This window comes from Quercus suber, unplaced genomic scaffold, assembly GCF_002906115.3.
Source record: "Quercus suber isolate HL8 unplaced genomic scaffold, Cork oak 2.0 scaffold_430, whole genome shotgun sequence".
NCBI lineage: Eukaryota > Viridiplantae > Streptophyta > Magnoliopsida > Fagales > Fagaceae > Quercus > Quercus suber.
This window is the reverse complement of record NW_027069881.1, coordinates 486343-558431: the sequence shown is the minus strand read 5'-3', so window position 1 is coordinate 558431 and position 72089 is coordinate 486343. Positions and strand designations below refer to the sequence as shown.

Genomic DNA, 72089 nt, shown 5'->3' with positions numbered 1-72089 from the left:
AAATTAGCCTCTGTACACCACTATTAACCCGTACAAGCACTAGGCTCACCCCATAGGAAGCCACAGTAATGTAAGTAAACAAGACCTCATCCACCTCGACTCTAGACATAATGGGTGGCCGAGATAGGTATTCCTTCAACTGTTGGAAGGCTAAGACACACTCCTCGGTCCATTCAAGTCTCTTCTACTTGTTTAACAACTGAAGGAAAGGTCTACATTTGTCTGCTAACTGAGAAATGAATTGGTTTAGAGTAGCAGTCATCCCTGTCAACTTCTGGACCTCTTTGGGATTCCGAGGTGGCCATAAATTGTTAATTGCTTTAATTTGGTTAGGGTTAACTTTAATTCTGCAGTGTGTAACCATGTACCCCAAGAACTTACCTAATTTGACACTAAAAGAGCACTTAGAAGCATTAAGTCGTAGCTTGTGTCTCCTCAAGATCTCAAAAATATTCCCGAGATCGTTAACATGCTCAGATTCCAACTTACTCTTGACCACCATATCATCTATATAAATCTCAATGTTTTTTTTTTCTAGCTGTGGTTTAAGCATTCATGTTATCATCCTCTGATAAGTAGACCCTGCATTCTTTAGATCAAAGGGCATCACCTTATAGTGGTAATTCCTAGTAGGGGTGACAAAAAATGTCTTCTCCTAATCATTCAAAGCTAAAGGTATCTGATAGTACCCTTGAAAGGTGTCTAGGAAGCTCATCCGAGGGTGGCCTACAATGGCATCCACCAATTGGTCTATTCGAGGCATAAGAAAATGGTCTTTGGGGCAAACTTTATTCAAATCTGTGAAGTCCAAACATACCTGCCACTTCCCATTCTTCTTCTTCACTACTATTGTATTGGCCAACCACTCAGGGTAAAAAACTTCCTTAATAGCCCCAGCCTGTTAAAGCTTGTTCACCTCCTCCTTGACAGCATCAGAATGCTCTTTAGATGAGCGCCAAGGTGATTGCTTCCTAGGGAGGATAGCTGGGTTGACATTTAGATGATGGAAAATGAAGTCTAGATCCACCCTAGGAGTTTCATAAGCATTCCATGCGAATACATCAATATTCCTCCTTAGAAATGCTAATAATTCTTCCTTCTCCTGATAAGACAACTGAGCTCCCACCTAAAAAAACTCTTCTGAGTCACCATTTATAGCAATCTCCTCCATCCTCTTACACTTTGCCTTTTCCGACACCGCATCTGTAGATAGGACCAGAATCCTTGATTGCTATGAGTCCCCCTCAACAGAGGTTGAGGACTCAACTTCGGGCTGATGCATAATTGCAGCCATCAGGCACTACCTAAACCGGAATCCTTGATTGCTATGAGTCCCCCTCAGTAGAGGCTGAGGATTTAACTTCAGGCTGATACATAATTGCAACCACCAGGCACTACCTAGCCATGGATTGACTCCTAACAAGCTCTTCAATCTAGTTCCCCAGCGGATATTTCACCTTCAAGTGTAGAGTTAAAGAAACGGCCCCTAAGGCATGGAGCAAAGACCTTGCCACAATGGTAGTGTAGGGGGAATAAGTATCCACCACAATGAAATTTACCTCCACTACCTTGTTGGAAAATCTGGTTTTGCATCTCATACAAAACACACAGTGGAAGCAACAAACACGGATCTACTTCATTCATGAGAGATAACATGTAACCTTAAATTCTAAAACAAAGAATAGAAAATGTACCTTGATGCAGTGAAACTCAAAACCAAGACTTGAGAATACCTCTAATCTTCATCTTAATTCCACATGATGCCCAAGAAGTGTGGTCTCTCAATCAGTCTTTATGTACATTGATTTTCAAAGAAAGTTCTTCTTCTTCTACTTGTAGAGAAAAACTTTTTTTTTTCCTTTTCTTTTCATCATACGTACATTCTAACTACCTTAGTAGTTATTTTATTTAATAACTCTTATTAAATAAAAACTAATTATCTAATTGGGTTAGTCTTTTGGGCCTACTCAATTGAACTTTAGTTTGTAGCTTGAGATGGGACCAAAGAGAACAAATAAAACTCTAACTCCAATGGGCCTTGAGTTTTTCTGTCAACTCTTGACAAGTCTAAAGTTACCATTAATTATATTTAATACCACTATAAGAATATAATTGCATTCTAGGTCTTATTAATAAATTATATCCCAAAACTTTATTATACATACAACCCATTCATTAAAATATTCGTAGTAATACAAAGTTATGAACTGCCACTTTGAAGATTACTACATCTTAATCCTTAAGTACCAAGCTTAATCCTTTATGTTATTCATCATATATTTATGAAATCCAATTTCATAAATATATACTTTAGTAACTCCTTACTAAAGTGGTTGGGCCCAACACTTTAAATAACCAAACCCATTAAACTTATCTCAAGGAAATATTTTATATCTCCGTTTAGAGATTATGAATTCCATCTTGAGAATATATGTTCCATCAATACTAAATGCGACTGCCTAACATACTGAGGCTTTGATCATGTCTTATAGATCTCACTCTTGATATATCAAAGCAACTTACACCTCATGATCAGATCCATTATTTTCTCAAGATTTAGAGTTGATGTAAATAGAAGTCGTGAGATTTATTATTCATTTGACAGTTATTAGGAGAATAATAAATCTCACAGCGGTCCAGTTCAACATGTCTTAACTCTTAAAACATATCTACATATTAACTAGAAGTTTCCACTTCCATGATCAAGACAAATTATCTTAGTTGATATATTATAGTCTTCACAGATGAAATGCCCAATTTCATCACCAGCTACGAACTAAAATTTTGAGTTTACAAAGAACTTGTGATTTACATCTTCTATAACTTTTCACATAAATCACATACTATGTATCTCATGGACTAAGATAATATCCCATTAGTTCATTTATAAATAGTCTCATATAATTATACAATTTAATTATTTATGACATGCCAATAAATTGAATTTTAGGGCATAAATCCCAACAATCTCCCACTTGCCCTCAAAGACAATTTACCATATATCTGACACTTATTTCCTTTTAGAGTAATTCATAGTCACTTTAAGGCAAGGTTTGGAAACAAGTTTTAGCTAGATGTATTGCATAAATTATCTTTTCTACTACTACTTTTCACGTACTCATATCTCTCTAAAGAGATGATACTTACACTTAATGTGTATCTTCACCACCTAGGATGAACACATATCTAGAAGTCAAACTTCATGAATCACAATCAAACTACAAATCAGAATTTGTACATCCAGTATTTATCAAAACCTCACTTTTGTGAACAAGCATATAATCCCTCGATATTTGAGTATATGCTTTACTCCCACTAAATTAAGTGATTTTTGATTCAATTGATATTTTCTTACCATGCCCACTGCAAAATAGATATTTAGGCTAGTATTTAGCATAGCATAAAGACTTCCTATCATTTTGGTATAAGGAACCCTCTTAATATGCTCTTCCTTTTATATGTCTTAGGACTATAGTCTTTTATAAAGGAATTTCAAACTTAAAAGGAAAGAATCATTTCTTGAAGTATTACATGCTATACTTGGCTAGAATCTAATTTATTTAAGCAGTTTGAGATAGACCCAAAATCCTAATTTCTGAATTTTAACCAAGGTTTAATTCTTAGGATGTGACCAGTCTTTCCCAAGTACTTTATATCAAACTGGACTAGACAACCAAAAACTCCATTGATGACAACAACTCTACATCATTCTAAATGATTAAAATGTCATCAACATACATTAAGAAAATTATTTTTCTATATAGATTTTACACACAAAAGGCATTTTAATACTTGATCAAAATCAAACAATTTGATTTTTTGATCAAAAATGATATTTTATGATTTAAATGCTTGCTTTAGTCCTTAAATGGAATTTAAACAACTTACATATTAAACACCACTGGTTCTTTGCTATGTAAAAGTCTAGTTACATCATATAGATGTCTTCCTCAAGATTGCTACTAAAAGAGGCTTTCTTGATATCCATTGCCATATTTCATCCAAATGAAATATAATGGATAAGAGAATCTAGATAGAGTCAAACTTGACTATTGGTGAAAAAATCTTTTTATAGTCGAAACAATTCTTTCTAAATAAATCTTTTCGCCACTAGTCTTGACTTTGAAGATTTACACTTTCAAATCTATCAATCTCATTTTCTTGTAGACCTATTTGAGAACAATAGGCTTAATGCCATTAGGTCCTCTACAAATTTTAGACGTCAAATAGAATCTAATTCTATTCACATAACCTTGATCCAATAATTCATATTCATATCATCTATTGCCTGTACGTAGGACCGAGGATCAAATTCATATCCTTGTGGAATAACTACAGAAGTTTATTCCAAAAGTATGAATTTATTTGGTAATCCTCCCACTACGATATTGTACCGGTGTAATAGTTATCTACAGAATAATATCTTGTGGTGTATCTAATACAACCATCTCAGTTCTAAATGTATTTTATAGTTGTCCTACAACAAATTCTAACATTTTTCTTCTAGAACAATCTACCTTTAAAAGAGTCCTATTCCTTCTTTATGTATGCATTGACTTAAAGAAGTCATTGGAACTTTATTCCTTTATGAAAAGGAGCCCTAGATCATATTATCCTCTAAATAGAATTCATAGACTGGTAATATAACAAAATAATGGTTCTAAAAGCCCATCTTTCACCAATCTTGAATATCATTTAGATTAATAAGATCTAGACTTAAGTGACAAAACATACAATACCAAAGGACGGAAACTTTTTCTTTAAAAAGTAAAACATATAAATTTCCATCTAGAAAACAATCATGGACAATGCTTAACTTTACCAAAATGGAAACACTTTCCTTTTGGTCATACTTTTGAGTCTAATTTCCTTCTGGCAACTATTAGGGCAACTAGCTTGTCCAACTGTTTGGTATTATAATTCATCTTCTTACCACCCTTACCTTTCGGTTTAGACTAAGAATTTGAATTAAATCATATTGATCCTAGCCTTAGCTTTTAGGATGTCTTCCATTGCATAGATCTCACTCATCAATTCAGGTAACATAAAAGGAATTTAGTTTCGAAACAATCTGAATTGATCAAATGATTCTAACAAGGACTTGTGGATCATATCCAAGTGAGATTAGCATTTAATCTCTACATCTAAGAATTTCAATTCATTTTAAAGTTAAAACACTTTCATAAAATGATATAGAATTGGAACTCCTTAAGCTTTTCATAGCACTCAATATGATTCATACCAAACATCTCATTTAAACTTAATACAAAGTCTAAGTCTAGTACTAACTCTTGCATCTCATGCTGTAGTATAATTGAAATAGAAGCCAATGTAACATTTTAGCATTTCAATGGATACTATGATCACATCATAAGCTATCTTCCATAAATGCATCATGTATAGGAAATTATGACAATGTTGAATTGAAACATATTTATGTAATTCAGCTCCTTTAAGCACCATGTCCAAAATTATTCCTTAGTTAATGTGATTCAATAAAATAGTAGCAAGAGAACAAAGTTTATGACAACTTAATTTTGAGACCATGAACATAAATACCAGGGCTTTATCATTTTGCATCCATAACCATATAATATGAAACCCGAAAAACATACTATACTAGGAGCAACAACAACCTAATCCTGCAATTAATATTCCTCAGCATAGAGTGAATACCAACCACTTTGATCAGGCGAGAATTTCTTTCATTATTAATGCTATTATGGTAACTCTTACCAAACAAAAATAATTTGCCGCTTTTCCTTTAGCCTCTAAGTAATAATAGCAAAAACTTAGCATATAGGATACTATCAAACTTAGTCTAGTGTACACCATTTCCTAGAACTATGTGTAGCCACATAACTCTACCCTTGTAAGGTTTAATCTTGTAGTACCATGATGCAAAACACCCTTCGCATGGAATGCAAGGCTCGAGGCCAAGATGAGGTGCTTGCCCACACCACTATAAATCGGGAAGTTCAATCTTGTAGAACCATGAAATAAACATCCTCTGCATGGAACGCAAGGCTCGAGGCCAAGATGAGATGTTTACCCCACACCATTATGAACTGACAATGGAGGTCGTGAGATCCAACCCTTGTATCTCTCTCCCACTAGAAATTTTAAAACAAGTGGATTGTCTTGAAATCATTGTGATCTAATCACAATTTTAACCCTACACATTAAATGTGTTTAATTATTTAAATTCAATGTGATGTAACTAAGTCACGTCACAATAGCATAACGAACATTCGCACAATCACAAAAAAGTTTAATCTTGTAATCCATGAACTAAATACCCTCCGCATGGAATGCAAGACTGGAAGTCAAGACAAGGTATCTATTCACATTACAATAAACTAAACAAAAGGGTTATTTTAGCACTCCCACTCATTACTTGGGTTTTTCTTTAAATAATTGTGATCCCATCGCAACTAATAACCTTGCACTTGATAAAAACTCTAATCTTATTAGAATCACTAACTAAAATGGAACTCCTAAACTATTTAGGATTCCTTAAACACTAATGAATCAAAAATTAGTTATATAAAACTCTATCCTTAATTTACTAGATAAAGTATTCTAATCTCATTAGAAACTATATAACTTTAATTAGAATTTTAATCTGATTAAAAACCTCTAATTAAAATAAATTAAGGACTTTTAATTATAAAAGAATTCAACACTAAGAGTTCTATTTGACTAACATCTTTGATCTCATTAGGTCTTTTAGTTAGATAATGATTAATAAATGTCCTTAACTTTTAAGGACTATAAAATTAATCACATAGCTTTGCTTTTCATCAAAGTTTTAACACTTAGTTAAAAAATAAAAAATAAATCAAAATTTAGTGCCTTTGATCATTCGAACCTTTAGCCTCAAAAGCATTTTCGCGAGAATGTTGCAACTTTGATAAAAACACAAAATTTAGATAAAAACTTCCGCGATTGTCTCGCGATTGTTTCGCGAGTAAAGCTTACCCGCGAAAAGTTTTGTGCTTCAAAGGCATTTTTTGGGAGTAGCATTGCTGGAAGTTAACCCGCGAAAAACGCCTATTTTCAGTTTTTAAAAGGGCAAAACTGAATTTTTATTTTTTAGAATTTTCAGGTAACCGTTTTTGACATCTTCTTTATTCTTCCATCAAAAACACTTTTTGATTTTTTTTTTTTAACGAAAATTTTATAGATCAAACATTAGGGTTTTCAAGATCAAAATCAAGAACCATAATAGTGCTAGAATCTTTGAAAACATAATCCTAAACTCATTGGGAATAAATTTCACTAAAGGGTTTTTAACAGGTAACCAAAATAGTTTAATTCTAGCATGTTTATATGGTTTGATCATAAAATTATATATAAAGCAAGATTTCCAACAGTACACGTTTACCATTGAAGAATGAAAAACATACAATCAAACATGTACATTCAGAACAAAAACAATGCTACTTGCAATAAAATAATCAAGCTTTAATTAAAACATATGAACAAAAGCCTGTTGATGGGAAAGTTGAATATGCCTATGGGTCCACGATATACATATATGAGTTCCAAGAATTCAAATATTCAATTGTAAAGTTGCTCATATGATATCAAAGGGAAGAACAACCACGTCGCACGTACTTGTTATCCTTATATCAGATATCAACAAAACTAGCAAGCCAGACCCATTGCAAATCAACAACCATTGCCTTTACGTCATGTCAGACCCATAATTAAAAACAAATATCAAGCCAATGGTTTCCAATCAACAACCAATATATCACATATATTAATCACAGCAGTTCCAAAACAAAATTATGCAGAAATTTTACCAGAAAATAAAAACACCGAGAAAACGGTTTTTCTTTAGTTCTAAAACTCAATCACATGTTATACAAGCATGATATTGAAGATGGATCTGATACCATTTGTTGGAAAATCTGGTTTTGCATCTCATACAAAACACAGCCGAAGCAACAAACACAGATCTACTTCATTCATGAGAGATAACATGTAACCTTGAATTCTAGAACAAAGAATAGAAAGCGTACCTTGATGTAGTGAAACTCAAAACCAAGACTTGAGAATACCTTTAATATTCATCTTAATTCCACATGATGCCCTAGAAGTGTGGTCTCTCAATCAATCTTTATGTAAATTGATTCTCAAAGAAAGTTCTTCTTCTACTTGTAAAGAAAAACTGTTTTTTTTTTTTTCTTTTCATCATACGTATATTCTAACTACCTTAGTAGTTACTTTATTTAATAACTCCTATTAAATAAAAACTGATTATCTAATTGGGTTAGCCTTTTGAGCCTACCTAATTGGGCTTTAGTTTGTGGGTTGAGATGGGACCAAAGGGAACAAATAATACTCTAGCTCCAATCGGCCTCGGGCTTTTCTGTCAACTCTTGACAAATCCAAAATTACCATTAATTATATTCAATACCACTATAAGAATATAATTACACTCTAGACCTTATTAATAAATTATATCCCAAAACTTTGTTATACATACAGCCCCTTCATTAAAATATTCGTAGTAATACAAAGTCATAAATGTTAACTGCCACTTTGAAGAGTACTACATCTTAATCCTTAAGTACCTGGTTTAATCCTTTATGTTATTCATCATATATTTATGAAATCCAATTTCATAAATATATACTTTAGTAAACCAAACCCATTAAACTTATCTCAAGGGAATATTTTATATCTCCGTTTAGAGATTATGAATTTCATCTTAAGAATATATGTTCCATCAACACTAAATGTAACTGCCCAACATACTGAGATTTTGATCGTGTCTTATAGATTTCACTCCTGATATATCAAAGCAACCTACACCTCATGATCAGGTCTATTATTCTCTTAGGATTTAGAGTTGATGTAAATAGAAGTCGTGAGATTTATTATTCATTTGACAGTCGTTAAGAGAATAATAAATCTCACGGCGGTCCAGTTCAATATATCTTAACTCTTAAAACATATCAACATATCAACTAAAAGTTTCCACTTCTATGATCAAGACAAATCATCTTAGTTGATATATTATAGTCTTCGCAGATGAAATGCCCAATTTTATTATCGACTACAAACTAAAATTTTGAGTTTACAAGGAACTTGTGATTTACATCTTCTGTGACTTTTCACATAAATCACATACTATACATCTCATGGACTAAGATAATGTCCCATTAGTTCATTTATGGATAGTCTCATATAATTAAACAATTTAATTATTTATAACATGCCAATAAATTGGATTATAGGGTATAAACCCTAACATACCTCAGAACCTGCTTGCACAGACAATCTAATCTGACTCCTTGAGATGACAACTTTCCCATCAAAACTTACCAAAAGTGAGTCATAAGCTATCAAATCCTCAGGTTTCAAGTTCAACCCTCTGTATAAGTCAAGGTACATAATCTCTTCACCATTACCCTGGTCTACCAACACCATTTTCACATCATAACCCTCATATCTTGAGGATGACCACTAAAGCATCATCGTGTGGCTGTATGGTTTTGAACTTGTCCTCGTCCGAAAAACTCAATGCCGGTCAGATCTCCACTCTAGCCTTCTTTGGCTCAGAATTAGAGTCCTCGGTGGGTAGCTGAGCTACAAACATCACCCTGGAAGGATGAGAATCAGTTCTCATAAGAGCAGCAAAGATGACATTAATTGTGTCCAAAGAGGGCCTTAAAGAAGCATTCACCTGAGCCCTTGACCTTGCTTGGTCTCCTTGCCCATTGGGTTGATACAAAAACTATTGTAACCTTTCATCTCTGACCAGTTGCTCCAGATGGTTCCACAGAGTTCTAAAGTCCTTGATGGTATGCCCTCGCTCCTGATGATATTGGCAATGAAGACTTTGGTTGCCCCTCATTGGGTCTCCTCCCATCTTGTTTGGTCATTTGAAGTATGACTCATTCTTGATCTTCTCCAAGACTTGATGTACTAGCTTTCAGAACACTGTGTTAACCACTTGAGAAGCTGTAGACCTGGATTGCCTAGCAAAATCCCTTCATGGTTTGTTATTATTGTATCTGTCCAACTTGAAATCCCTCCTGTCCTGAGGGATAACCTTAGTCTTTCCCTTCCCTTGCTGCTAGTCTTCCTCAACCCGCTTGTTTTCATCAATACGATCCATAATCTGATGCACGCTCCTTACCGGCTTCTTGGTCAAGGACTTTCTCAAATCGTGCTCAGCAAGCAGGTTGACCTTAAAAGTCCTTATAGCCACATCGTCAAATTCCTCATTAATCTCATTGAACATCTCCCAGTATCTGTTCGAGTACATTTTCAGGGTCTCCCCTTCTTGCATGGACATGGATAATAGGGAATCTAAGGGCTAAGGAACCATATTGCATGTGATAAAATGATATCCAAATGCCTGGGTGAGCTCCTTAAATGAATCAATGGAACCTGCACCTAGGCCATCAAACTACCTCATCGCCACAAGCCCCAAGTTGGATGGGAATACCTTACACATCAAGGCCTCATTCTTGGAGTGCACAACCATTTTCTGATTGAAGTGGCTTACATGCTCTACAAGGTCTGTTCGACCAAACGTGAGCTGAGTGAACCGACGAGGTAGTCTCCCTCCCTTAATTTTGCACGTGAAAGGTGATCTGGAAATTTGGTTAAGCGCTGTGCTCATTGCATCATTTCCCAAGCCTTTGGAGGATAAGTTCCTATTTCTACGCTCATGGTGGTAGTCCTCATCATATGTGAAAGACTTACTAGGAGGAGTCCTTGATCTAGGTCTTTAACTACCATCCTCTTCATTGTCAGAAGAGAAGTCAGAATTGGAGGGAGTTCGCCTTCGCCATTCGTGGCGTAGCTTCCTCTTCAAATGATCAATCTCCAACTACATGTTCCTAGCATTTTCCTCATGAGAGGCGTGACTCCTCGTTCGAGATTGACTATGCACACTTCCTTCCCGGTCCCTTCTTTGTTCAAGATGAAGGAAATGATCTTAACGTCGAGACTCCATAGATTCCTTTTGGTGTGGACCTGAACCCACCATATTTGAACGTTAAACTCACCACAACACTAGAATTTTTCATAAACGGCACCAATTGTAAGGACACAATTTAGCTCCCAAGCCCAAAGGATGGATGAACTTAGGCCTAAAGAGCTCAATACAATGAATTTGTAGAGAGTGGGTTGAAAAACTGGCCTTTAATGAGTCAGACAACAAGTAAAATAGATCCAGATGACAAGAAAATGAAGATAGACTATTTTGATCTAAGGGAAATCACCCTCAGCACAATCCGAGGAGATCAGCTCTTATATATTTCTTCTCAAGTTTGATTACAAGTTCAATTCTTGATTGCTACAGTGTTTTTCTCTTAATTTCTAGATCCTTTCTCTCAAGGTCTTCTTTCTATTTTATACTTTCTTCTTTCTTTCCTTTTTACCCTCCACGTGTAGGGCAGATTGCTGGTATTAATCCTTGTCCCATCAGCACCTTCCTGAAGTCTTTGGTAGTAGCTGTAAGGCTGAAAATTACTGTTTCCGTGTCACCTCCACATTAATGTGGCCAGTTGGTTAGGTGCAAAGCATTTAATGCGATGGTAGCAGCTTTCTCTTTAGATATTTTAGGACTTCCCTCTCTCTTGTGCTTTTGTGATGCTTAACGCTTTACTATTAGTATTGGCTGCTGCAAGAGCTGCCTTATCCCAAGTGGACTTATACTATTAGCATTGGCTACTGCGAGAGCTGCCTTATCCCAAGTGGACTTAGGATCCATCGGCTTAGTCCAACTTATCTCAATCGCATCCCAAACGGTATCATCTATAGAGTATAAAAATGCTCTTATTCTGACTTTCCAAAAAGCATAATTGTTCCCATAAAAAATTGTGGAACGTTGAGTGATTAAGACCGGTCCATCTCAAATAGGGTCAAGGATCACACTTAGGTATTTAAACCACAGCGAGTGTACCCGCTTTGATACCAATTGAAAGCTCGAAAATGTGTTGAAAACACAAGAGCAATTTAGACCTCCCAACTAAAATTACGGCTCGATGGATTTTACACTAACTTAATACTAAGTGCGGAATAGTGTAAATGTGAGCGGAAGAACACATAAGCTACACTAATCCATAAACTAAGCAACACAGCAGTATAATGGAATATAAAAGAGTAGGGAAGAAAGATGCAAACACAAAAAACACCGAGACATGTTTTCAAAGAGGAAACCGAAGAACTCGGCAAAAAACCTCTCTGCCGCCCTCCAAGCGAAAATTGATCCACTAGACAATCAATTGGGATACATGGGTTAGTAAGAGACCCGCCAAGTTTAATCTACCCGATGTACCTAAGCCCTCCAAGCTCCTACTCCAATAAGGCTTCTCGGAACCGTGTCTTGTCTTAGTTCTCCGGATCCCGCAACAAGCTCTATGTTGCATCTGCCATCATCGGCTTCTTCCAATGCTTCCCAACAGCTCTAAAACACTCTCTATACTCTGAATATGTGTGGGTTGTGTTTGGGTACAAATCTCCTCTCAAGGTATGATAATGGAAGAGGAATGGAGAAGAGGCTACAGTAATTTCTCACTAAGGATGAGTAGCTCTCTCTCAAAAGATGGGTGTGTGTGTTTTAAAAAACCTCTCTAGGGTTTTCTCTCTGAATGGCCTCACCTACGTATGTGGGTAATGAGGGTATATATAGAGTGGGCAATGATAGAGTGTATCAAAAATGACAGTTCAGCTAAACAGAGCGTTTCGCGAGTATAGAGTGTATCAAAAATAACAGTTTAGCTAAACAGAGCGTTTCGTGAGTATCTCGTGGGAAAGCCTTACCAGCGAGCTACTTGCGAAACACAGTTGTCTACATCTGTCCTGACTCTTCTCATTCTAGTATGTGCAGGGCACATGTGTCATTTTGCCGGAAGCTAAGTCGCGACATACCCGCGAGAAATCTTCAGTCTTCAAATGCTTGAGTCTTCACACTCTCTCTCTCTTTAACACACAACCCTTACAATGAAATCCCACAATAAATACAAGGTATAAACGATTGAATAAAATTACAATCAAATTTGGCATGGAATAAAAGCCAACAAAATACATGGTTGTAAATAACAATTTTACAATCTCCCCCTTTGGTTATTCTGTGACAAAACCCTAAAACAAACTCTAGACTTAAACGTGAGTTTGGGAACAAATGCAAAACTCACTCACACCTAATCCAGAAGCCGAAAGGCTCTTGAACATATGAACAAGTAACTCCTGAAACACAACAACACAATAATATCATTATATGCAGAAAACTTTAAATGCATATGGAGCAAATATAATGTGATCAAGCAAAATGGAATAAAACAATAGACCATGGCAAGATCAAACAAGCAATCACTATACAAAAGTGATCATTATGCTTATTCACACAAGGAATGAACATCTGGACATGCAAGATGATAAGCTCATTTGAAGAGTATCATTTGCAAATCCAACACTCAACCAATGCAAAATACACGAAGTATTTGCATCTAGGAAAAATCCTACTAGGGCACAAGACTGTTCTTCGCTCAACCAATGCATAGAACATATATGCATCTAGGAACAATCCTACAATGGCACAAGAGTGACGTACTAACATAAAATGTATGACATTAAACATCAAGTACACAAGCATAAAGGCTGCATAAACAAGGTACTGCATATGCATGGCACAAACCATAAAAGCCTAGAAACATGCAATGAAACAAACCCTTAAAGCTTACAAAAGCAACATGGGTACATGCAAGATATGCTACAAAGTATAGAGAATATCACAAAAGAACTACTGAAACTATACTAAAATAAAAACAGAGTATCAAAGCTTTAAAGCATAAGCAGTAAGCATAAAACATCAAACATAGGAACTGGTGGCTTCTTCTCCGCCTATCACCATACTCCCCTTATCATAGGTCACCATACTCCCCCTATCAATGACATCATCTCCCTCTTTTTGTCATGGAATAGCTAGTCATTCTCTTCTAGCTTCTGTTGAATTTTGTCCAACTGAGTTTGGAGTGATGTGAACTGTGAATCAAGACGCCTGTGGTGAGCGTACATGATAGTCACTAGCCCGAACATCTTTGTACTCATCTCTTGAAGAGCAGCGGAGATATTGTTGAACTGTTCATCATAGGTACGAGTTACAGAGCTCGAGGTTCCCGACGATGCATGACTTTCTTGCTTAGTGTTCTTCTTGGTGTGGCTCATACTCGCATGGAGAGATCGAATGTTAATTGGACTTGGCCTTGTATATGGACGCTCATCTTCCAATGGACGGACACCTTTGAGCTTCAAAATCCTTAAAATAAGGCGACAGAAAGGAAGACAATTCCTTGAAGCAGTCCGGTCAACTGTTTTTGCCAAAATGTGAAAAATATGAGAGCACACATCAATCTCTGCGTCAGTGATCAGATCATTCAAAAACAATGCTTAACCAAGATTCATATAAATGGTGCTGGACAAGGGATAGAGATTGCTACACATGATCATTGAGAGAAGTCTTAATTCGGGAGAAAGGGATGCCACATTGATTGACTTCTTATTGGAGGAGAATTCCAAATTGGCTCCTAAAGACTGTTTGAGATACTATTTATCTGGGTTCAGCTCATCATATACCGGCAGTATGGGGAGTATTGGTTGGTTAATGTGTAGAATTTCTGCCAAGTACATTGGTGTGACAAAAAAACTTTTTCCTTGAACCCAACATTTTATCTCTTCTCCGACAACAAAGGCATTGGCATAGAATTCCTTAACCATGTTCTTGTATGTATCCTCGAAAGTTGAAAGCAGATAGTTCCAATCTTTCGTGGCAAACCAAATGGGTATATTTGTGTCTTTGAGTGATGGCTGATCAACACCCCTTTCAACCAGCAAAGAAGCATCCCAAAAGAGGTTCTTATAGGATTCAAAAGCAGCATAAGACCTAAACAAGTTAGGATAAAAAATTCCCATTGAAAAACAAGCTCTCTTTGGTCTAGGTGAATCGGCATCAACATCAATGATCAGCTCTTTCCCTTTGTTGCTACCACCTTTCACAGCTGAAGTCTTGAATGGAGACATCTATGCAACAGATCACTTTTTTTTTTTTTTTTTTTTTTTTTGGAAACATGTGCACAACACACAACACACAACACAAAACTTGATTAGATTCAAGTTAGTTCAAAACAAAAGTAAAACTGCATAGAACAGGACATAATCAACTCCAAACAATTTGCTGAATGCATAAACACAATGCAAGAAACTAAGTAACTGTGCATGTGTGTGCATATGTGTGCATGTGCTAATGTGTGTGGATGTGTGTGTTTATGCATGAGAGTGCAGCATCAGATGCATGAGGGGTGCCTAGGTGTGTGCCTAGTGTGTTCAACATGGGCAAAGAGTATGAAACATATGACCAATGTCCATACTGAGTGAAACGTGGTCAAACAAGTGAAAACCCATAAATTGAAATTACTTGATTCCAATTGGCACAAAAATGTTACTCGGACATTTTGTCAAACACCTAGCATGCACAATGTATTCTAAGTGTGAACAATGCATGACCATGGTGAAATCATGCCCAAAATACATGTCAAAATGCCACAAGGGGCCAACACAGGGACACAAACATCAAATGAGACACAGCCCAATCAAAGAATTTGAAAAATTTTCACCCAATTTAGAAAAACATTCAAATTTTCAAAAATCCCCAAATTTTTAAAACCCTAACGAAAATTTTGCATAAACTAAGAGAAACTTGAAGGAAAATTCTTTAGAAGACATACCTTGAAGTTGACAATGCAGAAAAGATGCTTGAAAAAGATTGGTTTTGATAGAAATTGAATTTGGGTTGAAAAGGTTTCGAGGGAGGTTGAGTGACGGAAATGAGAAATTTTTTGAGAAACTGTCACATCTGTTACATATAAAGTGAAAATACGCGTTTTTCGCGGGTTAGAGAGTAGTGAGACAGTCGCGAGACAGTCGCGAAGATGGCCACTGAAGCACAAAACTTTCGCGAGAAGCACCAGGTCACAAGATAGTCGCGATACAGTCGCAAGAGTTTCTGTGTGACATGAAGAGAAAAAATATTTCCCTCAATCCCTTTTCGCAGGAAGCTCTAAGTCGTGAGCTTCTCGCGAAACAACCCCTGAACCAGTTTTTGAAGAAAAGCACAAAAATGCATTTTAAACAAAAGCAAAAGACAAGAAAGTATAAAATCACTTTCAAAAACAAATAAAACACTCAAAAATATTTTTGAGTTTGATCAACAAGTTTTTGAGCATACACATCACATTTGAACATATACAATCGCACAAATGAGATAGGCATTGATTGAATCAAAGACTTGTGTGTTGTGTGTGAGTATCAAATGTGGAATAGTCTATAAACCAGAATGAAGCTTAAATGATCAATTCAATCGAGTCATACACAACTAATACGAAATCAAGTGGACAATCTCCATTATAGAAATGAGTATATATGACCTCCCACACATTGAGTACATAACTTAGAAGCTTTTCATTTGGCTTCTACAAAAGACATAACAATTGGTCCATTTTATTTTGTTTGGACAAAAACATCTCATTTTGAGATTGGTGCTTGAAATTTATGATATTTCAACATTGATGATTTGTCTTTGGCTTTTTGAGCACCATACAAAACACATTAAAAAGAGTCACTTTCCCTTTTTCCTAGTCGAATACTAGTGTGTGCGACAGGCTTTTGCAGCTCAATATCTCTTTTCATTTGGAGATTTACATTTGGTGAGCTCTTTTTGCAAAAACATAAAAATAAATTGGGAAGAGATATAGACACAAGTCTATGCAAGTATCAAGACCAACAAAACCATTGACCAATCATTCATGACAAGCTTGAAGATCTATTTACAATAGTCACACATAGTGTTCAAGATTTCTTCCATATAGAAATGAGTGTATACATAACAAGCAAAGTCGTAAATGCACTACGCCATTAGTACGAAAGTACTAGGCCAAACTCACACATGACATATACAAAACAAGTGATCAAACTTTTGAGATTTTTCAATTTTTATGGGTTTTTGAATTTTTTGAACATACCCAAAAACATAACAAGAAAAGTAAGATCAACAAAAATAGTTGGAACAAACCAAAACAAATAAGAGAACAACAGAAAAATGAAAGCAATGCATGAAATGATGCAACAGCAAATGTCCCTAAACATTAGAAGTATTTATGTATGGACATGTTATAATGCTTATACATGAGTACCCCTCTTCACCCACACGTCACGTGCGTTAGGGGTGATATCCTTGACGGATTGGGTATGAGAGTTTGGACTTTCAAACCTTCTGGTGAAACTCTCCAAGCAATTGGTGAAGGCACCGATCATCTTCATCACGTCCATCATTCCTGGATCACGATTTTGACTTCTTGGTTGCTCACCACCCTAAAACCTTATGTCATTTCTCTTTTCTCGTGACCGAGATGCGCTTGCATTGTTGTCTGCTCTCAGCTTTTGACAGTTGGTTCTGGTGTATCCTTGCAATCCACAATAGTGACACACATAATTCGTCCTAGGACCCCGTTGTGATCTTGGGAAAGATCTTCCTCTGGTTCCATGTTTAACCACAGATTTATTTTGGGGCTTAGTCACCATTTGTTGCTTAGCCACATTCTTCCTTTTTACATCCTCAACTTTCTCAAGACTAGGCTCTTCTACAACCGTCTCGTTTGCCTTCACAAACTTTACTTCTTTGGTGACTTTGGCTGACGAGCAACTTCCTCCGGTGTATCCCAACCCGGACTTGTCTGAGGAAGGTTTTTGAGATGATATGACATCTTCTAACTTCTGAGAGGAGACTTTCTCTATCTTGGCATGAGCTTGCACTACCTTTTGCTCAAGAAACCTTACCTTCGTATAGGCTTCAGACAGCTCGTCATTTAGTATCTCAATCTCACACTTAGTCTCTTTATATCTGACCAAAAGATTTCTGTAATCTTCCTCAGCTTTCTTCATTTTCCTCACAGCTGCCTTGGCTACCCTTGCATACTCTTCAAACTTCTCAAGTAGTAAGGAGTAATTTTCTTGAAGATTAGCTGTATTTTCTTCCTCTTCAGTATCTGATTCTTCCACAATCCCAATAGACTCTGAATCAGAATGCTCACCAAGCTCCTTCACAAGTGCACCCAAATTATCCGATGACTCCACATGAGTAATGGTCATGAAGGCGGAGTAGTTTCTCTCTCCATCACAGCTCTCTTTCGAGTCAGAATCACTAAGCGTAGTGGCATATGCCTTGCCTTTTCCCCTCAGAAAATTTGGACACTCCTTCTTTAGATGTCCATGGCCATTGCACTCATAGCACACAATGTCTGAAGGAGGTTGAGAATCCTTCCCTTCTTTCCTCGTAAACTCTTTCCTATCACCTCTTGAAGATGAAAATTTCCCTCTGTTGAATGGTTTTCTACTATTCTTCATCTTCAGAAATTTTTGAAAGTTTTTTGCAAGATATACTACTTCCTTCTCCACTCCATCTTCTTCGAAAGGAACATCTATTCTTTCGGTGATGGTTTTAAGAGCAAGCGATTTACTTGTCTTATGGGAAGGCAGTCCAAGCTCATACGTTTGAAGTGATCCAATGAGCTATTGGATCTTAATTTCATCCAAATCGTTACTTTCCTCTATGGCTGTGACTTTTGCTCAAAAGCTCTCCGGTAAGGACCTCAAAATTTTTCTCACCACCTTAGTATCTTCAATCTTCTCCTCAAGATTGAGTTTAGCAATTACAATTTCATTGAGCTTCCCATAGAATGAATCAAATGGTTCATCATCCCCTATCTTGAGCTCTTCAAATTTGGTGGTAAGCATCTAAAGTTTTTTGTCCTTAACTTTCTTCGTACCCTCATATGTCGTCTCCAAAATCTCCCAGGCTTCCTTGGCTACCGTCATATGAGAGATCCTATGGAATTTATCAGGAGACACACCACAAAAAATAGCATTTAACACTTTACTACTAGCATTGGCTGCTGCGAGAGCTGCCTTATCCCAAGTGGACTTAGGATCCGTCGGCTTAGTCCAACTTATCTCAACTGCATCCCAAACAGTATCATCTATAGAGCATAAAAATGCTCTCATTCTGACTTTCTAGAAAGCATAATTGTTTGCATCAAAAAATGGTAGAACATTGAGTGATTGAGATCGGTCCATCTCAAATAGGGTCAAGGATCACACTCAGGTATTTAAACCACAGCGAGTGTACCCGCTTTGATACTAATTGAAAACTCGAAAATGTGTTAAAAACACAACAGCAATTTAGACCCCCCAATTAAAATTACGGGTCGATGGATTTTACACTAACTTAATACTAAGTGCAGAATAATGTAAATGTGAGCGGATGAACACATAAGCTACTCTAATCCATAAACTAAGCAACACAGCAGTATAATGGAATATAAAAGAGTAGGGAAGAAAGATGCAAACACAAAAAATACCGAGATGTGTTTTCGAAGAGGAAACCAAAGAACTCGGCGAAAAACCTCTCCGCCGCCCTCCAAGCGGAAATCAATCCATTAGACAATCAATTGGAATACATGGGTTAGCAAGAGACCCTCCAAGTCTAATCTACCCAGTGTACCTAAGCCCTCCAAGCTCCTACTCCAACAAGGCTTCTCGGAACCGTGTCTTGTCTTAGTTCTCCGGATTCTGCAACAAGCTCCATGTTGCATCTGCCATCATCGACTTCTTCCAATGCTTCCCAATAGCTCTAAAACACTCTCTATACTCTAAATATGTGTGGGTTGTGTTTGGGTACAAATCTCCTCTCAAGGTATGATAATGGAAGAGGGATGGAGAAGAGGCTACAGTAATTTCTCACTAAGGATGAGTAGCTCTCTCTCAAAAGATGGGTGTGTGTGTTTTAAAAAACCTCTCTAGGGTTTTCTCTCTGAATGGCCTCACCTACGTATGTGGGTAATGAGGGTATATATAGAGTGGGCAAGGTAGAGTGTATCAAAAATGACAGTTCAGCTAAACAGAGTGTTTCACAAGTATAGAGTGTATAAAAAATGACAGTTCAGCTAAACAAAGCGTTTCGTGGGTATCTCGCGGGAAGGCCTTACCAGCGAGCTACTCGCGAAACACAGTTATCTACATCTGTCCTGACTCTTCACATTCCAGCATGTGCAAGGCACATGTGTCACTTCGCAGGAAGCTAAGTAGCGACATACCCACGAGAAATCTTCAGTCTTCAAATGCTTGAGTCTTCACACTCTCTTTCTCTAACACACAACCCTTACAATGAAATCCCACAATAAATACAGGGTATAAATGATTGAATAAAATTACAATCAAATTTGACACGGAATAAAAGCCAACAAAATACATAGTTGTAAATAACAACTTTACAGTAATGTTGCTAGATTAAAGGTTTTACCATTTCATTTCGCACTGAGCACACCATAGTATGGTAAACAAGTGCACACACACACACATACACATTCGTATAGTTGAGCCAAAGACTATAGGCTATAGCTCAATATAATGTATAGTTGAGCCAATGCTTGACTAACATGCCGGTTGGGCCTGGAGTTGGAACAACTTTAGCGATATAGAACAACCAATTTTTGTGGAAATAATTATGGGAATGGTGACAACATTTTTTTCTTGGTATTGAGCTTGATGGCGTCTATAGTACTGACTACTGAGTGAGATGCGACAATGTGAATATAAGCATTAAGTTGTTGAAGATAGACCATCGAGCATTCTCAACTCTCATTCCGATCTCAGCGAAGAAAGGTGACAGCAAAACGCTATCGTTTTATTCCAAAGATCCTCACTTAAATGAAACATCGTCATTCAACTTTTAATGGAAAAATGGAACAAGTGCAAAACGGTGCCGTTTTGCTTTATGCGAATATGTGATACACGCCGGAGTAAGAAACGAGTTTAATTTTCTGTTATAATAAAGCCTGATTATGTGTCATTATCTTTGTAGAGGTTGAGTTGCTTTTGCTCTATTACAGCTATTTTCTTCCCCTACTTCTTCATTTTTTTTTTCCTTTTTCTTTTTTATTATACTCAGTTTCACTATATATATATATAGAGAGAGAGAGAGAGAGTAGAGGTGTAACCTATTGAGTATTGACTGTACATTTGCTCTCTCATTTTATTTTCTAATTCAATGAAATAGAGCAGTTCTATTTAGCGAGTGTTTCACTAAGGGAGATGATAGGATTTTGATAAAAATATATATTAATCACACAAAATAAATAAATAATGTGTATAAACTTTTTTTTTTGTTGTTGTTTTTTATTTTTTAAAAAGTGTTTCAATAATGATTGCCTCTCTGTTATCATATTAAGACAACAATTAGTTTTTAGTGTAGATGATAATCAACCTCAAAAGTCAAATCTTTTACGTTTCTTATTTTATGGTGTATTTGGATACTGCTTATTTTGCTGAAACTAAAAGCTTATTGCTGAAAGTATCACAAGTAAAGGTAAAAGTTAGTTGAAATAGTACAGTGAGGCCCATGAATAGTACCAAAAAATGCAGTAGGACCCACGAATAGTAGCAAAAATAAGCTGAATAATAAAATTGTTTTAATTTTCGATCTCAATCCAAACGCACACTTAGCCTCCATTTGGATACAAATGAAAAATGAAAAATTATTTCATTATTGAGTTTATTTTTGTTATTATTCATGGGTCTCAACGCACTTTTTGGTACTATTCATAGGTCTCATTGTACTATTTCAGCTAATTTTTACCTTTATCTATAATATTTTCAGCAATAAATTTTTAGTTTCGGCAAAATAAACGGTATCTAAACATATCCTAGTAGGGCATTGAATTGAACAAATTATTAATTATCTATTTAAAAAGAAATATTATTATTTATATAATATATTAAAACCCCTTCATTGTACTTGCTAATCAAAATTTTTTTTTTTTTATTCTCAGAACATCATTCACGATAAGGTCAAATTAATTAGTCTAAAAGGGCCCCAGGTTACGCATGAGGAGATTCCTTAAAGTATTTTACATTTTTTTTTTTTTATTGGTTTTACACAGAAACATGAAGCATCCAAGATCCCGCAATGTGAAAAGAAAAATGTAAAAAATATTTATTTGCTTTTGCATTCACACAACTACTAGGTAATTGCTATCTAATAGTTTATAAACTGTATATCCAATCCATCCTCTTCTACTGAAGTTGACATGCGTGTCCAGGCATTACTTGGTCCAGGTGTAACTTGCGTATTGACTTTCCTCAACCAAGCAACTGAAGACTCCTTAGGGTCTCCTTCAAATCCTATTTCATCAGTATCTTTCTTTCTCTGCTTTTCTCAACCATCTGCAGCTAAATCAAAAAAGCATCTACGGTTCCTGGAAAGTTCAAAGAGTTGCTGGACACACCCAAAACAAGCGACCTTTAAAGGCTTCTCTTGCTTGCATTCACCCTCTTCCTAATTTGTCGTCACTTTCTTGAGTTATATTGCAATCCCTTCGGAGTTTTCTTTCTCCTCCTTTCAGATCTTTACAACTCTTTTCTCATAAATCTTGATGGCTCTTGTGGCCTGCAAAGGAGCCTCATCTTCTTCTTTCACCCACCAACCCAAGAAGTTTGATGTCTTCTTGAGTTTTAGAGGTGAAGATACCCGTTTTGGTTTTATAAGCCATTTGTATGACATGTTGCGTTTGAGGGGTATTCACACCTTCATTGATGATAAGCTTCCAAAGGGAGAAGAAATTTCTATAGAGCTTCTCAAAACCATTGAAAACTCAATGATGTCAATAATTGTATTTTCTGAAAACTATTCATCCTCCACTTGGTGTTTGGATGAGCTTGCCAAGATTGTTGAGTGTAAGAAGAATGACCAGTTGGTGCGACCGATTTTTTACAAGGTGGATCCATCAGAAATACGCAACCAAAATGGAAAGTTCGGAGAAGCCCTAGCTAAACTTGAAGGAAAACTTAAGGATAGCAAGAAAGTAGAAAGGTGGAGAAAAGCTCTCCATGAAACCGCTAATATATCTGGTTGGCATTACAAGCATAGGTATGTATTTAATGACAACTATTGCACTTTTTATAACTTTCAGTGGTCTGTTATGATCACTAATTTTATTGTTAAACAACAATTAGCACTAATTTATCAGTGTTAGTCTTTTGGCCAAATTATGTCTATACTTTTTTTCTTCATATCTATGATTGTAGAGGTTAATTAGCTAGCAATGTTGAAATATAAGGATTTAATTTATAAAAATAAAAAAAATAAAAAATAAAACTTACTAATTAAATAGGAGTGTCATTCATATATATATATATATATATAGGAGTCTCTTTCTCCCACATATTATTTATTTAAAAAATTTCCCAAAAATATCCTTAAAAATTTAGTTCTAGTATTAAAAGTGAGTCTTAACAAGTTTCAATCATCAGTAACTTAATTAGATTTTCCATGCAACTTCATTCTAGACGTATAGTACTCAGAATTGCACCGAATCAAAGGTTGTACCGTCAAACAGGTAAACCATATGAAAAATGAAAATCCGGATTGCGATGACAGAAACTTTAGCTTTAGTTTCATAACCAAAAAAATGTTTCACAAAAAAAAATTTTAAAAAAAAATAAAAAAACCTGATTAAATCATGAAAATTTGACTCTTATATATATATATATATATATCAAAACACATGATTTTACTTGAACGGTTTGGTTTTTAATGTTAAGTCATTTTGATCAAATAACCATACTTTCCTCCAATTTTACACTTTTATTTATTGTCTTTTAAGTCTTTGACTTTCAAACTTGAAATAAGTAGTCAAATGATAAAATTCAAGTATCTTATTATTTATTCATTTTCAAATATAAAGTATAAACACATATAGATTCTATATATGAATAAATTTTCTAAACAATAATATCCTATTAATTTCAATTTATGGTATGCCTGCATATTTATGTTTAATTTGAATGTCATCTATATGGGAATTAATACAAGCCACTTACTTTAATTGACAATATTTAAAATTTTTATGCACAAGCCGAACATCTTAAATTTAGTTGATCTTCACATTTCTATTTTCTAGTCTAACTTGTTATATATATTTTTTAATGTTATGTGAATGACAGTTGCAATGAGTTCAAATTTATCCAAGGAATTGTTGAAGATATCTCAAATTCTAAATTTAATCACACACCATTATTTGTTGCTCGATACCCTGTTGGAATAAATTATCGTGTAAAGACCATTCTTTTAGATATTGAGTCAAATGATGGTCATATAATAGGTATCCATGGCCCTGGTGGAATAGGTAAGACAACAATCGCAAAAGCTATTTTTAATAGAATTTGTGATCATTTTGATGGATTTTGTTATTTAGAAAATTTAAGAGAAAGATCGAGGACAAATGCTAGTGTAATCAAACTACAAGAGGCTCTTCTTTTTGAGATCTTAAGGGATACAAATTTAAAGGTGGGTAACAAATCTAGGGGAATCAATATGATAAAGGAAAGACTTTCATTTATGAGGATTCTTTTAGTTCTTGATGATGTGGATAAATGGATCCAAATAGAAAATTTGCTTGGAAGATGTGATTGGTTTGCTTCCGGAAGCAAAATCATTATAACAACAAGAGACAAACACTTGGCAGCTACTCTTGGAAATTGTTGTTCAGCCTACTCGGTTAAGGAATTAGATCAAGATGAAGCTCTTGAACTTTTTAGTATGCATGCCTTCCAAAGCAACAAACCCAAAGATGATTATTTGGAACTTGCAGATAGAGTTATACAATATGCCAAGGGATTGCCATTGGCTCTAGTAATAAGTGGTGCTGATTTGTATGGAAGAACTAAACCTGAATGGAGAAGTGCAGTAGAAAAGTATGAAAGAATTCCTAATGAAGAAATAAAAAAAATACTTGAAATAAGTTATGAAGGATTGGATAAAACTGAAAAAGATATTTTCCTCGATATTGCATGCTTCTTTGAGGGATTTCCTAAGGAATATGTCATTGATATACTGGATGCTTGCAATTTATATCCAATTTATGGAATTCGAAGACTTATCGATAAGTGCCTAATAACCGTTGGTCGATGTGATAAATTGTTGATGCATGACTTGCTACAACAAATGGGTAGGGACATTGTTCAACGGGAATCACCAGACTTGCCTGAAGAGCGCAGTAGGCTATGGTGTTATGAGGATGTTCATAAAGTACTAACACAAAATACGGTATGCTTTATCTTGGTTCATTTTCTACCTTTTTTTTCAAATGGCAAATGTAGTGATTATTTTTCATTTAAATGCTGAAGAAAATTTAACTTTATCAGCTTAGTTCTTGTTTAAATTTAACTATCATATACTTTAGTGAATTTTATTGTATAGTTTGATTGACTTGATACTTTGTCTAATTAGGGATCGGAAAAAGTGCGAGGCATAATGATATGCTCACCTGAACCATCAAAGATGAAATTAGAGCCTAAATGTCTTGAAAAGATGAAAAATCTCAAGTTCCTCATAGTTAGTAATGTAGATATTTGTAAAGGCCTCAAATATCTTCCTTATGAATTAAGGGTTCTTGATTGGTCCGGATTTCCTTTGTCTTCCTTACCATCCAATTTTGATCCTCAAAAACTCATTGCATTCAACATGCCAGAAAGTCGGGTTACATTGAACAAGCTTTTCAAGGTATAATCATTTTTATTTTTTTTATAAATTATTATTACTTTATTAAACTATATTTTAATAACATTTGTTGGAGTTAAAAATTTTGATTTTCTTTTTTCTACAGAGGATGCAATGCAAAAACTTGACATATATGAATTTTAGTTCCAATCAATACATTAGGGAATTTCCCGACTTATCGAGTGCCACCCCAAACATAAAGAAATTGGATCTTAAAAATTGTAGAAGATTAGTCAAGATTCATGACTCTATTGGATGTCTTGATAAGCTTGAAAGCTGGAACCTCTTTGGTTGTGTTGAACTTCAAATTCTTCCAAGTTGTATTGTGATGAAATCTCTTAAATATTTATATCTTTGTAATTGCGAAAGGGTTAAAAGATTCCCCGATATTCCACAAGAAATGGAAAATTTAAAGTATTTAAGTGTGGCAAACACTGCCATTAGAGAGCTTTCTCCATCAATTGGGAATCTCACTGGACTTGAGCGACTAGATATAGGTTCCAATTTTTATTTGTGTCATCTTCCAAGTAGCATTTATAAATTGCAACAACTTCGCAAACTCATCCTTTGTGGTAATGTCAAATTTCCAAAGGACGTGGGGATTAAAAGACAAGCAAAAGCATGCAATTCTTACAGTGGCTTTTTAAAATATTGTTTTCCATGGTTGAATTTTCTAAAAAGGTTGACTTCTTGCTTCACCCACTCAGAGAAATGTTTATTATTAGGGAGTGAAGATTTGAACCTACAAGAAAGCATTATCAGATTCAATAGATTAAATTTGCTTCTAATTCAAGATTCCAAGTTCCTTAAGAAAATTCCAAAGCTTCCAGAAAGTATAAGACAAGTATATGCACAAAATTGCATCTCGTTGAATCCAGAATCATTAAGAAAATTAATCCTTCAGGTACCTCTCTCTCTCTCTCTCTTAAAGTAATAATAGAAACAATTTTGGTTACCTTTGCAAATAAATTTACTAGATTTGCTAAACTTCAATTTCTTAAAATTCCTAATTTCATGCAGTTTGGAAGAATTTTAGGGCTTTCACCAAATATGAAATGTTCAGGTGTGAAACACAAAGTATTAATGGATTCGCATTCACATCGCAAATTATCGAATCATATTGATTACGCTTCCCAGGTCTCCCTCTCCAAGTTCAACACAATTGAAGATGAGTTCTTTCCCACTCTAGATGCGTATCTGGTTGATTTTGGAGAGAGATATGATATTAGAGTACCAGGAAAAAAGATTCCGAATTGGATCAATCATCAAAGCACTGAAAGTTCCATATCATTCTGGGTTGGTCCTGAGTTTCCATCAATTGCTGTTTGTGTTTCTCTTCATCTAATTCCGTTGAAGGATAGTTACACTAATAATGATAAGTATGGTTCTATTTGTGATGATATAACCGATTGTCTTTGTGATATCCACATTTTTACCAATAGTCGTAAGCAATGTCTCATGGTTAGGGCGAGTTTTTCTGAATTGAAGTGTGATCATTTGTGGTTTTTTGGTGTACCTCATAGCCGATTACAGAGGGAATTCAAAGACTTGATAGAAGGTGATCAGAATCATGTTGAGATTTCAAGTAAAATCACTCATTGGGTAAGTAGAAATGGAAAATACACTCTTGTGATTGCAAGGATAGGGGTGCATGTGGAATGCATATGTCCTCCTCAGAATTCTGTTATCATCCAACACAATTCTCAAAATGTAGATGACGACACAGAGCTGCTCGCACCTTTACTATCTCAAAATGGTTCACATATGGACTCAGATGCAGGAGACCCTTCAAACTCCTCTAGTCCCTGATAACATCTTATTCAAGGTGTCCAGTGGATATAGCAAATGGGCTTAACTTATGTTTGGGTATTGACTCAGCAAATGGTAATGGGTTTGATTGGGGTTCTTCTTCAATAGCCAATCCCTATATAAAATGATGACTCCATTTTCAATCTATATCCACCGTCAAAGAAACTAAGTCTAATGCGAAGAAATATGGCTAGGTATTATTTTTACATTGAAACTATTTTTCGCTAGAAGACTTAATCCAAAACAATGCACTGTGTATTGTGAATATATATATATATATATATATAAGAAAAATTCAGAAGTTGGTAGGAGTGGATGCTGAGTTGAAATTTTAGAATTATATAGTCTCTCATAAATTCATTCCCTGTTAAATTTGGTACAATTTCAAAGTCTTTGAGGTTAAGCATTTGGTAGAACTAAGCATTTCATTAGGATGTGAATTAAAAATGGGAAAATCATGGTTTCTTATTTTATTTGAATAGTTTATGATTTTAATTGTCTTCAATGCTAGGCTGTACATTACCGAGTGGCCAAATAGAGTACTTTTTCATATAATGACTCACTGTAACAAAATGTCAACTCCTCTAGTCTCTCACGAAACTGGGCACCTCTCTTTGCCAATTGATTCAAGGCTTCAATTAGATGTGACAAATGGGTCTAACTTAGGTTTAGGATCTAACTCAACTGTTGGAGATGGTTTGATTTAGCTCCCTCTTCAATGGCCAATTCCTCTGTAAACTATGATTCAGACTTTAATCCACATCCACAGTTGAAGAAAATGAGAACCTCTTGATCAAATTCCTAGAAAACATGGCAAGGTACTGTTATTAAATTGAAATGTTTTCCTTTGCATTTGTTAGTCCAATTTCTTTTGCCTTGTTAAATGACAAAGTATGTCACCCCTTTAGTAATATTATTGATTTGCATCTTTGGGTATCTTTATCACTTCTTTTCTGTTTCATTAAATTAACGCTCTCGTTCATAAAGGGGTGCCAACACAATTTGAAAGGATATGGTAATGCGAAGAAAATAATAGAATTAATGAAAGGAAATTAGTAATTCGATCAAATTAGTAATTTGATCAATAAATATCATTGCATGGCTTATAGCTTTGCAGGGTAAGAATATTTGGTGTTCAATATTAGGCAATACAACATCTTAATTAAAGGACAATATTTTTGTATGTGAATGACCTTTGATTATCAGTGCCCAAATTGAGTGACATCTATGTTTGGGTCAAGTTATTTGTGGGTTTTGTGTAGTTATTATTTTCATGGTGTTTTTGTAGCATCTAGAAAGTGTCAGATTTTTATTCAGTTAAGGAAAGGCTTACCATGACAAGAAAAAGAGATGAGATGATTAGTAAATTAGTGGATCAATAATTAGTGGATCAATAGAGGTACGTGGAATATTGTCGTTCTTTGATCATTTAGGTGGAACTAAGAATGAAAGACATTTGTATAATATTTTATTTGTTTGTTAACTGATGGAATTTACACAAAGATATACTGTCTTTTTTATTAAGACTTTCCAAAATGATTTGTAATTGTATTTGAAGTTTTAGATGTCAGAATAAATGGGGTTTTTTTTTTTTTTTTTTGGTAGTGGAGAGAAAACAGTAAAGAGAGAAGAGAGACTACAGTTTAAAGGTCTTGAAAAGTCATTAACTAATTTGACTTTATTCGTGTGTTTTTATATCATGTCATTCAATGCGGGAATATGGTGGGGGTACTAGGCCCTTAATCACATACCTGGGCGGAAGTCTCTTGCCCATTGGATCTGATTATCATGTTGTCATTTCCATTAGTGGTAAGTAAACGAATGTTCAAAAGCACAAAGATTAAAGAAGTGATAGGGGCCCATATAGATTTGGTTCTGTCAAGTTTGAAGGGCTTTCACAATTATGGCTATGATTTGGTATTGTCATTAATTGCCTATCCCTATCAATGCAAATCATCTAATGGCTTTGATTGTCCCTAATGACATTGTGCTCCTCTCTTTGCCATCTTATTCAGGGCTTCCAATAGATGTGACAAGTGGGTTTGACTTTGATATGGGATTTCCTTTAACTGTTGAACATGGGTTTATTTTGGGTTCCTCTTCACTGGCCTATCCCTCGGTGAACGATGATTCCAATTTCAATTCATAGCCACAGTCAATGAAAATTAAAACCTCTTGATCAAATTTCAAGGAAACGTGGCAAGGTACTGTTAATACTTAGAAACTGTTTTCCTGTGCATCATCTTTGTTTGATTTCTTTTGAGTTGTTGAATGCCAGAGTATGTGTCCCTATTTAGTTGTATTGCTTGATTTACATCTTTTTCACTTCGCACTTTTTTTCATTATATTAACACGCTTATCATTAAAGGGGTATTAAGCCAATTTGAAAGGATACAGTAATGCAAACAAAAGAACAGAACTAATGAAAGAAATTAGTAATATGATTTGTTGCTAAGTTGCATTCCTTTTAATGGAAAAGAAGTTTTCAAAATTCTTTTAGCGAAAAGCATAAAGTTGGGCAACTTAATGGACAAGTAAAGCCAAAATGAAAATAATATTTTATATTGATGAAGATCAACATTGCTTAGACATACTCAAGAGATTACTTGTATTGAATTGGAATTATTGGTTTAATTAGTTGAGCATAGTTTCTTATGGGATTTGAAGGGGCAGAGTGGTAGTTGCCAAATGAGGCCTGCTGGATTTGGCAATAGTAAGCATTTTGCTAGGAAGGATACAATAAGCGGTTAAGCAGTTATTGTCTCGTCCTCTTTCTAAGATACAATAAGAATAATATTTAAAAAGTTAAAACAAATTATTTTCAATATTTTATATATATGGATTAATGGGTAGAAAGTTGGACATTTGAGATAGGACATGGCTTATGGAAGAAAAATCCTACTTTGGAGATGGTGAAAGAAGTTGCACATAAGCTATTTTTCAAGGCTAATGAGGGAAGAGGGATATGTGTGTTTGTATTTGGTGTTAACGAAACAAGAACTGTATTAGGAATTCTTAAATTTACTACTGCACATCAACCCATTTACATAACCTTATAGTTTTTCATAGCTTGCTGAAAATATTATTATGGAATAGTCTTTTAAGCGTAAAACTTAGATTTCTAATGTGCACTCTGCACAAGTCTCACATTAATGCTAACAAAATTTAAGCAATATTAGGAACTTAAGAAATTGACAAGGTAAAATAAATAATAGAATTAATTATGAATTGCATTGGGTGTCTTTCCTTGACATTTGATTCAAGGCTTCCAATGGATATGCCAAATGTTTCTCAAAAAAAAAAAAAAAAAGGATATGCCAAATGGGCTTGACTTAAGTTTGGGTAGGCTAAATTTGGGTATTGACTCAGCAAATGTTAATGGGTTTGATTTGGGTTCTTCTTCAGTGGCCCATTCCTTTATAAAAAGATGACTCCATCTTCAATCCATATACACCGTTAAAGAAACTGATAATATCTTAATCAAATTTCGAAGTAAAATGCCCAGGTACTATTATTACATTGAAACTATTTTCCTTTGCATCATCTTCATTTGATTTCTTTTACATTGTTAAATGCTAGAGTATGTCTCCCTTTTTGCAGTGTTTGATTTGCATCTTTGGGGGTTTTTTCACTTCCCATTCTCTTTCTCTAAATTAATGGGTTCTTTCATGCGGGATACTAATTTAATTTGAAAGGACATTTGTGCAAAGTAAAAGTATAATTGATGGTCATATTATTTGTTTTTAAATTCAATATCTTGTAAATTTGTAATGGTTAAAGAGCCTTCAAAATTATTTGAGAAAAAACATTAATTTGTCTAGTTAATGAACCAATAAAGTCAAAAGCCCTATGCTTTTTCAGACTCACTAAGATACACATCTGATTGGCCATTGTCAAAAGAGTTCTTGAAATGATTAGAATTACTGGTTTTAATTAGTTTAGCATATTGTCATGGAGTTTTGAAAAGGCTCAGTGGTATTAGTTCTGAAACAGATAGCTTAAGTGAATGTTGCTAGGAATTTAAGGTTTGATTAATGGAATTGTCATGTTGCCATAAATTTTCAGATAGAAGACTCAGTTCAACCGCAATGCACTGTGTATTATGGAAAAAAAAAATATATATATATATACAGATTCAACCAACCAACAAGAAAAATTTAGAAGTAGGAGTAAGAGTGAATCCTTGAGCTTAAATTTTTGGGTTATATAGTCTACTGATAAAGTCATTGCTTGTTAAATTTGGTGCATTTTTAAAGTCATTTGAGAGTAAAACAATTTTACAAAGTGATTAGGTTTGGTGGGTTTGGCAAAACTTAGTATTTAAATAGGAGTGACTTCAACTCAGTAATAGATATTGCTCCCTTCAAAAAATGGGGGAAAATAATGGTTCTTATTTTATTTGAATAGTTTATGATCTTAATGGTCTTAAAATGCAGTTGAATTGGATGATTGTGATAAAAGAATGGGTTTGAATTTGATTTGGGATCTGAGGCCTTAATGCTATGATCACCTGCCTAGACTAAGGCATTGTAGAAAGCCATTTCCTAATGCTGATTTCCCTCCAGGTGTTTGTGTGAAGTTGACTAGTAGTTATGTTTATCTAGGTTGTACTTTTTGAACTACAACTTCTTGAGACATAATAATTCAATACCATCATCTTTGTTTCAGGAAAATCCTATATCATGATCTGTTAGACAAATTATGTTCTTGCATTTACATGATAAATATTTAAATAACTGTGCAATAATGCTTCTACCTAGTGAGACTTCTTATGCATGGATTGGTCTTTTGGTAGTTTCCATGGGCATGTTTTTACTACATTTCTGCATAAGATGTTTGCCATAGAACTCCTGGCTGCACCCTTTCATTTTATTCAAACTTTGCAATCTCGGAACTAGCTATTTTTTTCATAACTGTGTTTTGATATATTCTTTTTTGCTATGCTCAACTGCTGTTGTTATTTTGTAGGGATTTATATGTTCTCCTGGCTCTTGACTTTTAATGTAATAGTCTTTCTTTGTGTTTGCATGCTGAGGGCTTGAAATTAAATTTTTATGGTCTAAGGGACAATTTTATTGGCTTGATCTAGTCAAAGAAGATAACCAAAAAAAAAAAAAAAAAGGGACAAGCATTTGTGCAGTTGGTGAGTCTTCTTCTTTCTATTCAATATATATGTTTTTGCTTCTTACTGATTAGATTTTTGAGAAATTCAAAAGTTTTCAATTTAGCACAGTTTAAAGAAACTGATTTAGATACCAAAATATATTTACTATTGTTTATTTAAGTACTAATGTATGATTGTATATGCTGAAATATAATAGTGGGGCATCATATTACATTAGGTTATCTGTCTCATACACACCTGTTTATGTATCAACCATTCTATTTTATAACCCCTAAGACAAATTCTTGATGGGAATATAATATATATGTAAGCACAACTATAACAAAAACAAAGAGGCAATTGTGCTGATTTTTTTTATTAGTCATTGGTCCCTGCATAAAGAGTAGCAATGTTTCAATTCAAGAATGGAAGAAAAACATAAAATACATTGGCAATGCTTGGCGTATGTTCTTGCAATTCAGAAGTCAGGAAGTCATCCCATAAAATGTGCTTCTAAACAAAAGATGACATGTAGTGATAATATTGAATAGATCTAAAATCCAGAAGCATCAATCACATAATATTAGAACATTTGGAAGTCCGTGACTAGAACCAGATCAAAAATTCACTTTTGTCCATGAGACGGCTTGCATCTTCGATACCATTAATTACTTGTTAGACAAAAAATTTTCTTTGATCTTTGCTTTGAGAGATTTCTAAATTAAACATGAATATGGGTCCAAGTGAAATGGTTTGAGCAGAAGTTGAATTGGTAGGTGTTCTAGGTTGTAAGGCAGGTTTTCTTCCCATGTTGTTAAGGGTTTATTAACGTATACCCTTATGGCATATATTTGTAAACTATTTTAGGAAATTTTTTTAAGAAAAAGTGAAAATGTGATTAAATTTTTTGACAGTTTTTTTAATTTCCCATAAAAATTTCCTAAAATTGATGGTTGTTGGTTAACTCACCAATTGACTTTGAATTCTTTAGCACAGTCCATTATTATCTTTTAATAACAGTAAAAATATCTTTCTTTCACTAATCTTCTAGACAAGTTAAGAATATGTGACTGATATTAAATAATATAGGGAAACTCATCAATTTTTGTTGCAATAAAGTACCTTTGAAAACTTATTGCAACAAATCTTTTTGTTGCAATAGGTCAGTAAAGTACTTGTGAAACTTATTGCAACAAACTTTTTGTTGCAATAAGTTACGGCAACAATAATTTTTGTTGCAATAAATTTTATATATATTTTAAATCTTTTTTTTTCCACTAAACACATCATATTTAACCTGTTAACAACAAAATCAAAAAAAAAAAAAAAAAAATCTACAAAAGATGCAAACCATCAATACTTGTTAAAAAATTGTGGTAATGAAAATTTGGGGATTTTTATAAGGCATTGATTTTTCTATTGCAACAAAATTATTACAAGTTATTGCAACAAATAAAATATTGTTGCAATAAATTAATATTTTTAAGTCCTACTGCAACAAAAAAGCTTTACAAAGTAAATTAGTTCTTATTGCCACTAAAATTCCTTTTTGTTGCAATGTAGGTTTTTTCTTGTAATGTCTAGAGAATTCCGAAAAGAAAGAGATTAAGAGAATCTCTAGAAATTTCTACAGACAAGAGAATTAATGTTGATTTTTAACAATATTCATATCCAATTTAGTTGACTCTTTATCATGCGTAAAGAAACTTGTCTTTCAACTTAAACAACCCTTTAAAGTAATAAACTTAAAATATATAAATTTTTTGGCACCATTATGCACAAAGTGATACAAACTCATGGGTAGAATTCACCATTGTAAGTCAGTTTTCTTGTTATTAGAGCCAACCACCATGTTGAGTAATCGAACATAGCTCATTGAGTATATGATCAAATGAGTTGCAATTTTGTGGTCAGATTTTAGAGGGAGCTACCTAGAGGCTAGATTAAAATGTTTTACTAAGCCATTGAATAACTGATAGACGAGTGGATTCACTAAAAAAGAGAAAAGGCTACCATCAGGTCAGTGTCGATAGAACGAGTTGTTATGGTCATTGGCTACGAAGCATGGAAGTATGTTTTAATCCTGTGTCCCATGTGACTGAAGTGTAAACTTAAATATGTGTATATAAGCTCTTAGGTACTCTCCCCTTGCAAGCTGGTTTTCAAGGGCGAGTTTTACCCATGACTTTACAAAGTTAATTTCTCATGTTGTTGCTTTGGTGCTTCTTTCAAATGACAGACTCTCTTAGTCAAAATGGCCAAAACCACAATCAAAATTTCTAATTCAGTGATCAAACAATGCCTCTCAACCATCCAGGAAAATTGTCCTAATGCCACTCCTTTTGAATTGCTAGCAGCACTCTTTTGGTCACGTATCACACCTTTGAAAGGTCCTAAAAGTTACACTACACATTTCCTCTCAATTTGTATAGACTCTTGGAGGCAATTGCAAGCTCCACTCCCAATTGGGTATTTTGGCAATGCATGGCATATTTCACAACAATCATTAAAGGGAGAAGAGATAGGCCATTGTGAGTTAGGACATGTGGGGTTGGCGAATAGCCATGTGTTTAGTACAAAGGAGGAAGAGTTTCGGTCAATTGTGAATTGGTTTGAAGCACAAAAGGGAGGGGGAGGGAAGTTTGCACCACCCTTTAGAATGTATGTGTAACACCCCAAAATTTTGACGCCATTTAATTATTATATGTAAATTATAAAGGAGGCCTACAATTAAATGGATTAAATTGATTTAGGCCTAAACTATTAAAAAATGAGATTAATACTATGAATTATGAAGCCCAAGTGAGGTGGCATGAGTAAATATATAGGCCTTAAAAACCCTAGCCTTTTTCCACTTAATTTACACGTGTATTTGCTGATGGGATTTCTTTTGCTTCAGCCGACTATTGAACCTTGCCTTCCTTCACTGTGGCGTTGAGTTGGAGTCTTCAGGTATGATTTTCTCATGCTCAAGATTTAAGAAGTTTGAATAGTCAATAGTTAGCGATTGATATGAACCTAGACTATCATGAATACTATTAGAAAAGGGCTCATATAATTGTATTATATTGGATAAAGATTGGTCAATATGTCAGGAAAGAGCACAGACTTTGAATTGAACCAAATAGAGTAATAGGCTTGGACTTTGTCACCATGTTAAAGTGAAAAGAGTGCTTGTGGTTATTGCATTCACACATAGCCTCAATTGTTGACCGATCAACTATCACACTTTCTTTATTGTCTAAATCCTTGTCCAGCGGCATTAAAGGGGCAATAGGCAACTAGATTGATAGTAAGCCTTGTACGTGGCTTCCCATGTTAGATTGAATATATATATATATATATAATATTAAGGTCAGTAGATGTCCAGCGGCATCAAGAGAGCATTCTAGCACTAGATTGATAGATTAAAGCTATCTCACGTGGCTTTCAATGTTAAGTTGAATATATATATTTATATATATAATGTTAGAGTCAATGGACATCTAGTGGCATCAAGAGGGAATGCTAAGCAACAAATTAAGGCAATACGTGACTTCCAATAGCAAATCGGATAGTTAGGTGAATTAATGGAGAATTTTAGATATATCAATATTGTCTAGGATAAAACCATTTAAGTGTGAAAATAGATTTTAAGTGGGAAATTGTGTATTGATGAACCTATTTTTGGTGTTGCTAGGTTCTAATTCCACTGAATTGTTGTGATTCAAGGGAGGTTGATTTCTTTTATTTTTGCAACTAAGAGGTAAGTGGTGTTTACTAATTTTGGAGGTTTTTCCCAAACAATGTTGGTTATTAAACTATTGTATATCAAAGAAATATATTGTTATTCAATACATATAAATGGATATTTTATAATTTCTTGATGTGCACATTTATTATTCGTTTTATGAAAAACTTGTGGGACAACCTAAATTTATTTAATTTGTATGTGTGAATGCATCCTTATATTTTCGAGAATTATGAATGGATTATTTTTGTGAGCATCTTGAATGGATTATTTATGTGAGCATCTTGTATATGTTTTGAAAACCTATGGCAAGCCATGATTAAAAGCTCAGTGTTGTTTTAGTCCTTAGCAAGGGACAATCATACTGCAGCTAGTCCTTAGCAAGAGACAATCCCAGAAAATGGGACAGTGCACATTTGATAGCTCCTTAGCAAGGGAGTATACTATTGAGGATCTAAAAAGAAAGCTCCTTAGCAAGAGAATGCACCTTTAGGTTCCAAAGGAGCCATTCTTAAGAAAGGGGATGACAAGGAGGTTCCAGTCCCAGAAAAGGGAACAACACAACCCTGTCAACGAGGCGTAAACGTTGACCACGAGTAAAGCCTAGAAAACTGTGTATGTGATGGTATTGATATATATATATATATATTATGATGGCTCACAATATAAAGATATTTTTCTTTTACATGAAATATTTAATGATAAATATTGATGAGTTTCAAGTTATGAAATTGCTATAAGAATTATTTATTTGAAGGTTTCTTCCCACACTCCAATGTTAGTAAATTCCATTTATTAAGTTATCTCACCCCTCCCCCCCTTTTATTTCTCTTTACAGATACATTACAGGGATTATTGGAGTAAAGATTCTTGGGAGATAGTAGTCACAAACTATTTTGTTGAATTGAGGATTTTATCATTATTTTATGGTATTGAACATTGTATTGGAGAATTATTTTGAGAATGTTTTGTATTTGGTGAATTAGAGCTCTGACATTTGTGATGACATTTTAGATTGTTGGTTTCTTTCATTTAATATTTTTATAGATTATTTAGATTAAATAGACCTTTATTGCTTATGATTTTGGGGTGTTACATTTTCAGTATAAACAAAATACAGATTTAGACCATTGTTTGTATTTGGATAAACATTGAACTCGAAATCAGTACAGACCCACAAGCTCAATAACAGGAAGACAATGCAATCACCATTCCCATAAGCATTTGGATAAACATTGGTTTTTGTATTATCAAAGTTGTTCCAAGCCCAACAAGCATGTCAAACATTGGCTCAGCAAAGTAGCTAGCAATGGCCACTGTTGGCTGACCTACTTTTTCAATGGTCATATCAGCAAAAAAAAGCCTGATCCAATTTGCCCATAACAAACTCATAACACATGCTATGAACATTACAAGCATCTGATCAGTTGTTTGGGGCTAAAGTGAACAACTTCAAAAGGAGCTGGCAAAAGACTACCCTAGATCAGAGAGGAAAACAGGTGCATTAAAGGAGGACAACAATAGGATGATCAAATGATTTGCAAGAATATGGAAGGGATAGGGGCCAAAGAGCAATATTGGCTGATATAAATAACTTGCTTCATTCTGAAGGTGCAGCTTGAGGAATTGTGAGCTTTAAAAGAAATGAGAAAAGAAGCTCCCAAAGTTTTAAGATCTGAATATGCAATTTAAAGAAAAAATTAGCAAAATCATTTGAAGAAAGCTACTTGCAGTTGATTCCTCTAAATATAAAACATTCTGAACCTGAACATGAGTTTCATGGTATGTCCCTATGCAAGGAGATTAGAAGAGAAGTACTAATAATACATAAAGTTACAGTTCCAAAATTGCTAGCATTTTCCTTTATCAGTTTTCTGTTGCTTGCTTGATTTGGGGAATATTAGGGTGGAATTTGGAAGGGATTGTTAGCTGAGGGTGAAATATATCAAGATAATAAAATAAAATTTAAAAAAATTATTGTTTTGTTAACCTTCATTTCATTAATATAAGTCTATACATCACCACAAGCTCCCATATACAAACTCAAAAGCAGGCACGTAATAAAATTTATTGACTCAAACAAAGTAAGCAAAGTTACTAATCAGGAGACCCCACTAACATTTCAAGGCCATTACATTGACCAAGCACTTAAGAACCATTTCTAGAAGTTTATTTGATGCATACATGTATTCTACCAGCAGTTCCAAATGGGCATCTAGCTTTGTTGATCATTATCAACAAACAACAGAGTTACATCTGTTTTTTCTTCTTCTGATAAATGAGTAACAAGGTATAGCAGAAGCATAGTTAACAACTAAAGTAGGACTAAAGTCTTAGCAGTTATACCAAACTGCAACACATAATCAGTCACAAGCTGAATCTGAGAACAGAATAGGAGATATCCCACAGGCTGCAAAGCACCTTATTTTAAATGGAATTACAGTAGCCTCCATTATCAAATTTAATTCTACCCTTTATCTCCCATTGAATTAATTTCACAATGCCTTCCACACTTCTTCATAATGTCATTCCAATTTTCATAGACTCGGTACACAAAAATCCAAAATTCAAAAATAGTTTCCGCTGAATCAGCGTCAGAGCAGATTAACAATGTTCCACATGATCCAGTGCACGGGGCCTACTTCTAATATTTCAAGTGAAAATTCTCTAATTAACATTTATTCTATCTACTTAGTCAAGCTTGGCATATCTAGGAGCAAGAAAATATCAAGGTACACCTTTCAAAATCACCTTACAGCCCTAAATCTCATAAATTAAGAAAAATATTTTCACTATAGAACAACCTCTTCTTGAACCCATCTAAAGAATAAGCCTTCGATTTATATTGCACACCAGGTACTTTAACGATGTTTTACCTCAAATAATATATTGAACAACATTGTGTTGTTTCCATGACCCTCGTATACAGAGAGACCTAAAAATTGAATTATCTTTCATGCTTTGGCTCCAAAGAATCACATATGCCCTTGTTCATATTTTCTTTGGTCAAAGAAGAACCTTCTTTTTTTCCCCTGCATTAGCATCATTTACATAGTCAACTTGATGTTCCTAATTTCTCTACTACTCAACATCCTGCATTTGATAGTCTTAATTTTACAATAATTCAGAGGTTTTAAAAGACTTATTATGGAACTGCCTTTAAGAAAATAACATTCACCCATATACCAAAACAAAAAGGCAGATATACATAGAAATACGTACATGTATGCATGTGTGTGTGTGTGTGTGTGAAAGAGAGAGAGGGAATCAGACTGTTGAGTTTGTAACGATTGAATATATTTAGCAAGATCTCATTTAACATAGACTCCATCTCCAAACTTTTTTCCACTCCAATAGCTGGGTTACCAAGTAAAGTAACGTAATTATGTAACTACCATCTAATTCCCCAAAACCAGTTTCCAAAGGACACATCATTACTAAATTAAGCTTATTCTCATAGAAAATAAAGCAGTAGAACACACACAGCACCAGATATATACATAAACTCTAAAAACAATCAAACAAAAACAAAAGTCACATCTCACACATACCATTCCAAGAGCTCGACAGGACCTAAACCAGGTTTCACTTCCTCCAAATTTCCTGAAACCTCTCCGATCTAGCAGTCTTGTTCAACCAAACCTCTCTCGACCTCACCTTCCCCTGATGAAACTTGCCTCAGTACCCCTCCTCCATCATAATGACAATCCACACTCCACACTAAAACAGAGGAAAAATTTGTTAGTTCAAAGTCTAAAAAGTTTTAATGGAAAGAAAAGGCCTAGGAATGAGCTCTAAGGCTAACAACTTATGCAGAGAGTGAATTAAGAACGTGTACAACTCAAATAATATTTGAAAATTTCAAAAAAAAAATGATAATTTGTTCAACTCAAAGCCCCACTAGCAGAAGAAGTGTCATTAGCTAGTCAAGCATGGCATATCTGGGTACATCTTTCAAAAGCACCTTACAGCTGAATTCTTTCTTCAAATCCGAAACCTCCAAAATCAAGGAAAAAAATATTTGCTGTAATACAGACTCTCCTTAAACCCTTCTTAAGAATTAGCTTTCAATTTATATGGCACACCAGTTACCTTAACTATATTTTAGCTCAATTATTACATTAAACAACATTGTATTTCTTCCATGACCCTCATGTACAGAAGACCCAAAATTTCTACACTACGTTTCATGCTTTGGTTCCAAAGAACCACAAATGCCATTGTTCATGTTCTCCTTGGTCAAAGAAGACCCCTCTGCTAATACTCAACAGGATGTTCTAATTGCTCTACAACTCAACATCCTCCGTTTGATAGGTCCAAATTTTACAGTAATTCAGAGGTTCTAAAATCCTTTTATGGAACTGCATTCAAGAAAGCAAGTATCAGATTGTTTCCAATCTTTAAATTTCAAGTAGCCTCTCTAATGTTAATACCTTCACTTCCTCCAAATTCACTGAAATCTAAAGAGTACTCTTAAAAGGGCAATCCTGCTTAGTTTTGACAAATATATTTTGTGACAATGATAACCACAATGTCTACATTTGTTCAATCAATACATTCTAAACTGCCTAAAACATAGTTATAATGCTGACAGATGCCAATTGGGGGTCAATTGACAAGAACTGAGAATGTCCATCTTGTCCCGTAACCAAATCCGTTACAAATAATTTTCACAAATAAAAACTAAGGAGTAATCACTAAAAAAAAAAAATACAGTTAAAGGGTAGTTGCTGTTTACCATAGAATCTAGTTGTCATCACAAAATCTTTTTTTTTTTTGATAGGTAAGAAAAAATATATTCAAATACTGCTAGACGCAAAAAAGCACCAGCAAAATCATTGAAACTCATAAAAGGACAATACTAATTACGAATAATTTCTTTTTCTTTTTCTTCTTTTAGTAAAGTAGGATTGAAGTTGAAAATTTTCCTATGCATACGGGCTGAAGGTGAAATGGCCCAATAAATGGTTGACATGACCCAGTAGAAATTTCAGTATCCATCGTGGCCCACGAATGAATTTACAATGAAGGGAATGGAGCCAATTTTCCCAACAATAAAAATACAAAAAATAGAATTTCAAAAAGGGAAAAATAATATTTATGCTTTGTTTTTGTGTTTTCCGAAGTTTTACACTTGACCCAATTCAGGGTTTATTAAATTGTCCATTCAAGTTTCAAAACTAATTAGGAATATAAAAAAATACAACCAAAATAACATCCAACCAAATTATTATACAAAATTCAATAGGCATTTTGAAAAAACATAGATACAATAATTGAGGATCTGATGTCTTTGGTGACCTATTTCAATTTTTTTTTTTTTCCAAGGAAATTTGCCATTAAAATATGAAATAAATAATTTTTTGTTTACAGTATTTATAAAGTACTAAAATTATGATTTGTTATCTTAAAATACAAAACACACATGAATTATTAGTTTTTTTTTTTTTTAATGAAAAATTATTATTTATGTTATGTACCATTATATCACCTACGTATCCCACCATTACATTACTATATCAATCATGATAATCACCAGAAAAGACAACTGGAACATGAGTATTCTCTGTGACAAAAAATTAAACTCATATTGCTCTTTGCCACCTATCCCTTTTATAAGTTTGCATTAACAAATTGCAAACTTATAAAAAGGGATTGTATTTTCTGGGTTTGCTCTATGTTTATTCATGCATAGAGTAGCCATTCGTATATATAACATTCTTACTTATCAAAAAAAAAAAACTTATAAAAAGGGATAGGTGGCAAAGAGCAATATTGGATGATGCATAGAATCTGCTCCTTTATGAAGATGTGGTTTAAGGGTATTTGAGTTTGACGCTCTTGTGTGCAATTTAAGAAAATCAGGCCAACACAATTTGAAGAATTCCACTCACAATTTTCTTTCCTTTTTAGAAGAACTCTACTCACAATTGATTCCCGTAGAAATTAAAAAATAGTAACTTAAACATAGATTTTATATCTTTTTTTTATATTATTTATCTATAAGTGAACCTGAACATAGACTTTCATGGTATCTCTCAGTGCAAGGAGATCAGAAGTTATAATGATGTATAAAGTTCTAGTTCAAGATTGCAAGCATTTTTCTTTTATCACTTTTTTCTGTTGCTTGTTCTTTTTGGGGATTTTATGGAGGGATTTGGGAAACTCTGTTAGAGAAGGGCCATATGCATTAAGCTAAACAAAGAAACTACTGTTTTACATGTTGACCCTCATGTCATTAACCTAGTCTATCAATCATCATAGGTTACAATACATGTTTTACAAAAGCAGGCAGATAACATTAGTACCGAAAATAACTAAACTAGGTTACTGATCTGGAGACCCCAATGTCATTCAATGCCAATAAGTTGATCAGTTCCTTCGATTTCATATATATTTTGACATGTACCCCTTGTTTTACTAGCTCTTCGAAATTGGCAATTAGCTATGTTGATTATTATCAACTTAAGACAGAGCTAATTGACTATAAACACTAAAAAGATTGTCAAGCAGATTAACATTGTTCCACATGATCTAGTGCATGAGACAGCTACCTATGTCTAAAGTTCCAAGTGTCAACACTCTTCAATTCTAAACATCTCTTCCATCCACCAAGTCAACCTTGTTTTATCCTGGAGCAAGAAAATATCTGGGTAAACCTCAAATCTATGAAAAAAAAATCTTCATTATAAAACTTCTGACTTTTCTTGAACCATTCAAAATACTAGATTTTACAATTCATACTGCAGGCCAGTATCTTAGTTGTGTTTTTCCCCAGTTCTTATGTTGACCAACATTGCATTATTTTCATGACCCTCATACATAGAAGACAACAATTCTACCCTATATTTTTGTGCTTTTGATCTAGAAAATCATATTTGGTCTTTTTCCATCTCGTCCTTGTCAAAGAAGAACCTTCTTTTTTCCCTTGCATTAGCGTCAAGTATACAGACAATTGAACATTCTAATTCCTCCACTACTCAACATCCCCTACTTGATAGGTCCAGATTTTATATTAATTCAGAGGCTTTAACAATTTCTGGATCAATTTATTTTCTAAAATAAGACAGAAGATTTTAAAATACCTTTATTTAATGGAATGTGTGCTATTTCTAAATAAATAGTTATGTATGTTTGTATACACAGACAAACATACACACACACACTCAACTTTTGTGAGAAAATAAAAGCATCATTTAGTTTTCTACCATTTGTATTTCAATTAACCAAGCCAATTAACCAATCCTCTCTATTGTAATCACACTGCAAGATTACAACACAGAACTAAACAATTTGTGTTGCAGTCAAGCCTACCAAATTCGGAAGAGGAAAAAAAGCAGAACAACCCTGAAGAGGTTTTGCTATGGAAGCACTGTGCTGAATAGAGGCATAAGCAAACAGCTGATTCAGAGAACAAAACCCAATTCATATTCAAGTATTTGATTTTTCTGACAACATTAAAATTAAAAACAAAATTTCTACCAAGTTTATAATGATGTGTAAATAGATAAAGCATAAGTCAAAATCCACCTTGAGTAAATTACTGTCAAATAATGTGTTAGAAGGGAGAAAAGGTGGCTTTTATCTTCTTGGATTGAAGTTTATAATCATAAGCCCAAACCCACCTAAAAAGCTATATTAACTAGAATGGACATACAGTTAATTTTTTTAAAATTTATTTTTCTATTGATACAACAAAAAGGGATGGTACAACGAAGAACCCTAGCCTCAGTTAATACCTGTTATAAACAGCAAATAACACTTGCATCCCCTGCTTCAGCAAGTCAGAAGTGTCTTCCATTATCACTTCTAATCTTCAAGGTAGCCTTCTCTTCTTCAGCAAATAACACTTGCATCCTCCAATATCTGACTTGCAATCAAGAGGACAAGTTAAGAAAATCCTTTAGGCTTAGCTCTCAGGGAAAAAAAAAAATTGATTGCCAAATATCTTAGCAGTCTTTTTCTTTTCCCTACCTGTGATTTGACCACAAAAGCTGGCATGCCACCCCGGCCACCTCTCCATCTTGGAAGAAGCTTGCCAAAACCCTTTAGCAGTGATCACCAATTGTCAACTATCAGGAGCTATGCACACTCTTAACAGGCCTCTTTGGTCTTTCATCATGAGGTTGCAAAGCCTGAGTTGTTCAAAAGCACTGAGTACCTATAAAACAGAGACATAGAGAGCATCAGGACAGATTGCGTAGAGCTTTCTATCTTTTTTATTTTTTATTTTTTTGGTAATTTATAAGTAAAGAGTGCTTAAGTAAAACACTCTTTAGACAGTGCATTACAAGTTTTTGCCATCTAGGGTTACACCAACCAGCAAGCTTCCCAACTCCTCCTCAATACTCACATATGTTTTGACTACACATGGCCTCTCCTCAACTACTCCTTGATGGTTCTCTGAACATTTTGAGAACATGTTTGGGCTTACAAAGTTGTAGAATTTTTATTTTTCTCTCAGAAAATTTTGAGACTCCCAAGCTGGATATTGTATATTCCCAAATACAATCAATCCCCATCCAAAGGGCATTATTGTTGATCTCTAATTTTAAGTCCAAACAACTTGATCTATCATTCCAACTTTCATTACCATAAATCAAGCACAAATCAGATCCATTCTTTGTATAAAACTCCATCTGGACTCTCATTCAAAATGTCATTTTTTTAATGAGAGCTACTAAAAAATTATCCCGTTCAATGTTGAATTATGTTCTACAACCTATGTTACCTACTAACATGTTATTTACTTCATGATGAAAGTGTTAACAACCTATGTAACCCAGTAACATTTTATTTAGTTCATGACAACAGTATTAACATCATTTCATCAAGGGAAAAAATATATGTGAAAAAGAAAAAGTGTGCATGTGCACATCTGTGCTGTGGGGTACTCTTTAATGACAGCCAGAGGAAATGAAAAAGGAAAATCCTTTATCCTAGCAACATTACTGATGAGAAAGCACTGCACCTTGATATAAGTTATCCAAAGATATCATCAGTGGTCACTGTTTACGTAATGTAGGAAACTTTAAGCACAGTTTTATTCATACTAAAAACTTGTTCAACTAGGAAAAAAAAAAGCTGAAAACAAAATGTTAGTTCGAAGTCTGCAATGTTTGAAACTTTGAATAAAAAGAAGGGTAGCCATGATTCTTAAGGCAACATCTTAAGCAGAAAATGTCCAACTAGTAAAAAAAAATGACCCGTGCATAAGATTTCTCACTTGGTAGAAGCATAGTTACATATTTATTTAAAAACCCAATTAGAGGCCAACTTCAAAGAGTGACAGATCGCCAACGCCAAGTATTCTTACCCTACATAGTTACATATTTATTTTCTTCACATTACCATATCCTTTCAAATTGGGTCAGTACCCCCTTTATGAATGAGGGCGTTAATTTAGTGTGACAGACCGAAAAGTGATAAAGATACCCAAAGATGCAAATCGAACAATACAACTAAAGTGGGTGACATACTTTGTCATTCAACAAGGCCAAAGATTTTGAACTAAAATGATGCAAAGGAAAATAGTTTCAATTTAATAACAGTACCTTGTCATGTTTTCTAGGAATTTGGTCAAGAGGCTCTCATTTTCTTCAACTGTGGATATGGATTGAAGTCTGAATCATAGTTTACAGAGGAATAGGCCATTGAAGAGGGAGCTAAATCAAACCCATCTCCAACAGTTGAGTCAGATCCCAAACCCAAGTCAGACCCATTTGTCACATCTAATTGAAGCCTTGAATCAATTGGCAAAGATAGAGGTGCCCAGTTTCGTGAGAGACTAGAGGAGGTTGACATTGTGTTACAGCTGATTGATTATATGAAAAAGTACTCCAATTTGGCCAATCAGTATTGTACAGCCTACGCATTGAAGACAATTAAAATCATAAACTATTCAAATAAAATAAGAAACCACAACTTTCCCCTTTTTGAAGGGAGCAAAATCTATTCCTGAGATTTTAAGTCACTCCTAATGAAATGCTTAGTTGTACTTCTACCAAATGCTTAACCCTCAAATGAGTTTGAAATTGTACCAAATTTAACAGGGCAATGACTTTATGAGCAGACTATATAATTCTAAAATTTCAACTCAGCGATCCACTCCGACTCCAACTTCTGAATTTTTCTTTTATATATATATATATATATATGTTCATAATACACAGTGCATTGTTTTGAATTAAGTCTTCTAGTGGAAAATGGTTTCAATGTAAAAATAATACCTGGGCATATTTCTTTGCATCGGACTCGGTTTCTTTGACGGTGGATATAGATTGAAAATGGGGTCATCTTTTTATAAAGGGATTAGCTATTGAAGAAGAACCCAAATCAAACCCATTACCATCTGCTGAGTCAATAGCCAAACATAAGTCAAGCCCATTTGCTATATCCACTGGACGCCTTGAATCAGATGTCATCAGGGACTAGAGGAGCTTGAAGCGTCTCCTGCGTCTGAGTCCGTATGTGAACCATTTGGAGATAGTAAAGGTGCGAGCAGCTCTGTGTCGTCAGCAACATTTTGAGAATTGTGTTGGATGATAATGGAATTCTGAGGAGGACATATGCATTCCACATGCACACCCATCCTTGCAATCACAGGAGCGTAGTTTCCGTTTCTACTAACCCAATGAGTGATTTTACATGAAATCTCAACATGATTGCGATCACCTTGCATCAAGTCTCCGAAATCCCTCTGTAATTGGCTGTGAGGTTCACCGTAAAACCACAGATGATCACACTTCAAAGCATAAAAATACCCCGTAAACATATGACGTCGCTTACGACTATCGGTAAAAATGTGGAGATCACAAACACAATCGATTATATCATCACGAAGAGAACGGTACTTATCATTATTAGCGTAACTGTCCTTCAACGGAATTAGNAAAAAAAAAAAAAAAAAATCTACAAAAGATGCAAACCATCAATACTTGTTAAAAAATTGTGGTAATGAAAATTTGGGGATTTTTATAAGGCATTGATTTTTCTATTGCAACAAAATTATTACAAGTTATTGCAACAAATAAAATATTGTTGCAATAAATTAATATTTTTAAGTCCTACTGCAACAAAAAAGCTTTACAAAGTAAATTAGTTCTTATTGCCACTAAAATTCCTTTTTGTTGCAATGTAGGTTTTTTCTTGTAATGTCTAGAGAATTCCGAAAAGAAAGAGATTAAGAGAATCTCTAGAAATTTCTACAGACAAGAGAATTAATGTTGATTTTTAACAATATTCATATCCAATTTAGTTGACTCTTTATCATGCGTAAAGAAACTTGTCTTTCAACTTAAACAACCCTTTAAAGTAATAAACTTAAAATATATAAATTTTTTGGCACCATTATGCACAAAGTGATACAAACTCATGGGTAGAATTCACCATTGTAAGTCAGTTTTCTTGTTATTAGAGCCAACCACCATGTTGAGTAATCGAACATAGCTCATTGAGTATATGATCAAATGAGTTGCAATTTTGTGGTCAGATTTTAGAGGGAGCTACCTAGAGGCTAGATTAAAATGTTTTACTAAGCCATTGAATAACTGATAGACGAGTGGATTCACTAAAAAAGAGAAAAGGCTACCATCAGGTCAGTGTCGATAGAACGAGTTGTTATGGTCATTGGCTACGAAGCATGGAAGTATGTTTTAATCCTGTGTCCCATGTGACTGAAGTGTAAACTTAAATATGTGTATATAAGCTCTTAGGTACTCTCCCCTTGCAAGCTGGTTTTCAAGGGCGAGTTTTACCCATGACTTTACAAAGTTAATTTCTCATGTTGTTGCTTTGGTGCTTCTTTCAAATGACAGACTCTCTTAGTCAAAATGGCCAAAACCACAATCAAAATTTCTAATTCAGTGATCAAACACCAGTACGCATAATTAGTTCCATCAAATAAAGGAGATATAAATAAAGATTGTCCTCTATCCATGACAACAGGGGTCAATGGATCACACTCAGGAAATTAATCCAATCAGAGTGAACCCGCTCTGATACCACTTGTTGGGAAATATAGACCCCGGTTGATAGAATTAACAAGTTTTAAACCCAAGTTGTTAATTAGATTTATTATGAACAAACCTTGTTAAAACAAACAAACATCAATATCATGTCAATAATGAATGCAGCGGAAAAGTAAATAAGACAAGATATGATGACCCAAGAAAACCAATGAAACCAACTAGTTTCACAGTAAAAAACCTGGGGGGAAACCTTCCCGAAAAGCAATCCACTATAGAAAAGAGAAGTTTCAGATCTAGTACAAAACCTTTGTCCCTAGACTCTACAATCCCCGTAGATGAACTCACAACAGAAACCTTCTACCGCTTCAGAACCTCTGAACTCTTCAATATATGAACGCCACCCTTTTTGTTGTTGCACGGATCCCAGTACATGACTAACTCCTTTGCATGAATCCCAATACCTGACTCACTCACCAACTTAAGGAAGAAGAATGTTGGTTGCAAAGTTCTTCACTTCATCAACAATGAAGATCAAGAAGCACTTGGTTACAAAACCCTAAGGCGCAAAAACATAGTAGCTTCTTTCAGAGAGAATAAGGCATCAATCACCTTTTTGCATATGTTCTACTTGTATTCTCTCATGTGACGGCCTTTAAAATAAGCCTTATATAAGTCTAGGGTTGTGAGAAAAGAAACCCTACTCAAATACATAAACCTGGCCCAAAAATCAAAAAGCTGAAATTTTGATTTCCCGTAACCTCGATCGATCGAGAGATGTCGAGAAGGTGTCGAGGTTTAATAAATCTCAACAGATAGCAGCTATCGAGGAGGTGTCGAGAAGGTGTCGAGGAGACAGAAACTTTCTCGATCGATCGACCAGCTATCGAGAAGCTATCGAGATTGCGATAAGAATCAGCTGAAGATCTCGACAGATAGCCAGGTGTCGAGATAGCTATCGAGAGGTGTCGAGATTTATAAATTTTGCACTTCAACTTGCTTTCTCTTAGACAGACTTGATGACTTCAACACTTGATCTTGAAACATTGTTTCTTGAAGTATTAAAGACACCTAGAACTACCCAATTACAAGCAAAGTGCGTTTTGTCAAAGGATTAGCCAATATACATAACTAAGTGACATATGTTCTTAAACAAGTTAAAACATATATGTCCTAACAGAATGAAAAACCATTCAAATTGGCTGGGTTTTGATGTAAAAATATTGAAATAAGAGTTTAAGAGAGGATGGGAGAGGTTAAAACAAGTTTCCCACAAAAAAACTCTTAAAAAGACTGATTCTAGGCATTTGGCGACTGGGCGAGTCGCCAGTGAGTCGCCAGTAAGTTGCCAAACCTTCTGTGTGAACTCGCTACAGTGTTTGGCTGGTTGCATGTCGGCAAAATGAGTGGCCAAAAATTTTGACATTTGTTTTTTCAACCCAGAACATGTTTAAACATTGAAAAACAATGTATGCACTAAACATGAATACAAAGAGTGATAAAAATCACTTCCAAAAGCATATAAAATGATCAAAAACCTTTTTGGATTGATCCATATAAAGTTGAGCACACACACATCACATTTAAACAAGTACAATCGAACAAATGAATAAGGCATTCATTGAACATTAGGCATGTGTGTTGTGTGTGCGTATCAAGTGTGGAATAGTCCATAGTCTAGAGTGAAGCTTCAATGATCAATTCAATCAAGTCATACACAGCTAGTACTTAGTCAAGTGGTCTATCTCAATTATAGAAATGTACATATATGACCTCCCACAAGAAAATGATTGCATATCTTTGAAGTTTTTTATTTGGCTTCTTTACAATTCATAGTAATTGATCTTTTTGAATTAATACATCTCATTTTAGAGATTGATGCCTGAAATTTTTGATATTTCAATTTGGTGAATAAGCCTTTGGCTTTTTGGGCATCATACATTTTATTTTGGTCGCTTTCCCTTTTTCCTAGTCAAATACTAGTATGTACGACAGGCTTTTGCAGCTCAATATCTCTTTTCATTTGGAGATTTACATTTGGTGAGCTCTTTAAGTAAAAACAACAAAATAAAGAGCGGGAAGATATATAGGCACAAGTCTATGCATGTCTCAAAACCAACAAGACTATTGACTAATCATTCATGATAAGCTTGAAGATCGATTTACAACAATCACACAAAGATGTCAGAATTTTTCCCACAAAGATATAGGTGCATAAAGAACAAGCTAAGCTCGTAAATGCACAAAGCCATTTGTACGAAAGTACAAGACAAAACTCACATATGATATGTGCTCAAACATATACGATCAAACTTTTTGAATTTTTCACTTTTTATGTAGTTTTGGATTTTTTACTCACACAAAATTAAAACAAGAAATAAAATCAAAACAAAAGCAATGCATATAAATAAATGCAAGATGCACAAAATGCATGAAGATATAACATGCAATGCATAAAGGGTCCCACAAAGATCGAAAGAATTAGATCAAGGACCAAAAGAGCAAAAACTCAATCATAGGAACCCTTCCTCATCCAAACGGAACGATTGTTTGGAATAAGTGTCTCATGAGAAGTGAGACAAGGGTTAGAAGAATGAGAACCAGAGATGCACATAGTCAAGGAGTTAAGAGCATTAAACACTTTCTTTAACAACATGCTATTTTCACTCAAATCCGGTTTACTTTTTTTAGCACAACTTCCAAGAAGCTCAAATTTATCTTTTCTTTTGATTCTTTTAAAAGCATGAAACTTAGAGCATTGAGGTTTTAGATGACCAAAGGCACCACAATGGTGACAAACAATGTGTTTAGGTCCACTAGACTTTTTGGGAAGGGATCTAGCAACATAGTTTTGTTCTCTCTTCAACTTATAACATTGAGATCTTATATGACCAATCACACCACAATGGTGGTAAGTTGGAACATACTTAGATCCATCCAAAACCTTAGGTTGAGACCTAAACAGAGGCTTTGACTTAACAGCCTTTCTCTCCATCTTTTGATTTCTTTTATGTGGAGGAATGTACACTAATTTGTCCTTTGGGGTAGAACAAACAATAGGCACAAAATCGGGTACCACAACATGATTGCAGCAAATATTTTCATCCTTTTTATCAATAGGTTCAGCAATCAAACACTTGGCATGCATCTTAAGAGATTCATTTTCACATTTAAGATCATCAACAAGTTTGTTAGACAAAACAAGTTTAGCATCCAAGTCCATATTCCAACATTCAAACTCTTTTAGCTTTTCAAGAGAATTTTCAGCAAGATTCTTATATTTCTTAACCAATTTACTGGATTCATTGAGCTTAGCAATCAAATCATCATTTTCACAAAGTAACTTGCTCAAATTCTTTTGAAACTTCTTAGCAATTTTCTTCAAGGGTTTGATGTTAGGAATATCAACAACATCCAAAGATTCATGTAACATAGCATCAAAATCATGAGGATTATCACTCATAGAGGCATTTTCACAAACATGTAGCATGTTACATTTATCACCAACCAAATCATACAAAAAGGCATACATAACACAATCCATGGCAAATAAACACAAGGGGTCAAGGATCACACTTAGGTATTTAAACCACAACAAGTGTACAAGCTCTGATACCAATTGAAAGTTCAAAATCTGTCTAAAACACCCTTAAACGTTTAGACCCCAAAATACAAAATATCAATTCAAGCTTATTATCAAACAATTAATGTGCAGAACATGAACATAAGCCAAACACAGAATTGATAAACAATCTAAGCCAATTATAATCACATTCACAGCAGAAAATAAAAGGTAAAGATAAAGGAAGAGAAATACAAACACAAGAACAACACGCGATGTGTTATCGAAAAGGAAACTGAAGTCCTCGGCGCAAAACCTCTCTGCCGCCCTCCAAGCGGACAATAATCCACTAGAAAAAGTAGTTGGGATACATGAACAGCAATAGACTCTCCAAGCCTAATCTACCTAGGTACCTAAACCCTCCAAGCTTCTTGCTCTAACGAGATTGCGTCGAACCTTTTTCTTTTCTAACTTACCAGATTCCGCTATAGCCCATAGCATCAACCAATAACTATTAGTCCCTTCCAAACTGCTTCGTTTAGCACCAAAAAATCTTCTCACAGACGTGGGTGTGGTGAGAAAAGGATTTGGTCAATAACCTCTCAAGGATGTATCAATAGAGAGGAAGAGAGTAGAGTGAGGAGTCTCTTAATGAAGATTGGGGATGAGGCAATCTTGTTTTCTCTAGGGTTTCTCTCTCAATTTTTCTCTCTAGAAGCTCTGTCAAATTAGTGGCTATAAGGGTTTATATATAGTGGTGTGTGTTTGGAATACGAAGAGTCAGTTTTTGCCAAACTAGACTGATTGGCGGCTTGACCTCGCGGCTTGTCCAAGTCGCGAGTTCAAGTCGCGACATAACGGCCTGGCTAGCCTAGGACTTTTGTCCTGTAATGTGATAGCTGACACGACCCTTCAACTTCCCTGTGTGCATCTCACGTGCCTGCATTTGGTGGCTTGCCAGTCACGAGTCAGTCGTGAGTCTTAGCTGCGAACCCCTGCTTTCTTGCACATACTTGAGCTTTTCTTCACCTCTTCTAACACACTATCCTTACATTAATCCCACCTAAATACAAGGTTACTAAGTGCTAAATTACAAGCAAATTGGCATGAAATAAAGCCAACAAGATGGTTGATAAATTTCAACCTTACAAAAAGCATCATTTTCTTTTCTACTATTTGTATTTCAATTAACCAAGCCAATTAACCAATCCTCTCTATTGTAATCACACTGCAAGATTACAACACAGAACTAAACAGTTTGGGTTGCAGTCAAGCCTACCAAATTCAGTTCCCATGTATAAATATGAAGCAAGTGTCAAGTTTTTGAAGTAAAGTGGTGTGAAGTGAAGTGTGTCATAAAGCACCAACTAATGTGAAGTGTTGTGAAGCATGTGTGAAGTAAGGTGTAGTGTGCGTCATAGGCAGCAAGTGTGTAGAGTGATGAGTAGAGTGAAGCAAATTAAAGTGTTAGCAGGTGTCTTAAGTGTTGTGTGAGCAATGCACTAGTGTCAGTGTATGTGAGTCAAACATTAGTATTTGTTAAGGTTTGTTGCTTAAATAGTCCAATTTTGAATATAAAAGTGCTTGTTCACGTGTTTAACTCAACAAATATCACAACCTAGTGGGGGATTGTTGTATATATTAGTATATACTTGTAATATGTGTGAGTAAATTTACTTTGGAAAGTGAGAAAATGGAGAGAATTGATTTTGTTATGTTGTTTAGTGGCACTTATAGAAGTGCCAATGGTGCAATTGGCACTTTTGTTTTGGTGTAAAAGTGATGTGAACAGAAGTGCTGATCAATGCTTCTCTTTGTGTGAAAATGTCGAGAGAGGAAGATATGGAATTATGTCTATTATTCTAAGGATAAAAATGATTCCCTCCACCAAAATCTTGCCTTTTATCCTTGAGAGAGAGATGAGTTACAGTATTTTTTAATGATTTTTTTTATTTTTATAATTGTTATGTATATATATATATATATATGAAAAGTTTGTTTGTTTAAAAAATATTATACCTACTAAAAAATAAGTATTAAAAATTAATAACCATTTTAGAGAGAAATAATTATTTTTTATCTTAAAGAGTAGTTATCTGTATATATTAAGAGAATTCAGAAAATTAGTTATTGCTTTTTTCCTATCAAAAATACTCCTAAATTAATTAACCAACAACTTAAAAATGGGATTAAAATAGTAAATTGGCAAAAGAAAGTTAGTTATTACTTTTTTTACTGTCAAAAATTCCCCTACCTAAAACTTAAAAATGGAGTTAAAATAGTAAATTGACAAAAATAATAAATTCCTACTTCTATGTTGAAATGTCTTACAACTTCTAATAAATTCCTACTTTTACGTTGATATAAATTTCTACTTCTACTCAATAGCTAAAAAAAAATAATAAAATAAAATAAAATAAACTGTTTCTCCTCGCTAGCGAAGGGTGGTGTCCTCTCCACCTTCTCCTAGGTCGTAGAATTAGCCATCCCTTCCTTGGAAGGCGTATTCGTACCTTGAGGTAACAGGTTTACCTTCAAGGTTTAGTGGGTCTCCCTTTTCTTTCGGGGGTGGGGAAACACATTTTCTCTTTTCTTTTTCCTATTCTGCTTTCCTGTGCATCTATGTTTTTTTTTTTTTTTTTTTGTCGGGTGTCTTGTGTTTTTTCAGCATTATGGAGGAGCTAACAAATTCTTGGAGTTGTCTTACCCTCTCGGATATGGAAGGTTCTCAAGTTAGTATCACGAAAGAAGAAGCGGTGTCTGAGTTCGTCCTAGCGGAGAAGTTTCTCACCAAAAGGGCGCTGAATGTGAAGGCTATTGCTAAAACATTCACCCCCATTTGGAGATTGAAAAAAGGTTTTAGGGTGACAAAGGAGAGTGACCATGTGTTGCTCTTTACATTCGATACCCAAACTGATATAGAGCAAGTTCTCAAAACAAAACCATGGAGCTTTGATAAGCATCTTATGGTTTTGCATAGGTACGATAAAGAGATTGATGTATCTGCAATTAAGTTTAATATGGTGACTTTTTGGATTCAGGTACACAACTTACCAGTCCGTTTTTGAACAAGGGCGGTTTGTGGTGCTGCTGGCCTGGTTGATAAGAACACGAAGGAGAGTGATAGTATGGGTGATGGTTTTGTGCGAGTAAGGGTCAGGGTGGATATTTCAAAACCGTTATGCAAAGGCCGTGTGGTTTCACTGGAGAATGGGAAGGAACTTTGGGTCTTTTTTAAATATGAGAGGCTATCAACTGGTGTGGCAGCCTTACACACGACAATCGAGATTGCGAGTTGTGGATTGAAAGTGGAGGTACACTACAGCCAAAAGCTCAACAATACGATGCATGGATCAGGGCACTTTCGTTTGTGCAATCCAAGGGAAGCTCAATCTCAATTCCAAGTTTCTACAAACCAAAGGCCGCAGGCTCGAGTGCAACAACCACCCCAAAGCAAACCGAAAAACCACCAGTTGTGCTCCGATGTGGTGGTCCGGTGGTAGAGATAATCAGACCGAACTGTGGGGATGGGATGCTAAATCGAGAAGGAATTAATTCCCCTGATTCTCAGGAAACAAATCAGCGAGAATCAATGCCTTTCCATAAGCATACATACGTGGAACCTGAGGTCAATGAGGAAGTTACGAAACAAATTATAGGGGGAATATCTGCTGAGCTATTTGAGGAGAAATTAGAGGAGATAAACAGGGATTTAAGGAAATTTGACACGGCAACAGAGATTCAGCCTATTTCAAACTCTTCAACAGGTAAGGAAAATTTCCTGGAGTCAATGACACTTAATGAAATCTTCAAGAGAGCCTCCCAAGCATGTGCAACCCCATTAGGCAGCAACCGTGTCCCACTTTCTGCTATACCCGATACCTCAAACACTTACACAAAAACTTCAGCTACTTGGAAACGACAAGTGAGACATAATTTAGGTATTGATGTTATCATGAAAGATGTAGTGGGTTCGAAGAGGAGTGTTCATCCTACTGGGGGTCAATCAGAGTTACAGAAAAAAAAAAAAAAAAAAATTCTCGGGTTGGCAAATGTGACAAAGAGATATTGGCGGAGACTGGTTCCCAGCCCCGCCAGAACCAATGAGTCTTCTATGTTGGAACTGTCGGGGGCTTGGGAACCAATGTACAGAGAATTAGCTTGCAGAATTAGTGTGGGCAAAAGATCCCTCTGTTGTGTTTTTAGCCGAGACATGGACGGATAAAGCTAGGCTAATTTTTATTCAAGACTGTTTAAAGTTTAAGCATAGATTTATTACACCTAAGAGAAATAAGTTAGGGGGTTTGGTGATGTATTGGAAAGAAGATTTTGATTTAACCATTGAAACTTTTTCAAAGAACCATATTGATGCCACAATTTGCAAGAACAAGGAAGGGAAATGGCGATTTACCGAGTTTTATGGAGAGCCGGACACATAACTCAAACATGAAGCCTGGGCACTGTTGAGAAATTTGAAAGCACGTAGCCAAGCACCTTGGCAATGTACAGGAGACTTTAATGAAGTTACAAAGCAATCAGAAAAATTGGGTGGCAGAACTAGGCCTCATAGTCAGATGCAAGCCTTTAGAGATATATTGGATGAGTGTGGTTTTATGGATCTTGGGTTTGTGGGTTCAAAGTTTACATGGCATAAGCATTATGATAACTTCACAGTTTGGGAGAGACTGGATAGGGCAGTAGCGACTAACGAGTGGTTTTCTTTGTTTCCGAATACACAAGTTCATCATCTTAATGTTACCACTTCGGATCATAAGCCTTTGTTAATTAACCCAGACGGTATGGAATGTAGGCAACAAAGGCCTTTTTGGTTTGAGCAAATGTGGATGAGTGAACTGAGATGTGGGGCAACAATTGAAGTGGTATGGCAGCAGGTGGTAGATGGACCACGGGGTGAAAAACTAATAAAAAGGGTTGATAAGTGTGGTAAACGTCTAACCGAATGGAGCAAGACATGTTTCCGCAATGTAAAAAGGGAGTTGGAGCAAAAAAGAAAGAAATTAGCTTAGGCTAAAAGAGTAGCATGCAATGGGGGTTCGGTGACTCTGATGAAAAAATTGGAGAAAAAGATAAATGAACTCCTTAACAAAGAGGCGAAAATGTGGAGGCAACGAGCTAAGGTGCAGTGGCTGAAAGATGGGGATAGAAATACGAGGTTTTTTTCATAGCAAAGCCTCACAACGAAGAAGGAAGAACTACATCAAGGGGCTGTATGACAATGCAGGTCAGTGGTGTACTACTCCTAGCCGTGTAGAGGAGATTGTGGTGGAGTTTTACCAGGCTCTTTTCATGGCCCAAAACCCAGAGAACTTTAACGAGATTTTGGCACAAATCCCACAGGTTGTGATAAAGGAGATGAATAAGGAGTTGACAGTGGAATTTCAAAAAGAGGAAATAGAGACAGCTTTTAAGCAGATGGCTCCTTTGAAATCACCTGGACCAGATGGAATGCCACCCATTTTTTACCAACATTATTGGTCTTTAGTGGGCAATGATGTGGTAGAAGATATCCTGTGTTTCCTCAATTCGGGTAATCTCCCTCCATCTCTGTGTCATTCATTTATTACTTTAATCCCTAAAGTTCATAGCCCTGAATATATCTCACAGTATCGCCCCATTAGTCTCAGCAATGTTTTGTATAGAATTTTTTCAAAAGTGCTGGCTAACAAGCTAAAGAAAATCCTTCCACACTTATTATCGGAACAACAAAGTGCTTTTGTAAAGGATAGACTGATTTCAAACAATATTATGGTGGCTTTTGAAACCCTCCATTACATGAGAAATCATAGTTTAGGGGAGACGAGGTACATGGCTCTGAAATTAGATATGAGTAAGGCATATAATAGGGTGGAATGGGTGTATATGGAGAAATTGATGAAGAAGATGGGTTTTGGTGACACTTGGGTAAATCTGATGATGCAATGTATTTCAAAGGTTACTTACTCTGTATTGATTAATGGAGAGCCATGTGGCCAAATCACACCCTCAAGGGGGTTACGCCAAGGGGATCCTCTGTCTCCATACTTATTTTTATTATGTACGGGAGGGTTCCATGGTTTGTTGAGAAAAGCGGAGGAGAATGGAGATATAAGGGGAGTTTCTATCTGTAGAAGTGCACCAAAGCTAACACATCTTCTTTTTGCAGATGACAGCCTTATCTTTTGTAGGGCCAAAATTAATGAGTGTGAGAAGCTGTTGGAGATTCTAGCCACTTATAAGCAAGCTTCGGGGCAACAAATAAATAGAAACAAAACTACTCTATTTTTTAGTAAGTCCACTTCCCCCCAAATGTAGGAATCCATTCAAGCAACCCTTGGAGTACCCGTGGTTAAACAATACGAGAAGTATTTGGGGCTGCCAAGCTTCATTGGGCGGAAAAAGAAGGAGAGTTTTGACAATATTAAGCAAAGAGTCTGGAAAAAGCTTCTAGGACGGGAAGGCAAGCTTCTGTCACAAGCGGGGAGAGAAATTCTAATTAAAGTAGTGGCTCAAGTGTTACCTACCTACACTATGTCATGCTTCAAGCTACCGGTTACTCTTTGCCATGACATAGAAGCTCTTATTTGAAGATTTTTTTAGGGGCAGCGTGGAAAGAGTCGAAAGGTGCATTGGGTGAGATGGGAAGAATTATGTAAGCCAAAGGAGCAAGGAGGAATGGGGTTCAAGGATTTGTCCTGTTTTAATGATGCATTGCTTGCTAAACAAACACGGAGACTTCTACATGATAAGTCCTCACTGTTTTACCGAGTTTTTAAAGCGAGATTTTTTCCAACTTGCTTAATTATGGAGGCCACTTGCCCTAGCTCGGCATCCTACGCTTGGAAGAGTATTATAAAGGGGAGAGATGTGATTAAAAGGGGAGCTATTTGGAGACTTGGAAATGGGAGGTCAGTTCATATTTGGCGGGATAGGTGGCTGCCACAGAAAAATTCAACATTTGTTTTATCTCCACGGTTGGATAGGTGGGCTGATGCAAAGGTTCAGAGCTTGATTGATGAAGAGCGAAGATGCTAGAAGGATGAATTAATTGATGAAACTTTGATGGAGTTTAAGGCAGTGTTGGTGAAAGGCATTCCCCTCTGCCTTATTGAACAACCCGATGAACTAATTTGGCCTCATAGTGCGAATGGAGCATACATAGTCAAGTCCGGGTATAAGTTTCTGCAATTGGAGTTTCAAAATCAACAACCGGGTCAATCCGATCCATTGATTCTTAAGCCACTGTGGAAAGGAATATAGGGACTCAACGTGCCAAGTAAGGTCAAAAATGTGGTCTGGCGCGCTGCAAAAAAATTCACTTCCCACCAAGCGAAATTTGGTTGCAAGAAAGGTGCTAAATGATGCCTGTTGTGATCAGTGTAAGTTACTGCCTGAGGACACACTCCATGCTCTTTTTCTTTGCCCAAAATTGGAAGGAGTTTGGTGCTCAGTACAGGTCTGGAACTAGCAAAGTTTGTGGCAGATAACGAGCTTTGTTGATCTTGTGGGATGTATTTTGGTGAAAAACAGGGAACCTGATTTGTTTGCTATGGTTGTTTGGGCAGTGTGGAAGAGAAGAAATGAGTTACAGGTCAGGAAAGGCTGTGAAAATCTCATTAATCTGGTGCAGCAAACTCGAACCAGATTGCAGGATTTTTTGCTGCATAATTCAGCAACTACGGCACCTATGGGACAAACTCAATCACAATGGCAGCCCCCAATGCACCAACAGTACAAGATAAATTTTGATGGGGCACTTTTTACGGCTGAAAACCAGGCCGGAATTGGAGTGGTAATTTGAGATAGCATGGGGCTAGTGATGGCCTCTTTGGCGCAACGAATACCACTGCCTAGTACAGCAATTGAGGTTGAAGCCTTGGCAGCTCGGCGGGCAATGGAGTTGGCGTTGGAAATAGGTCTCAACAAAGGGGTGCTGGAAGGTGATTCACTGATCCTCATGAATGCTCTAAAGACAAACTCTCACAGCCTTGCACAGTTCAGTCATATTATAAAAGATATACAGTTCTTAGCCTCCCAGTTCTCCATTATTTCTTTTTCTCATGTAAAGAGGCATTGTAATACTGTAGCCCACTCGATTGCGAGGCGGTCACTTTCTTTTTCTTTTTCTTTATTACAAGTCGGGATGGAAGATGTACCACCAGAAATTGCAAATGTACTTCAAGCTGATTCACATAGCCTTATTTGAATAAAAGTTCTTACGAGGTGGATTCTCAAAAAAAAAAAAAAAAAAAAAAACTAAAAAAGAGAAATGATATATCCACAACATTTTTACAACAAATCCTAAGTAAAAAAAAAAAAAAAAAAAAAAACTAAAAAAGAGAAATGATATATCCACAACATTTTTACAACAAATCCTAAGTGGTAAGTTGTTACTGGTTGTTATTGTTGGGGCAAAAAAGTAATCTTAGTGTTAGGTTCAAATTTGAACCAATAACAACTAATCACTTATAATTTGTTGTGAAAATATGGTGAATATAGCACCTCTCGCTAAAAAAACTCCCATTTCTACTTCTACGTTGATATAAATTTTTACTTTTAGTCAATAGCTTTAAAAACTCCCCACATATACTCCCCACGTATTTACCTTCCCCACATTTTCTGAATAGAATTTCTCATAAAAAAGAAACATGTAAAGAAAAGTGATAATTGATTATCCTAACCAATTTTTATCAAGCCTTAAACGTGTAGGTGTAAGGAATTTTTAAGTTTTTACTTATCTAAAATTTTAAAATTTAGTTAAGGAGTAACCGAGTAAGAGAGATTTCTAAAAAATTTTAAAAGTTTTATTTTATTAAAAAAAATAAAAGAAAAGATAAGGATTAGAAGTTGAGTATTTTAAATTTTAAATAGTTAATGGATGTCTTTCCTATGCACAAAATAAAAAACTAACTTTCATATTTATCTTAATCTATCAAAAAAATTAGTGTTTGCTATTGTTAAGGACTCTTTTTTTGCCCCATATGGCACTACCTCATTGGCAACCCATGCCACATCAACACATTATTGATTTTTTGGATAAATCTCTTTAAAGCCCAAAATAAGCTTGTATCTCATGGATTAGGCTCACATAACCCACAAGATCCTTACTTCAAGAGGCAAATTCATCGTCCACATTTCCTCTTCATCAATTGGGATCATAACCCCATGACATAATCAACATCTACATATGGATCAGGCTCAAGCAATGAATCAAAGCTCATGGCCCATATTACCTCTCTTACACTAATGGTAAGCGGCTTCTTCAACAAAAGCCCATATTTACACAAAATGACAACAAAACTCAAGGTACGTCATCTCATCTTTAGCTTATGGTCTAAGCTTATGAGTCTCCTTGGGGAAACTTTGGGAGTTGTGGTTTGGAGGCCAAGAAGTATGTTTAGTAAAACTTCAAAGTTTAAAGTTGATAAAAGAAACATGTTGCTTGGTATGTCTTCTCCAACTCCCTGAACTCTGACAAGTTCATGTGTAGTGGGTAGCATATGGTAAGCATCTCCTATCACATAGCATTTAAAATGATAAAACTCTCCATTGCTCTTTTCCTAAAACTTAATATTCATCATATGACAAACACTTAAAAACTCCATCCATCTAAATACTGAAGAAATAACTATTCATTCAACCTCTAGCTGTTCCTATACAAATTTAGAAACTTCATTATATTATTTTACATTACTACTTCTAGCTAAAATCTAGCTCAAACACATGACCTAATCTGATTGGCTATCTTTAATCTCCAAATATATAAAATATTCATGATATCTTTGATACCTAACTGCTACCTACCATAATCAGACCAAATAATCCTCTGCCAGTTGCTAAAGCAAAGCATTAAATGCTCTTCTTGCTCACCAAGATTAAGTCACAACACAATGAGACCTTAATTAGATCTCTAAAGCTTCATTAACCATCTTACTAAAAATGTGTTGTAATAGAATCTTGAACCAACAACACAAACACCCAAAAAGGGAAACATTTCCAGCAGAACACCGGCAGTGTGTTCAGCACTTGATACCTGGCTGAAACTGATATCATCAGCCATTAAATGCTTAAATCCCAGTAGCCTGATATTTGACCTCATCTACTTTTGCCCCAAGCAACAGCTGTCTTATGACAGCTGTGGCCAAACCTTCTAAAATGTGATGGAACAATTGGTTTGGGTTGCTGAAGCATAGGCAAAGGCCCTATGATGATGTGCTGATACATGGGCTGGCATGTGCAGAGTGTGCAGCAGTAGTTGTTGGCAATTATCAAGCAGTTCCTGGCTTTCTGGATGATCAGACCTGCTGTATAGGGGCTAGAAACATGGAAAACAAACCAAGACAGCATCAAACAGAGGTGTCCTAAGTCAGACCACATGTGACAGCAAGTCCTGGACAGGGGTAGTTACTTGGCAGTAACTGCTGTGGTAGTTTATTTTGATATTTATCCTAGGCTATTGGGGCTGTCAATAGCAGGGAGTGTATATTTTGCTTAGAGAACTTCGTGTGTATTCTCCAGGCTTCCTTTGTACTTGATATTGAGTAATAAATGTTAGGTTGGTGCCCTGTAAATACTGTGTGTGTTGTGTCTGCGAATTTCCTTAATAATTCTGTTTTAAGTGATTGCTGCAGTTTGTGTGTGTGGAGTGTTGGCTAAGACTAAGTCAGGGGCTTAGTACCATCACAGACATAAAATTTAAAAGAAAAATTTGACCCTGTGACAATTGGTATCAGAGCCAGGTTACAATGTCTTCGGACACTAAGGCAAGGGTGACTGTCTTAGAGACCACAGTTGGAGTTCCTGCAGAGGGGGAACAAATTTCTTTGTGTGATAGACTTGATACTATCTTTGCAGAAACAACTGCAGTGTGGAATGATCTTGCAGAACAGAGGGAATTGGTGTTAAATCGTGTTGAAGAGTTGGCTGCTGTAATGGATGCCCAAAACCAGGCAACAAGGGAGACCCAATGCCAACTTGAAACAAAAATTGCTCTGTTGAAGAGAGCTGTGAGTGGCCTGCCTAGGGAGGGGGAAGTGGCCACCAAAGTAAAGGTGCCTGAACCAAAGCCCTTTAATGGTGCCAGGAATGCCAAGGATTTGGAGAATTTCCTGTGGGATATGGAGCAGTATTTCAAGGCTGCTAGGGTGCCTAGTCAAGAGATGGTAACGATTACTAGCATATATCTTTCAGGGGATGCCAAGTTATGGTGGAGAACCCGTGTGGAAGATGATGCAGATGCTGGTAGAGGGAAAATTGACTCGTGGGAAGCCTTAAAGAAGGAATTGAAGGACCAATTCTTGCCAACCAACACTGCTTGGGTTGCAAGAGACGCCTTGAAGAAGTTGAAATAGACTGGTACAGTGAGAGAATATGTCAAGACGTTCAGTTCTTTGATGTTGTATATCAAGAATATGTCAGAGGAGGACAAACTGTTCAACTTCATGTCTGGCTTGCAGCCTTGGGCACAGTTGGAATTAAAAAGGCAGGCAGTGCGTGATCTGCCTTCTGCTATGTCTGCTGCAGATGCCTTAGTGGACTACAAGTTCAGTAAGCCCAATGGGGAAGAGGAAAAATGTAAGTCCAAGGACAAAGGTAGAGACAAGCAGAAGAAAGATGGCAAGAAGAAGGATAAGCAAAAGAAAACATGGGGTAACAAGAACAAGGGAGAGAATTCTACCTCTCAACCAAGCAAAGAACAACCTAAGCTTAATGCTGGCTACTTCATTTGCAATGGCCCTTATTGTGCAAGAGACTGTCCAAAGCGTGAGAAGCTTAATGCCATGGTTGCTGAAGATGGTAGTGGGTAGTCCGATGAAGAAGTTCCCAGCAGAGTGAACTCTTTGCAATTGCTGAATGCACTACGTGCATGAGGTACTTCTAGGGGTTTGTCTTATGTTCAAGTCGAGATGAACGAGAATGGGGCTAAGGATATGCTTGATTCTGGTGCCACCCACAATTTTGTTGCTGATTGGATGGTTCAAAGGCCTAGTCTGAAAGTGAGCAAGTATCCAAGTAAGATCAAGGCTGTGAACTCAGAAGCAAAACTTGTGTTGGAATCGCTTATGGAGTGAAGTTTAAGGTGGGCGAGTGGACAGGAAAGGTGAATTTCCTAGTCATGGAATTAGATGATTTCGATATAATTCTGGGTGATGAGTTCCTAGTGACTGCTAAGGCTGCATTGCTGCCATTCCTTGGAGTATTGTTAATACTTGACGAGAAGTAGTCATGCTATATTCCTGTGAGGCGTGGGGAAAGAAATAGCAAGACAAGCAAGGGGAAAGAACCAATGGTTTTAGTCATGCAGATTGAGCATGGGTTGAAGAAGGGTGAGACAACTTACTTGGCTACATTGATTGAAGTGAAGCAGGACAAGTATGTCGAAGTTCCAGATGTTGTGGCTGGACTTTTGGGAGAGTTTGCTGATGTGATACCTTCAGAACTACCCAAGACCCTTCCACCAAGACGTGCTGTTGATCATAGGATCGAGTTAGTTCCAGGATCAAAGCCTCCTTCTAAGGCCCCGTACAGAATGTCCCCAATGGAGTTGGCTGAAATGAGGAAGCAGTTGACAGAACTGCTAGATGCAGGCTATATTCAGCCCTCCAAGGCCCTTTATAGTGCTCCTGTTCTGTTCCAGAAGAAGCAAGATGGTTCATTGCGGATGTGTGTTGATTATAGAGCCTTGAACAAAGTGACTGTGAAAAATAAATATCCAATCCCTTTGATTCAAGACCTCTTTGATAGATTGAGCAAAGCTGTTTACTTCACAAAGTTGGACTTGAGATCAGGCTATTGGCAAGTGAGGATTGCTAAAGGGGATGAGCCTAAGACTACTTGTGTGACCCAGTATGGTTCTTATGAGTTTTTAGTTATGCCTTTTGGTTTAACGAATGCCCCTGCTACATTCTGTAATTTGATGAATGATGTCTTTTATGAGTATGTGGATCGCTTTGTTGTTGTGTATTTGGATGACATAATGATATATAGTGAGTCCTTGGAGGATCACTTTGAACACCTTAGGAAGGTGCTGTCCAAATTGAGAGAACATCAATTGTTTGTTAAGAAAGAGAAGTGTGAGTTTGTCCAACAAGAGATTTTGTTTCTAGGGCATAAGGTCAACAAAGGTGTGGTTATGATGGATGAAAGGAAGGTGCAGGCTATCCTTGATTGGCCTCCACCAAGTAAGGTTGCTGAGTTGCAGTTTTTCCTTGAATTAGCTAACTATTACAGGAAGTTTATTCAAGGGTATTCAAAGAAGGTGACTCCTCTCACAGATTTGCTGAAAAAGAACAGAAAATGGGTGTGGACAGATGCATGTCAAGAAGCTTTTGAGAAGCTGAAGGTTGCTATATCGAGTGAGCCTGTACTGCGTCTGCCAGATTTTGCATTGCCCTTTAAAGTCCATACAGATGCTTCAGACAAAGCAATTGGTGGTGTGCTGGTGCAAGAGAAACATCCTGTTGCCTATGAGAGCAGGAAGTTGAATGAGGCAGAGCAGAAATGTTCAGCTCATGAGAAAGAGATGATTGTAGTGGTACATTGTTTGTTGGCATGGCGTGTGTATCTGCTTGGGCCAAAGTTCGTAGTGAGAACAAATAATGTGGTGAACACCTTCTTTAGCACACAAAAAAAGCTGTCACCCAAGCAAGCTAGGTGGCAGGAATTGCTGCAAGAGTATGATTTTGTATGGGAGCACAAACCAGGCAAGCACAATGAAGTAGCTGATGCACTTAGCCGCAAACAGGTACAAGAATACGTGGCTACCTTGACAAAAGTGGAGTCAGATTTTGTGGATCGGATCAAAGAGTGCGCTAAGCTTGATGCTACCTATCAAAAGCTAGTGCAGGATGTTAATGCAGGCCTTGTGAGGCGTTACTGGCTTGAGGATGGGTTGCTTTATGCCAAGGGTGGCAAACTGTTTGTACCAAGTGGGAAGAACCGAAGAGAGTTGTTAAAAGAAACACATGATCCACAATGGGTAGGACATCCTGGTAAGGATAGAATGTATGCATTACTATCCCGTTCTTATTATTGGCCTAAAATGGAGTTGGATATTGAGTTGTTTGTGAAGACTTGTCTAGTTTGCCAGGAAGACAAGGGATTAACTCAAAAGGAAGCAGGTTTGCTGCAGCCTCTTCCTATACCAGAAGGTCCTTGGATTTCGATTTCCATGGATTTCATTACTGGTTTGCCAAAAGTTAAGGAGATGGGTTCAGTATTTATGGTGGTTAATCGATTCTCAAAGTATGCTGTTTTTATAGCTGCACTGAGTACATGTACAGCAGAGGTGGCTACTGATTCGTTCTATAAGAATGTGGTGAAATACTTTGGGTTACCTGAGGATATTGTAAGCGATAGAGACTCGAGATTTACTAGTCAGTTTTGGACTGTTCTGTTTGGTTTGATGGGTTCAGAGTTGAAGTTTTCGACTACTAATCACCCACAAACAGATGGGCAAACAGAAAGAATTAATGCTATGTTGGAGGATTATTTGAGGCATTATGTGACTGCCAGCTAGAAGAATTGGATTGACTTATTGGATTCTACGCAGTTTGCCTACAATCTGCATAAGTCCTCTTCAACTGGAACGAGTCCATTCGAGTTGGCCATAGGGCAGCAACCTCTCACACCTCATGAGATTGCTAAATAGCGTGCAGGAGGCAGGTGTCCTACAGCATACAGATTTGCTATCAACAAGCAAGAGTTGATGCAGGAGGCACAAGATAGCTTGTTGAAAGCACAGAGGAGAATGAAGAAGTATGCTGATAAAGGGAGGAGGCCTCTTAAGTTCCAAATGGGGGACAAGGTGCTATTGAAACTGACTCCACAGATTTGGAGAAAGTTTAGAAATGAGGCAATTCACAGAGGTTTAATTCCTAAATATGATGGTCCATTCGAGATTGTAAAGAGAGTTAGTGTTGTAGCTTACAAATTGAAGCTGCCAGAAAGATTGCAGATTCACCCAACGATCCATGTAAGCTTCTTAAAGCCTTATTATAGAGATGCAGATGAGCCTACAAGGAATGAGGCAAGGCATGCCCCGCCTATTGTCATGGTTCAATTTGATAGAGAATTGGATAGAATTCTTGACAAGAAGGTGACAGGTTATCGAAAGGGAGGAAATATGATAACTTTCTACTTAATAAAGTGGAAAAGGGCAGTTGAATCGGAAGCAAGTTGGGAGAAAGCATCTACGTTGTGGCAGTTTGAGAAATAGGTAAAGGAATTTGAGGATACCCTACCGACAAAGACGTCGGCTTCTTCTGGTGGGGGTGGTTTGTTAGGAGCTTTACACGTTGCTGATGATGGCATGAGGAATTAGAGTGCTTGGACAACATCAGGCCAGTCACATGGCTTAATGTTTTCTCAACACACCAATGGCTCCTCATGCCTATCTAGTGAAGCTCCTAACTGCTCATTGAGGGGGACAAGCCCAGTCTCCCTACTGGATTCATAATGAAGAGCATGATGAGGGGCAGCATGTGGAGGCATTTTGCTCCATATGATGCCCCAAGGCCATGGTAGAGGAGGACCATAGTGGGCAGAGACAGATTTTGATGTTGGGCAGCAACAAGTGGTGCTGACCCTACGTGATGATGCATGGCATTAGTGGCTTGGCTGATGGTTGCTTTGTGTGTGGGCTTGGTTGCTTGAATGCAAGGTAGTGCTAGGCTGCTATGATTATGATATGTTGTGCAAGGCATTAGGCTGGTTGGTGCTGGCAAAATGCCTGGACTTGAGTCAGTGGGCTGATGGCAGTAACTTGGTGTGCTGCATATGGACATGTGATGTGGGTTGTGATGTTGATGAGAAGGGCTTGGGCAGGGGGCCAAGCCTTCTAAAACGTGATGGAACAATTGGTTTGGGTTGTTGAAGCATAGGCAGAGGCCCTATGATGATATGCTGATACATGGGCTGGCATGTGCAGAGTGTGCAGCAGCAGTTGTTGGTAGTTATCAAGCAGTTCCTGGCCTTCTGGATGATCAGACCTGCTGTATAGGGGCTGGAAACATGGAAAGAAAACCAAGACAACATCAAATAGAGGTGTCCTAAGTCAGACCACATGTGGCAGCAAGTCTTGGACAAGGGCTTTTCCTGACAATTGGGATAGCTTTTTCAAAACAGCTGTGACAACTGACCTAGCAACCTTAACATTACTAATTTTCCTCATTTGTCTAAAAACTAAAACCAACTAAAGAAACTATCTTTTTCTTGTTAAACTATTTTCCTTTTCTGCTACTATTACCTAAAATAGCAAGAACACTTTAAAGCTAAACATACCATTTTTTGCCAAAGCTAAAGATGGATTCTTTGAAAATTTATTGCTGATTGGGACAGATTTTGGCGAAGATTATTTGCTAAAAGACCCCCCTTAAACTCAGCTATAAATAGAACCCCTCATTAACACACAAAGGAACACCAATGGAGAAGAACAACTCTCTCATAATCTTCTCTCTCCCTCTAATTATCTTCTTAAGCTCTTAATGAAGTTCTGAGCTTCTGAGTTTTTAATTTCCAAATTAGGAACAAAACTCTTCAGCCCTTAGCTTATAAATGCCCTTCATAAGCCCTCATATATCCTCCAGCAGAAAATCCCAACAACATTGATAAACACACTACAACACCATTACTCTCTTATACTCATTCTCTCACTCTCCATATTTAGAAAATACATCTATCTTGCTGCCCATGTCTTTAAACATCTCTTTTTACATTTCTCTTACACAATCCTATACACACTTACTACACCATTACATATAACATACCACAACTCTTCTAAAATCCACTCTCACACTCTCTCGCTCTAAAATTCTACTATTTTGCTGCTCATAAACACATCTCAATACTCTTCCCCACCTTTCTTATAAAGGCCCTTCTCATGGAAAGCATAAACTTTTAATATAAAAGTCTTTCTCATGGAAGGCATCAATTTCTAGTACTAAAGCCCTTCTCCTAAAAGGTACCAAGATCTCATATCAAAGCCCGTCTCATGGAAGGCACAAATCTATCTTACATAAAGCCCTTCTCTTAGAAGACACAAACACTTCATACAAAAGCCCTTCTCATGGAAGGCAACACCACTCATAACTTCACAACAACTAAAAGAGTATTGTCAAAAGAAAAAACTCATTTAAGTGCATGATAAGAGAAGCAAGCTTAACCAGCTTCTGTACATAGCTGGACATACTCTCTCTCCCTCTAGTTGCACCCATTTTTCGCTTCAATCTTGAAGTTATCATGGCATACTACCTCTCTACTGCTAGAGTCATTCTATTGGAATATTATCAGTTCACTGACCCTACACAGCTAGAGCTACAAACCATATAAAGATAAGTGACTTTGCTTCCATATCTTTAAATATACTTCTTTGAGCACATGATTACTTCACATTTAAAAACATATTACTTTATTCCAGCTACTATTACAATTACTAATCAAAGCTATTATATCAAACACACATTATATATTTATTCAACCATTATCATGATTCTTAGACTTTGGCTTTAATGGGTCTGTAGGCTTAAACGTACGCCGGTAGCCATTGGACCACGTGGCCCAATGTTGAGTTCTGGATACAACTCTCCAAACACAACCCGGGCCTAGCAAGGTCACCCCTCTAGTGGACAACACGTGGTGAAGCTCCGAAAAAAGGCCCCCGAATAGCTATTTATTCATAGAATATTTAAAGTCCATCTATTACTTTTCTTTTCTTTTTCTTTTTTCAAATTGTTGCAAATCCATATGATATTATATCATGTACCATCAGATTTTTATAAAGTACTTCAAAATACTTATCAAATTTTCATCACACCCTAGGTTTTTTTTTTTTTTTTTTTTTTGGTAATTTGAGAATATAGTGATCCTAAATTATAACAGATGTAATTTATTAAAATTTACCCAAAAAACGCACGTGCTCAAAGGCTAGTTATAATCATTCCTTACAATAGTGTTCTCTTTTTTCTCTTTTTTTTAGGCATGTTGTTAAGATGAAAATTGCAATACTGCATAAATGATTAAAATCCAAACATACTCTCATAGTCATCTAACGATCTACCACCTGGGCTAGGAAGCACCCAGATCCAATCTTCAAAGATCTCTTAGTAAATCCCTTTCCAAACTCTTCAAGAAATTTATCTCCTAGTCCTAAAAATCTCAAAAAAAAATGTTAGCATTCTTTTTACACCAAAGATCAATTGACAACCCATTTTCGTTTTAAGGTCTAAACCCATTATTATCCCAACGCTCCTCCTCCTCCTTAAGACCCTTCATCATCACCCCAACTGCTCTTCTTCTTCTCATCATTCTCGGTGTCTTCTTGCCCTGGGCTAGCAATGGCATGCCCGACTTCAGGGACGGACCCACAATAGGGCAGAGAGGGGCCATGGCCCCCCTCCCCCCCAAAAAAAAAAAAAAAAAATCTAGTATATATATGAAATTGTGTTTGTGCTTAAGACCAATGATTATTTGAGTGCACTAGATTTGGCAACACTATTAATGCTGAATTTTAAGTATGCATCATTCTTTTCATAGAAGCGGATAGATGAAATATACATGGGAGGCATTATTTGATCAAAATAGATGTTAGAGCAACCACATCAGTTCGTGCAAATTTTCTGTCTATTTTAGATGAAAAAACCTACTTTTTCTAATTTACACATCCACTTTTACAAAACACCCATATCAGTTTATCAATTCTACACATTTATTCAATAAAATATTCATTCTTTTACAATGTTTTATTATTCCCTCCCTCACTACCCCTCTCTCTCAAAGACCCACAGTCCATCACTACCAACGATCACTCCACACCCAGCCACCATTATCACCACCCAACCAGCATCATCAAGGAAAACCAACCCATTTAATCTGAAACCCATTCAATCCCAAAGCCATTCATCACCCACCCAACCCAAAACCCAATCAAGCCAAATCATCACCCACCCAATCAACGGCAAGATCATCAAAACCCACCAATGAACCAGAAAAAACAAGTTGATCAAGATCAAAACCTCTGACCCATAGCCACAATCAACCAAAAAAAAAAAGAAAGAAAAAAAACCAGTAACCAACATATCAAAGCGAGATCGACGCCTCCGGCCTGAGCAAGATCGACACCTCGCAGCACTGCCACCTCCCCGTGACGGCCGCCACCATTCGCTCCATCCGGCCTGAGACTATAGAAGAGCAGTGACGAGCTGCACTGTAGCTTGACTTTGAGAGCAGAAGATCCTCAAAGGTAAAAGAGTTAGGCCGAGAATATAGAGAGATTTAGATTTAGGGTCGGACCATCGTCTATGGTAGCGTGATGCTTAGAGGTAAAGTTTGAATGTTCAGCCATAAAGCTCAGGTTGAGAGAGTTTCAGAGAGAAGCTGAGACCTGAGAGGCATTGGTGTTGCTTAATGAGAGAGGAAAAAAAAAAAAAAAAAAAAAAAGAGCGAATTTTTTTTTATACTTTACAAAGATAATATTAAAATAAGGGATAAATGAGCTACAGTAATCGTGTAAATATACACGATTACTATAGCTCATGAAAATTTTTACACATCTTTACACATTTTTACACCCACTAATGTGAGTTTTTTTTTGCTCAAAATATGTAAAATTTGTACCTTTATCTATTTTAGAAGACTATAGATGAGCTGATGTGGTTGCTCTTAGACAATGATTGTAAAAGTCTTTACTACTGAGTCATTAAATTTTGTCTTTGTCACTTTGTGTGGTGTGGGCCATGTGGCCAATATATTATATACATGAAATTGTGTTTGTCTCTTGTGATTTAATTTAATTCTTTATGCGGTTGCGATTAAAGTCTTTGATTTTGTACATTGAAAATGAGATTGTTGCAAAATTTGGTATAGAATCAATCATAGACGACGTTAGAGATTTAAAAGAGTGTCAAGTTCCATTTTGATAATGTGTTGAAATGTTTAAGTGTAAGGTTGAATTTAATCAACCATCTTCTTGGCTTTATTCCGTGTTAAATTTGCTTGCAATTCAGTATTTAGAAACTCTGTATTTAGGTGGGAATCTTGTAAGGGTAATGTGTGAAAGAGTGTGAAGAAATACTCAAGAATGTGTAGTGAAGCAGGGACTCGCGACTGGATCTCATGGGTGGCTCGTGACTGGCAAGCCGCCAGATGATGCACATGAACGAAGTGTGCAAAGAAGTTGAACCATCATGCCAGCTGCTGCACTACAGGATAAAAATTCCAAACTGACCATTCAATTAGCTCACGACTTGAACTCGCGGCTCAGTCAAGTTGCAAGGTCAAGTCGCCAACTC

At 36.0% G+C, this 72089-nt stretch overlaps 1 protein-coding gene and 1 long non-coding RNA gene across 3 annotated transcripts; one reads left to right on the top strand and one right to left on the bottom strand.

The window, feature by feature from the left end:
- Positions 1-22517: 22517 nt before the first annotated feature.
- LOC112039062 (disease resistance protein RUN1-like) lies at positions 22518-25650 on the top strand. The gene is made up of 3 exons (XM_065761807.1): positions 22518-23110; positions 24082-25256; positions 25380-25650. Exons 1-3 carry the CDS (start codon positions 22638-22640, stop codon positions 25643-25645), a joined length of 1914 nt encoding a protein of 637 aa, XP_065617879.1. The 5' UTR covers positions 22518-22637; the 3' UTR covers positions 25646-25650.
- Positions 25651-37715: 12065 nt separating this feature from the next.
- Positions 37716-47164, bottom strand: LOC112039046 (uncharacterized). Of its 2 annotated transcripts, XR_010624319.1 has the most exons (7): positions 46509-47164; positions 45834-46146; positions 44254-44440; positions 44019-44145; positions 42834-42911; positions 39831-39999; positions 37716-39311 (listed from the first exon to the last, which is right to left on the bottom strand). It is a non-coding gene; the product is annotated as an uncharacterized LOC112039046 (long non-coding RNA). The 2 variants fall into 2 exon arrangements; XR_010624318.1 differs by lacking the exon at positions 42834-42911.
- Between the last annotated feature and the right edge of the window lie 24925 nt (positions 47165-72089).

What these genes read in the sequence shown, in the direction of transcription:
- LOC112039062 (XM_065761807.1), top strand. Translation starts at nt 22,638, where the DNA reads ATGTTGCGTTTGAGGGGTATTCACACCTTCATTGATGATAAGCTTCCA. An exon ending in GCACTAATTTATCAGTGTTA is followed by an intron (nt 23,111 to 24,081) that starts GTCTTTTGGCCA and finishes TGTGAATGACAG; the next exon opens with TTGCAATGAGTTCAAATTTA. An exon ending in TGATTATTTTTCATTTAAAT is followed by an intron (nt 25,257 to 25,379) that starts GCTGAAGAAAAT and finishes GATCGGAAAAAG; the next exon opens with TGCGAGGCATAATGATATGC.